We start from the raw sequence: 72,089 nt of genomic DNA, 5'->3' as shown, positions 1-72,089 counted from the left end.
ATCCCTAGGATGGGGCCTAAACCGGCATTCAGACATCCCCCAAGGGGTTCCAGATTGGAGAGGATGCATGCTGGGCTGAGGGGACACACCCCCCCTCAAATTTTGTGCACCGGGCCTCTAGTTTAATTAATAAACAGACTTAAGGAGAGAAAAGAAAACTGAGCAATAAACTTCCCTGGAAATATTTTACATAGTGAAAAGGGCATCAAAAAGATAAATATGGATGGCACATTTTAGCTCAAAGAATACCTTGGAATAATAGAAGAATATGACTATGTTGCTGATCTCACTTCCGGTCATAATGACTTGGAGTATTACAGTCAAGAGAATGTTATCAAAATTATTGGAGAATTTTATGTTTATTTATTTAAGGCTATTGACTTAAAGACTCTTGGAAAATGTACAAAATTCTTATTTGAATTGCAAATTGAATCCATCAGCTAAAGTTACATATTTCTTAAGTCAAATTTGGTATCCTAAGCCATTAATTCGTAAGTAGTCTTCTGTAGAGTATATGAATTAGCCTATCACAAAGATAATGATATAACATTATTGAGCAACATAAAATAACTTCCTCTTATTTTCCCATAATGTCTGAGTTCCAGGCTTCCTGGCTCTCTCATAACGCCTGATGGTGCCACAGGGAAAATAAGTGTGAATTGCAGTTGCAATATGAAAAGTGACTCCGGAAAAGGCATGTTGGGGCTTTCAAGCTGATTCCCTGTCAATAGCCTCTACATCAAACTGCCTCAGTGTTTAGGTCAGGCAATGCTTTTCATAGATGCAAGCACTGTTGGGTCAACACAAGATCTGAACACTGAGATTCATGTGCTCTGCCTCTTAATCTTTTGGGGAGGGAGTGGTGTGCAGGGAGAGAGGAACTGATTTTACTTAATCATGAGTGTGTAGGATCCTTTTGCAGGAAAGTGAAACACATTCATTCTAGAATTGATCTATCTACATAGGAGATTAATATTTCCAGTCTGCTCAGCCCCTTGGTTCTGTGACAAGAGACTCAGAGGTTTGAGCTGACAAAAGTATATGGACTTAAAGAACTTATTATGTAAGCAAGCATGACTACTTCATCAAAGATAACTAGAGGAAAAACAAAGGCATTGCCCATGTCCAGAGGAAACCCTCCAGTCCTCAAGAGTGAAACAGACTTTGGCTGTCTCTATACTCAATTCAGTTATAACCAAATTGTCAAGCTACTTGCATTGTGTATGTCTGTGTTGAGTTGAATAACGGGGTAAGGGGAGACTATTGCACTTTCCACTTTCAGTAGCATAACTAAGCATTGTGTTGCATAGAGTAGAATCCAAAACAGTGTGATCATTAGTTTTACAATAAATTAGCTTTGATCTTATTTCTTGTCTAAGGTTGAATTCATTTTGTGCCAGAATAACCTATTGAAAAGTGGAAATGTGGGTAAATCAACATTTTTTCACTGTTTGATGCCAAACAATTAATGTGACTGAATTATTTGACCAGACTGATGCAGGCATTTAACATTACGTTCACCTAGCCATAATCTCCTATCTTCACTTACCTACTAGGAATATAAAGATAACAAGTGATCTCCAAGATTTCTCTCAGCTATACAATACATATGAGACCTATAATTATTACCAATATTTATATGCAGGAATTAATTTTCTTAGATATTGAAAGACAAGCAATGGTGTCTAAGAGCCTTAAATGGCAAAAACCAAAACAAAAAAAAAATGTTATCTTTAAGTATTATTCCATAAGTTTGTATTTCAATTTGGAAAGAGAAATAATGTTCAAGTAAATTCACATTGAATACATAGATAAACAGGCTTACAAGTTACTATTTTCATGAAATGAAAGAATGAAGGTCTATAAAATGTTTCTTCTATAAAAATATCAGACAGTGAAAGCTTTCTCAGCCTATCACACTTCAGTCTCAATCAGTAAAAACTGTAAATGGCCAATTATGGGAAATGCCAAGGGAATGAAGTTTCCTGTTCCCAAGGAAGTTAACTAAGAGCATTAAGTTTTTTTAACAAAGACCCCTCTTCCCAAAAGCCAACAGACCAGTACTTTTGGATCCTGACATCAGAGAGATACTGAACTGATGCCTACAGTGCAATAACCTCAGGCTCATAAAGTAGGTAGTTCTGGTTTTGTGTTGTTTTTTTTTTTCTTTGCCTTTGCCTTCCACTGTGATGAGAAAATTTGGATGGAGAATGATCATGTTGGGATTTTTAAAGTGCTCTTCCATCGAAGGCATCATTTCTTCCAAGATGGTTCCAAGGACATGCTGCCACACTCTAAACCCACTGGCTTTTAAACCATTATTTCAGTATTTATGGCATGTTGGCACTGGGCATGCTCAGTGGGCAAGTGGGAAAGCTGGGTCAAGGCCAAAAGCATTCTCAGTGACTGTCTTCCCACAGATGTTTTCTGCAATACTTAGGGCCAATAAATAGAATATTTGATTTGACAAACCTCTCATTTTATTAGACGTATTTTAAAAATTCTGACCCTCTCACTTTGCTTCTAAAATCAAGCACAGTTTGATATGGGCTTTCCTTGCATTGTGCTAAGGCACAGGAATCAGGAAGACAGACCTAGGTTCAAATGCTGGCTCTGGACATTGAATGCATAACTGCGTATACTGGGGCATGTGATTTAGCTCTCTGAGCCTTGGTTTCCTGAGATAATACATTAAAGTGCTTAGCATAGTACACGGTTATAGCAAATGTTGAAGAAATATGTGTTTCTACTACCATTATTGCTACTAAAAAGAAAAGGGGAAGGACACTGAGGGGAGTAGACTTTTATCTGAAAAGAAAAAAATGAACTTGTCTGGCCTATTCATAAAGGTAGTCATCTCTAATATGGGACAATAATATAGCCACATCATTGCTAGTCCCAAGTAAGCTTTCATATGGCTTGTTATTTTTTTTCAGGTTGGTCTTAATTAAAAAGGTTCTTGTCTGGGAGACAGTAGCCAGAGACTGTTCTAAGGAAGAACCAGAGAGATTTACTCTCAAATACATCTTAACAGCTTCATCACCATAATACCTAAGCATTCATGTGGACAACATCATTTCATCATAAATGAGAAGGTCGTACTATTGAACTATAATCCATCCATTGATTTATGGTCCCAAGTTCCTCCAAGGATTTTCACAAATGCCTGTGACGTTTCCTAGTGCTGGACTTTGCATTTGGATCTGTGATTTAGATGACAGATGTGTGAAATCATATGTAGCCAGACAAATCCCGGGTGATAACACATTTGAGGGGGCTCAAGCAGTGATGGATTAAGGCCCAATCAACCAGATCAGCTAATCTGAGCCCTCTTCAGTGACATTGGCCCTGATGCTTTAAAGGGGCACCCCCAAATAAATTACTTTCCAGAAATAATACTTTCTGCTCTGCATCTCATCCTACTTCCTTTTCCACAATTTGTCCTGATACCATTGGAGAAGCTCTGCCTGTTTCTAGAAAATACATTTTGTCTGGGATTAACATTTGCCTCTATTGACTGGTTCACTACTTTTAAAATCTTATATTTCAGTAGCAATGAATTATTAATATGATCGGTTTGACTGATGATAACTATTTTTGAAAGTCTGACAAATGTAGACACTGCAAAGCCAAGGACTTAATAATAGTTTCTTAGATGCTAGAGTTCATTCCTAAGAAACCCAGAAAATCACATTCAAAAGATACATAAAATCAAGGCTTTCTTAGGAAGAAGCTAATATAAGAATTTGACACTAAAGCTTTTATTTCCCAAGAGTAAACCTTATGATACTACGTAAAGGCTTACTTTCAAAATAGATTATCTCACATCTATTTTTTGTGGAAATGGGATGGATTCCAGAAAAATCATACTTGTAACATAGCAGTAAAGGAATATAGCACAAGATAAAGAGCTATACTCAAAGAAAGAGCGAGAATGTTCTGAGATCTTGCACAAGGATCTCTCAATGCTGTGTAATCCATGCTCCACCTCAAGGGTGCTCCCATTTAATTTCATAAAAGACAGGCCTGAATGCTTTATTAGTCTGTCATTTCTCTGGGACTCTTATTTGATTTTTGCTCTCAGAATCAACTTTAGGCATTTATTTTCTTTTTCAATATTAATTGATGTGCTATCCAAAATAGCTCTCTGGGTACACCAATGTATGCCAGCTGCGGGCCTCTAAGTAAGTCTGTGCTGCATGCTTTGACTAATCAAGATATTATTTTCAGAAAGGATATGATGTCATAAAATATGTAGCATGAGCATGAGAAGCAAATAAACAAGAATATATGTCTATATCTTTTATTTTCTCTTGTTCTTGGCTAGTTTTCTTACCTGACTTCTACTCTGAAATCTCTATGCTATTGTCCTTTGGACCATCTTAGAGATGACACTTACTCCAGCATAATATTCTAGTGCTCCATCAATCCAAATCCTCTTTTAGAATAGACCTGCCTTATACAATGACTTATTTTCTTTGTTTAATTGCATTAAAATAAGCTTTTAGCAGGATGTTCTCAAATCTAACCTCAGTAGCTGCCTGTATCTCTCTTCCCTCATCCCACTCCCGACAGTACTAGTAAAACAAAAACCAGCCGATAGTGTAGCTATGAAACTGAATGTTAGGCCATATGCCCAAAAGCAATCAGGGTGAACTAAATATAAGTCAGGCAGGAACAAGGAGAATATAAAACATTTCTCATCCAACTTGTCAATTTTGCTTCTATTCACAAGACCCTTTCTTTAAGGACTTCTCAGAGTCTATCTGAAGGCAGATGTCTGTATTCTTCTGAGACAATATTAACAAGAAAAAAAACAGTGACTGGGAGCAAAGTGAAGGGAACAAAGGTAAAATTTAGAAGTCAAGTAGAAGTGCTCAGATTAAAATTTTTTTTAATATTAGCTAATCCAGGGGTCTGCAAACTACAGCCCAAGGGTCATATTTAGCCCAACATCTATTCCACATCCATCAATTTGTCTGTGGCTGCTTTTGTTCTACAATGGCAGAATTGAGCAGTTGTAACAGAGACAGTATGGCACACAGAGCCTAAAATATTTACTATGTGGCCCTTAACAGAAAATTTTTTTGTCAATGTCTTATCTACTATCCTGAAGAGAATTCATGATATTTAGAAATCAGATTACATTTTGCACAGGTAACACTCTTGCAATCTTTGAGTGCTTACATATTAAAACTCACCTATCTATGTTTTATACAGGAAAGAATGTGGGGGGAAATGGTGCCTACAGACACACACATATTGGGAGTGCCCTAAAATAAAACACATTTACTAAAAGAGTTTCCTGCATACTCAGAGGGTTAGCATATGCGAAGAGTCAGCTTTGTAATGCTGAAAAGATTCAACTCAAAGCCAAGAACTAGAAGGTAGTCCCAGATACACTATCTTGGACAAGTCATTTTAGCCTCCATTTACTCACTTTTAGAATGGGAACCCTGATGTCTACCTCTGAAGACTGTGTAAATCAAAGAAAATTATTTATGTGTGTAACCCCTGTTAAACCATAAATTACACAAATATAAGTTGCTATTATGCAGTGCCCTGAACGCTTTCCATATAAATGGTATTCTGAGCAAGGATTTCTCAGTCATCTGATTCATGAATTATAATTTTCCCTGGACATCGGTTGTCTCCTCTCCCACACTCCATGAACTCTCTGTATTGCATTGAAGCAGCGTTTTAAGAAAGCATCATTTAGAATTAAGAAGTCTGAGACCAAGGATCAACACATAAGATGATCAGTCTAGGTACCACATCTGGAGTAATTTCAAAACAGTCTTCACAGAAGTTTGTGATTGTCTCCCACCCATCATTTGTGGTTCATCTCCTGGCATTTCTATACCTGACATTTCCTTCCCTCGTTACTTGCAGCTTTGTTCATACTTATCTGTCCCCTTTCATTCTCTCTGTCCCTCTCTCCCTACCATCCCCTTTCAATTCCACCCCAGAACTCTTCGATGCTTTTCTCATTTCTAATTCTGAGGGCCCTTTGAGGAAGGGGGAGGGGAGGAAAACAAAAGGTTAATTTTCTCCAGCCTGCCCAGGCCGACTTAATGTAACAGAAGGCAGCAAATTGTATTGATTTAGTGACATGCAACTGTCCAGAAAGAGCTATTTATACATTATTCAGGACAAACACTGTCATAATGGACAAACAGCAGCAGCATCTGGGATGTTAATGTCTACAAATAAGATTATTCTTTGAAAGGATTAGGATGAAGCATTTTGTGTAATTAGATTTCTCCGTTTCAGGAATGAATTGCCTTTTAGCAGTAAAAGCTGTCACTGAGGGAGCCATTAGCTCCTTATAACTGAATTAAATGCATAATTAGTGACATGATCACATTAGGATTTGTTTCATTTTTAACTAATCTGAGGGAGGAGGGGCAAGGGAGAGTTGGGGAGCGGAGGCGGTGCCATTTCCAGGTCACTGCGGCCTTCCTCAGCTGGGATAGGCCTCAGCTGGCGTGCTGAAGTTGGTAAAAGTCAGGCGTGTGTGAATCAGAGCCCGGGCCTCGCCACGGCGACGGCCAAGCTATTCATCACTGGGTGGTGGGTGACAGTGACTGATGGGCTAGGCCCAGGCCTGGCACTTCACCAGTGCAAGAATCATACGAGCCAGGGAGCAGAATGACAGCTGGAGCGCTGTGTCAAGTGGTGGAGAGACCAGAGCTATTAATAATGTGTGCCACATGATCTCGGCGCGAGAAAACAATGATTTAGACATTGGTGAGAATAAAGATTTTACATTTAGTCCAGGGGTGACTCTCCTCCTTGGCACTTGTAGAATAAATCGCTAAGCAATCAGCATGTATGAAAATCAGGCAATGCATATATTAGAGCCTAGCTCCTGAGGGAGGGGGCATGGGTGGGGATTTTTAAATCCTTGCATTGACTCTCTGTGGCCGCTAATCCCATCCTCCTGACATTTCTGCAAAGGCCTGGAGGTAGCAGGAAAGAATAAGCAGACAATGCGTAGGGCTTTTACATTGGCCCCTTGGGCACTTCTCTGTTGAAAGTCTGTTCCCCTCAGGGCTGCCCTCGGTACTAGAAGGGGAATGAAGAGGTGGGAGGTATTGGTCTTTACCCCCCAGAAGCTTAACAGAACTCAAAGAGAGCGGGGTCACCAAGTGTGGCTATAGAACGCGCCATTTTCTTCGCTTTGAGAGTCCTCTGGTTTGGTTTCTTAGTCTGAAAGTTAGGCTGAAAAGACACAAGAGCAGTATAACAAAGGAAGCTGGGTAAGGACGCTTCTAGTCAAATACCTTCTATTCAACTACTAGGCAAGCCCCTGCCAGGAGAGAAAGCTCTAGGGAAGGGTAACCTGGGAGGCGATACCAGTGGCCACTGAGTCATCGCGCTTGTGGAGAAGGTGCTCCCTCCTGGGGCGGCCTGAGCATCCTGTCTCTAGGGAAACTGACAGTTGTTGGGCATTAGATTCCAGATGGCTTCAAGTTTCTGGCAGCAGTGGTGGAGGAACAGAGGGTTGGAGAGCAATTAAAGTACTCGAATTCTTCAAAAATGCATCCCTTTTCCCCACTATTGGAGCCTACAGAATAACTTTATTTAGAGATTCATGGTGACTAGGGTTTATCAGCCCAGGGTCATCATTAATAGAGTCCATCTCGAAGCCAGAAAATAAATTAGAATCTAATGATTAGATTAGTGCCCTTGTAGTACTAAAAGCCTTAGGACTCTATGGTTAAGATGTGTTATTACAGAAAGAATTTTTTTTTTTTTTTTTTTTTTTTACAGAAAGTAATCTTTATTGTTTTAAAATCTCCATCCAGCCCTAGCCAGTTTGGCTCAGTGGATAGAGCGTCAGCCTGCGGACTGAAGGGTCCTGAGTTCATTTCTGGTCAAGGGCACATGCCCAGTTGCGGGCTTGATCCCCAGTGGGAGGCGTGCAGGAGGCAGCCGATCTGTGATTCTTTCTCATCATTGATTGATGTTTCTATCTCTCTCTCCCTCTCCCTTCCTCTCTGAAATCAATAAAAATATATTTTTTAAAAGTCTCTATCCATTTCAAACTTAAATGATGGTTTTGATAAAAGTGGACCTTTTATTTAAATCAAATACAATACTTAGACTAGTTAATTTTAGATGGTCCAATGACATGAAAATTATGTGTTCCAAGAATTATAGTAAACAAATCTATATTTGAAAAACTACTGCTTAACATTATAACTCTATTTAAGTTAAGTGTAGGCCATTATAGCATCAAATAAATAACAGCAATAAAGACTATAAAGACTGAGATAAATCCAAATTAATTTATAGAGAGAAGACACAGTCAGTCATATGTCTTGCCATGGTGGTGGGTGGTCAGGCCCGCATGCTGCGAAAGATTAAACCTGGCATGGGACCCTCAGTCCTTGAGCCCTCCCAGCATGATCTTCCTCCTTCCTGGGGGACCTCGTGACCCAGGCAAACCCCAGGTACTTTTGGACCTCTGTTGGCTGCATGGGGAACATCAGGAACAAAATGCCTCCCAACCTGGGGAAAGGCGTGTACTTGAACCGGACCTTAGCCAGCATTTGTCTGACATGATTATTTTTCTTTCTTAGCTCATTGAGCTGTCTCTCGGCAACAAGAGTTGCCATCCACCTTTCTTAAGATATATTCTTATAGAAGAGAATCTGGTTTTGCAGGAAAATATGGTTCTCTCCAATTCCTTTTCCATGTCTTCCACCATCTCCTGGTAGAGGCTGCACTTGCTATGGGTATAGTTCATGTCACTATACGCCTTGTGACATCTCTTCTCAATTTCTAAGAAGTGTCTTTGCTCCTTGATTGATTTTCTCAGAACATGCGCTCTTGATGTATTTCCAGCAGCATTTGAAGTTGCAGCCAAAGCTTTTGAGTGTCATTGTTGAGCTGGGAATGTTGTGATTGTAAAGATGCTTGCTCTCTTTGGAGACAGTATCTTTATCCCATAAGCATGTCATTCATTTGATCAGTGTGTACCCTGATGCCAGACAGTTTAGTGTCATTTTATTCACACAGTTTTCTGGATGACATTTCTTTTTCTAATTCATACCCTTTAAATTAGCAGCAAAAAATGAGATTCTTCAGATTGGTTTCTGATGGAGGAACTGGGTGATGTCCACTTCCTGCATCTCTTTTCCTCTGCTTCCAAGATACTGACCTCTATGGGACCTCTGTCAGGAGCTGGGGCACCTGGATGGTCTTTAGCATAGTTTCAACCAGAAAATTTAAGTGGTTCTGTTTCTCTTTCAATTCCTGTTGCATCCATGTGGTTGAGAGCTCCAACAAATCCTTTGGTCCTGCCTGCTCCTGAGTCCTTGGCTTCCATTCCTCATGTTCTCAGGAAAGCAGGTCTAGACTCCGCTGAAAATTAATGTTTTCATTCAAACCACCCATGATTTTCTTCTGAAAGTATTGAATATTATTCTCAGATGTTTTCAAAACGTGTTTTGCATCAGTTAGTTGGATTAGTGGATTCTGATGTCTCTGCAAGTGACCCTGTAGCCTTTGGTGAAGGTGGGCCATAGTCAGCCCATAAAACGAAGGTCAAGGAGGCTCATTTTTTGTCCTTTCTCCAGAAAGTATTTCATGTCAACGTGTTCAGATTTATGTTCAGTACCAACAAGCACAGAGTTTGTAACTGGGGTGCACTGGCCCAACAACAGGTAACTAGAGGGCTTCTTTGTAGGTTTGCATTATCAATCCAGTCTTTTGGACATTTCCATGGCCTTCCTTCCAGAGTACCTTCTGCCCAGCTCTCATTTTCTTCTTAAAGTATGTCAGTTCTTTGCTATAAAAACTACCAGAGCAGCAAAGAGGAAATCTCCCAGGAAAACCCCAGGAGACCTGGGCCTTGTCTCCACATTTTAAACACCAATAAAAACTGCTCCAGAAACAGACATTTTGATGGCAGACAGCAAGCCCTCCCTGGTACCACAGCCAACACAGCTCTGCCTCGGATCTCTAGTGTCCTCTGGTCCACAACTGACGGCATTGAACCCTGAAGAGTGTCTCCTCTTTCGCACAAACCAAGGCAAACTATCCTTAGGGATGGGGGCGGGGGAAACCAGGAGGCCAGCCAGGTTCTAGAAAACTGCTCTACTCACAGTGCACTTAAGAAGCAATATTACCTTTACAAATCTTGGGAAGTGGGAAGGGTTAATTGCAACCTGGAGCTATACAGGCCATACTGCAAACGTGGAGGTCAAAGAGGCTCACTCTCCAGATTTCAAGTTTCCTTTTGCCACAAGGAAGGCTGATCCTTCCTACAAAGGTCCCAGGGATCACCTTCCTCTAAGACTCCCTCCTTTGTCATTGTATTTGGTCAATGTTTGAGCAGAAACAGATGGCTAAAGGGTTTCTCAAAGTGGATTAAGAGGCCTTTATTCAATTATGAGAACTCAGCAGAAACCAATGGCAACTGGCAGATTTTACAAGTTTGTGGAATTTCTTTCTTTTTTTTTTAATTTTTCAATTACAGTTGACATACAATACTATATTAGTTTCAGGTGTACATTCCAGTGATTGGGCATTATACAACTTAATAAGTGATCATTTTGATAAATCTTGTACCCATCTAACACCATGTGTGGTTATTGGAATGCTATTGACGATATTCCCTATGCTGTACTTTACATCCCCATAACTATTCCGTAACTACCAATTTGTACTTCTTAAATCTTTCACCTTTTTCACCAATCCCCCCAACCACCCTCACATCTGTAAACCTTCAAAATATTCTATCTATAAGTCTATTTCTATTCTGCTTGTTTGTTTATTTGGGGGAGAGGGGGAGATTCAATTGCTGATAGACATGTATTTATTGCCATTTTATTTTTTTAAAAAAATATATTTTATTGATTTTTTACAGAGAGGAAGGGAGAGGGATAGAGAGTCAGAAACATCGATGAGAAAGAAACATCGATCAGCTGCCCCCTGCACATCTCCCACTGGGGATGTGCCTGCAGCCAAGGCACATGCCCTTGACCGGAATCAAACCTGGGACCCTTCAGTCCGCAGGCTGACGCTCTATCCACTGAGCCAAACCGGTCAGGGCTATTGCCATTTTATTATTCATATTTTTTTCATTTTTTTTAGAGAAGACCCTTTAACATTTCATGTAATACTGGTTTGGTGATGATGGAATCCTTTAGCTTTTTCTTAACTGGGAAGCTCTTATCTGTCCTTCAATTCTAAATGGTAGTGTGTTTTTTTTTAATTTTCTTTTTCTGTATTGATTAAGGAATTACATATGTGTCCTTATCTCCCCATTGCCCTCCCTCCCCCGGCTCATGCCCTCACCCCCCTGGTGTCTGTGTCCATTGGTTATGCTTATATACATGTGTACAAGTCCTCTCGTTGATCTCTCCCCTTTACTCCCTCCCTCCCCTACCTTCCCTCTGAGGTTTGAGCATCTGATCAATGCTTCTCTGTCTCTGTATCTCTTCTTGTTCATCAGTTTATGTTGTTCATTATATTCCATAAATGAGTGAGATCATGTGATATTTTTGTTGAGTAATCTTGGTTGTATGTCCTTGCTTTTCATCACCTTGAATATTTCTGCCAATCCCTTCTGGTCTGCAAAATTTCTATTGAGAAATCAACTGACAGTTTTATGGGAGCTCCCTTGTAGGTAACTAACTACTTTTCTCTTACTACTTTTAAGAGAACTTGTAAAATCTGCCAATTGGTTTCTGTCATTGCCTTTAACATTTGATATTTTAATTATAATGTCTCTTTGGGTTCATCTTGTTAGGGACTTTCTGCACTTCCTAAACTTGTGTCTCTATTTCTTTCACCAAGATAGGGAAGTTTTCTGTCATTATTTTTTCAAATAGGTTTTCAATTTTTTACACTCTCTTCTCCTTCCGGCAACCCCATGAAGCAAAAGTTGGTATGGTTGAAGTTGTCCCAGAAGCTTTCTATACTATCCTTATTTGGGAGGGGGGATTCTTTTTTCTGTCCTGATTGGCTGTTTTATGCTTCCTTATATTCCAAATTGCTGTTTTGATTTTCAGCTTCATCTACTCTAATGTTGAGTCCCTATAAGTAATTCTTCATTTCAGTTAGTGTACCCTTCATTTCTGACTGATTCATTTTTATGCTTTCCACGTCCTTTTTTAATGTTGTTGAAGTTCTAAGTTTATCTACTCTTCACCTAAGTTAATTAAGCATCCTTATAACCAGTGTTTAGAACTCTATTTTGAATATTATCTCCCCTTTGTTTAGTTTCTTTTCTGGAGTTTTGTTCTGTTCTTTCATTTAGGACATGTTTCTTTGTATCCTCATTTTGGCGGGTTCTCGGTGTTTGTTTCCAGGTAGGTAGAGCTGCTATGTCTCCTGGGCTTGGTACAGTGGCCTTATGTAGTAGTTGTCCTGTAGGGTCTAGTGGCACAGCCTCCCCATTCAACTAAGCTGGTCATTCCGGGTGTGATCCTCCCACCCCAGTGTGGACTGCGTACACTCTCCTGTTATAGTTGACCCTTGATTGTTCTGGGAAGGATGTACCCCAGGTTGCTCAGCTGCAACGACTGGCTGTAACCACCATGGAGGATCAGCTATGCCAGTGGTTCTCACCCTTCTGGCCCTTTAAATACAGTTCCTCATGTTGTGACCCAACCGTAAAATTATTTTCGTTGCTACTTCTTAACTGTAATGTTGCTACTGTTATGAATCATAATGTAAATATCTGATATGCAGGATGGTCTTAGGCAACCCCTGTGAAAGGGTTGTTCAACCGCCAAAGGGGTCGCAACCCACAGGTTGAGAACCGCTGAGCTCTGCAGAGGCCCATCCCACGGAGCAGGACTTACTTCAGCTGGTGCCCGAAGAGTCCAGCTCTTTAGAGTGTCACTTGTGAAGGTGGTTAGGTGGTGCTTTGATGTTGTCTGCAACTATCCACTAAGGGTGTTGGCTCTTGGGCCTCCCAAAAGTGCAGGCCAAGGTCATCTGCCATGTGTATTTTGTCCACGACCACCCAGCATGAGCTACAGAAAGATCTTTGGATGGCTTCTACTTGTGCTAGGCTTGGAGGTGCCCAGGAGAGGGCAAGCTGCAAACCAAGCCAGCTGCTGCTGTACCTGGAACCACTCAATAAGATGTATGGGGTTTGTCAAGGCCAGACGCTGCTTGTTTGAGAGATTTTAGGAAAGTCTGAAACATGAGCTAAGAGAGGCCATTAATATGGAAAAGCCACTGGAAACAGCTTGGGTGGCCCCACAAATTGGGTGGGGTACAGTCTCAGGGAATCACCAGGATGAGGTGAACAGTGATAGCCAGGTTAATGAAGACTCAGATATGGTACCCACCTGCTGGCTCTATGGGGGAAGGGCTCAGAGAAGAAACAATGGCCTCTGTCAACACTTCTGTGTGGAAGAAATCCACCCCTCCAGCTTTTACCCTGATGCCAGACAGTTTAGTTCCTCCTCATATGTCCCTGGTGCCTTTTGCGCTACTGCCCCAGTGCTGGAAATCAGAGTGAGTAAGTTTGTGCAAAGGCCCTCTAAGAGGAACCACCTGAAACTCCAGCAGCCCTCCGTCTCCCTAAGCCACAATTACCACTGGTTCTTATAGCCAGAAGTGAAGAGGACTTCTCTTCCTGGCACTGGAACCCTCAGCTGGGGAACCTGGTGTGGTGCTGGAACTCTCACTCCTCAAGGAGGCACCTCCATGGTCAAGATAACCATCCTGATCTTTATCCACACATGTGGGTGTAGGACTAGCCCGTTCTTCCTTTCCACCCCTTCCATTGAGACTGCCAGTCTCAATGTGGCTTCTTCTTTATGTCTTTAGTTGTAGGACTTCCCTTCTGCTAGATTTCAGGTGGTTCTGAATGGTGGTTGATCTGTAGTGTAGTTGTAATTTTGATGTGGTTGTAGGAGGATGCAAATATCACATTACCTATGCTGCCATCTTAACTGGAAGCCAAGAAAGAAAGATTTTGACTCATGATTGGCAAAGAGAGTTGTAGAGAAATGTCACTGGTAACCATGATGATTCCCTAAGATGTTTTTTGTGCCTTCCTAAGGGATGGCTTGAGTTCTATTAAACTCTTATTAACCTTTGCTGTACTAGAAGCAGACCATATCAAATCTTCTTAACTATTAGCTCAGCAAAAGTCAACAATAAAGAAGTGGAAATTCTTATTTCTTAATGTTATCATTTGATAGAACTTAAACTTTTAAAACAGACTTTTGCAAATTGCTTGAGAAAAACATAGAACCTTCATGATACTATGCCTAGAAAATGTATGTAAAAATTCACATATAACCTTTATATATTGGTGAGCATTAAGATTTCCTGTTCTTTGAAGCAAATATTGACCTTGACTTCACCTCGGTCAATATTTACCTCTCAGGTCAATAGATCTTGATGTTCACCTCAACAGAAGTCAATATCTACTTATTATCTCATTTCTATCTGTCAGGTAGCAGTGTGTAATCAGTAATGTGAATTTCCTTCCCTTATGCATTTCCTGAGGTTAAGATGGGATTAATTTTGGACCTTATGCTTTCCATTTGTTAAATACCTTCTCCCCACAGGAGCTAATAGAAGTTTGTACAGAATATTAACTATGCATTTTCATCTTCTATTGCTTGGTCTCTGCCTCCCATCCCAAATTAAGCTAGCATGTGGGTAGAATAAAGTGTTTTAATATGAGAACTTCATTCATTTATTCTATAAATGTTTACTGTTCACTATAAATCTGGCACCAGGCTACATGGAATATATCTGGGGTATATATCTGGGTATATAATTAGTACCCAGGATGCCCTCAGGAAGCTTACTGTCAAATAAAGTATTTTCTAAATCCCACTTTTTAGAAGGATGCCCTGTAGGTTGTTTGGGTCTTTTTTGTTTTTTTGCTTGGTTTTAGAGAGGGTATAATTTTTCCAAAGGGTACCCATCTACCCAATGGTGTGTTGTTGAATAAGCCTTTGAAGGAAAAAAAAGAAAAAACAATTTGTTGCAATTTCTGACTTTTGTTGTATAAATACGCCCATCATGGATAATTTCAAGCTACCAATGTGAAGTCACTGACACAGAGTTGGAAAGAGATGCACAGAATCATGAGCCAATTCACACCAGCTCTGGCACAGCATTGCTACCCTTTACCTAGTTTTACCTGCTATTAATATTTTATCTTCTTTGATTTATTATTTTCCTCCTCCTTTTTCTTCTCTCTTTCTCTTTTTTCTCTGCCTAGTTTTGAGGGGAGAGTATTTTAAATACACTGATTCCCAAATGAGTAGAGCTGCCATGAGATGCAGGATGTGTTAACAATCTCACAGTGATAATGCATGGTCAGGCGGAGGAACCTTAGCCTAGTCTAATAGACTTTATATAATTTTACTTATTTGATTTTGAAACTCTGAGCCTCAAAAATTCCACCTTGTCCTTTATCTGAGGAAGAACCAAAGAACTTCCTTGGAATCTTTCACCATGCCATGGCACCCCAGCCTTTTACCCCCTCATTTTAATATGTGGTTTGCACGCCTCCCTCGCCTGATCATTCTCTATAAAATCTGATTTGGACGTTTCCCTCTTCACTCTATCCATATAGAAAAATTACTCCAAGAGGTTCTATACCTACTCAGAGTAATGAGAATCTAACCATAAACTGAAAGTAGTACATAAGGGAGTAAGATATATGGTGCTGCTTAAATGATCAAGAAATGCCTTTTACATCGTTGATAAAGAACTTTAGATAGGTTTTGACATTTTTAATGCTTGTTAATTTAGTCCTAGGAATGCTTTTGTAACTTCTGGATAAATTTAGCTGTTAAGCTCTGTCTTAATTTATGTAGTTTCCATAACAGATCTGTTTATAAGACAGTTCAAACTATAACTTTTGGCTGGAAAAAAATCAATTGTAGACTTTCACTATGAGAGCACTCAGCCACACCAGTGATATATACACTGTTGTTATACAGCCACTGTAATGTGGGGCAATGCTGATTTATAAGCATCTTTACCCTGCCAGGTGGATACGTCCTTTAATGTCAGGACTGGGTCATCATATGTTCACAAACTGCCTTGTAGGTATAGTTGGGAGCATCACAGTTTTGAGGAAGAGCAGGGAATAAATATTATAAAAGTCTTGCTGGCAATCCACTTACTAGCTATTTCACCTTAAACACATTACTTGGCCTCTTTGAATCTCATTTCTTCATCAAGAAAAGTGAAAATAATAATATCTACCCCATGTTTTTGTTTTGAAGATTATCATAAATAAACCACCTAACAGAATCTGATGGATGAAAGGACTGTAATAGCTTTCATTTATTTTCCCTTTGCCCACCACCACTGCAACCACTACCCATACAGTGATCATGGTGATGGGAATATTTTATATCTATGTTAATGTATCACATATATGCACATACACATATACACATACAAGTATACAAATGTCTTATAAAGTAGGAATTCAAAAAATGGAGTGTGATAAAGAAATAATGGTGATAATGATGATAATGATCAAAAAGAAAAAAGTAGAAGATAAAGAGAAAGGGTAGCTTACAAAAATAATCACTTATTTATAATTGAAGAACAGGTTCATCTCTTGGATAGAACGTGTGTTAAACATTATCAAAATGGCTTATCATTGGAATATATAAAGAAAATAGAACTCCACATTTTTAGAAAAGTAGTTAATTCCATTATACTTTCAAAAATCAAGACAGTAAGTATTTCCTCTAGGCAAAGTCTCACTTTATGAAAATAAAAATCTCTAGCAAACAACCCAAGAAAAATTTCTCAAATAGGCTATGAATGGCCAATGTTGAACAACCAATTAAAGAGATATCAAGCCTCTTTCAACCTGGCATTTCTTAGGAGGAAAGACTAACATAGAAATGTAATTTCTATGAATGAAATTTGTGTTGTTCAATAACATCATGTTATTTATACTTTCCAGAAATAGTCTAGTTTGTATATATATTCACTTGGAATGGTTATTTAAAGTTCAGTGTTAAATTCCAAACCAAATTTTGCAAAGAAATTACCCAAAACACAACTCTCAGAGATGTCTCATCCGTACACCCAGGAGGGCTCTTTCTTTTCAGAGAACCTCCATAACTGGAGCATCTGAAGTGTTTACAGAAAAGATTTCTGCCTCAGAGACTGGTCTGCTCATGATCTGGGTGGCTGGTTTGGACCCGGGGATTGTAGACATTTCTACAAACTCACTCTTCTTCCTCCCTGGCCTGCGTCATTTACCTGGAGAGGTAAATAATAGCCACCACAGACATTCCCAGCTCCTTTTTATTGTCTTATTACTTTATTCTCCATCTAAGATGTACAATACAGAACTCAGTCAGGAGAAAAACTGCTTCCAGTGGCAATGATACTCATTTTCAATAGATCCGTTAAGCCTGACACAGTTAAAATGGCGATCATTTCAGTTTTAAACTGACTGTGACGAAAATCAATAGATCTCTTTCACCTCTGAAAAACTGGGTTCAGATCTGAATTTGCTCTCAAGTGAAATCAATTTGGTGGCCTCTTAACCCAGTGTCTGGGAACCACTGGTCCCCATCACACAATCACCCTGTTGCTTTCATTCAGCCTGGTTGCCTTTACTCTAGAGAGACAAGGGATCATAGGTGAGAGAAAAGCCAAGATGGGGTTGAGAATGAAAGTTGACTTAGGGGAAATCTGACAACCTCCAGTCAGGTGACAGTAGAGCTTTACAGGGTGGAGATTTTTGATGGAGTGGAGGGGGAAGAACAATAGGTTCTATATCTTGATGTCAGAACTCATATATTTATATATCTCCTCTTTTTCACTAATTTAGATATACTGCTTATTTCCTTTCCTCCTTTGAAATTGAAATAAAATTTACACTTAAAAATTCACAATGAGAGTAAAACTAGGTATTGAAAGTAATTTTTTTAAAAAAAGATCTATAGATGCTATTTAGGATTTTAAGTCTTGAACCAAAAATTAAAACCCAATACCCCAAATTCAACCAGGTTTCATGTGACGAAATGCTCTGATTTGATTTCTTTGTATAACATGCTGAACATAATATACATATAAAATTATAAAGAGGCAATTCTTTTCTTTTGACAAAGTTATTAGTCATTACATCACTTTTGAACAAGAAGATACTTTCAATTGGGTTATTCTTTAAGATATTCCTTTATAAAATTTGGAGATTCTGTTTTTCAGTACAGTAAAGAGTTTAACTTTACTTCTTGTGAAAATTATGTTTTGGATCCACAGTCAACAGCTAAACCAATAGATCACAGTTCTCTTTAGTAACAAAATTTGAACTGAAACTTAGTTTTGTTTTTTTAAAAATATATTTTGTTGGGGTTTTTTTACAGACAGGAAGGGAGAGGGATAGAGAGTTAGAAACATCGATGAGAGAGAAACATCGATCAGCTGCCTCCTGCACACCCCCTACTGGGGATGTGCACGCAGCCAAGGTACATGCCCTTGACCAGAATCGAACCTGGTACCCTTGCGTCCGCAGGCTGATGCTCTATCCACTGAGCCAAACCAGTCAGGGCGAAACCTACGGTTTTAATTCCACTTTTTTGAAAGCCTTTTATTCATACTCAATGAAAAGAAATGACCTTTTTCTTTTGCAAATTTGAAAAATCACAATAAATCTGGAAGTCAAGCTTTTAGATTCAACTGTTTTTAACACGTTTACTTAAAAATTATTGTAATCATGTTATTTCTCTAAGTTGTACTGTAAAATCTAACTATATACATCCATTGAAGAATCCTTGTAGTTATTAGGATAAAGTCCTTTCTTCCCAACTAGGCTTACAAGGCCCATGGTCTGACCTACATTACTCTTTCAATCTCCTTTGCACTTTAAGCATCAGCAATATTAAATTTCTTTTACTGCCTCAAACTCATCGAAGCACTTTCTTTCCTCAGAGTCTTTGTGCATGCTGTGCTCTGTTCTAATTTTTCAGCCTTCTATATCTTCATTTAACCAATACCTACTTTTTTCTATTTCTTTTATATATACCAGTATAATTCAGTGATTTTTTAGTAAATTTATAGAATTGCACAAATATTACCAAAATCCCACTTTAAAACAATTTGATTATCTCAAAAAGATGCCTTGTACTAGTGTGCAGTTAATCCTCCCAACCCCAGAAAACCAACAATCCACTTTTTGTCTCTGCCTTTTCTGGGCTTTTTATACCAATAGAATCATGTGATATGTGACATTGTCTGTCTGATTTCTTTCATTCAGCATAGTATTTTTGAAGCTTAACTATGTTGTAAAATGTATCAATAGTTGTTTCCTCCACATTACCTACTGAAATATCCATTTTATGTTTCACTTTGCTCATGTATTCACCAGTTGTTGGACATATGGATTTTTTTCAAATAGATTATTATAATCAATGCTACTATGAATATTCATGTAAAAGTCTTTGTGTGGATATATGTATTCATTTCTCTTGAGTTAGATACCTAAGAGTAAAATTGTGAGTTGCAAGAAAAATTTATGTTTAACTTTTCAGGAAACTGCTGAACTATTTTTGCAAGTGGCTATACCATCATATATTCCCACCAGCAATGTGTGAGAATTTAACTTCTTTACATCCTCACCAACACTTAGTAATGTCTCTTTTTTATTATAGTCATTCTATTAGATGTGAAGTGGCATCTCATACTAGTATTAATTTGCATTTCTATAATTATTGACGATGAACATTTTTCATGTGCTTATCAGCCCTTTGCATATCTTCTTTAATGAAATATCTATTCAAATATTTAGGTCAATTTTAGTTTCTTTTTTGTCAACTGACTTTTGAGTTTAAGAGTGCTAATTACTATACAGTGTCCTTTATCAAATATATGCTTTGCTAACATTTTCTTCTTGTCTTTCCATTTTCTTAACAGTTCCTTTTAGAAGTACAAAAGGTTTTAATTGTGATGAAGTCTAATGTATTAACATTTTTCTTTTATGAATTATGCTTTGCTGTTATATCTGAAAACTCTTTGCCTAACCTAAGATTTTCTCTTATGTTTTAAATAAAAATGTTATAATTGTACTTTTACACTTAGGTCTACAAACCAGTTTGAGTTTAAATGTTTTTGTATGGTGTGAGGTAAGATTCTAAATTCAGCTATTTGCATGTAGGTATCCAATTGCTTCACAATCATTTGTTGAAAGATTATCTTTTCCCTTATTAAGTTGACATGGTACCTTTGTCAAAATTTAATTTATCCTAAATGTGAGGATTTATTTCTGGACTCTCAAATCTGTTCCACTGAAAAGTCTATCTATATGCCAGTACCAGGCTGTTTTTATTATTGAACTTTATAGTAAATTTTGAAATTAGAAAGTATAAGCCCTCCAACTTAGTTATTTTTCAAAATTATTGTGGTTATTCTGTGCCTCTGCATTTCTATATGAATTTTAGGACTAGGTTGTCAATTTCTGCAAAAAGGTTTACTGGAATCTTGATAAGTATTGCACTGAACTTACAGATCAATTTGGGGATAAGGGAGATGTTGATCTGCCAAACCATGAATATGGAATATCTTATTTATTTAGATCTTTCTAAATTTTTCTCAGCATTGTTTTATACTGTTTTAGCTCCATCTCAAATTTTAATATAATTCCATTTTTATTCAATTCAAATTATTGTCTAATTTCCTTTGTGATTTCTCCTTTGACCCATGAGTTATTTAGATATTTTTAAATTTCCATAGAGTTGTAGACTTTCAAAATTTCTTTCTGTTGTTGATCCTTAATTTAATCCATTTAGATCAGAGAACACACTTTGTTCAATTTTTGTCAATAAATATATATCTCAATAAAGTGGGAAGAAAAGAAATATGGAAAAGCATGACAACAATGACTCATCAAATAAAAATAGCAATAAAGGGAGAGAAATATTAAAAATAACTAAATGCAACCAAAGGACTTGTATGCATGCATATTAGCATAACCAAAGGATGTAACACTGGGGTGGTGGGGGCTTGTCCTTGGGGGACAGGAGTGGAGGGGGGGATCAATCAGGGAAAAAGGAGACATATGTAATACTTTAAGCAATAAAATAAATAAATAAATAAATAAATAAATAAATAAATAAATATAACTAAATGGAAATTGTATATATCAAACGTGATGGTTTGATATATGCCTGCATTATGAAATGATTAATACAATCAAGTCACTTTAGTTACCTTTTTTAAATATTTAATTTATTGATTTTAGGGAGAGAGGAAGGGAAAGGGATAGAGATATAGAAAAATCAATGAGAGAGAAGCATTGATTGGTGTCTCCTGCATGCCCCCTCCACTGGGGATTGAGCCAGCAACCCTGGGCATGGGTCCTGACGGGGAATCGAATGGGTGAACTTGGTTCATGGGTCAATGCTCAATTTCTGAGCTACACTGGCCAGGCAGGCTTTTCTTTTTTAGCAAGGTGGTAGGGGATGAGGAAAATGGGGAAAAGTTGATCAAAGGGTATAAACTTTCAGTTATAAGATGAATAACCTGTGAAGAGCTAATGTTCAGCATGGGGACTAGAGTTGATAAAACCATATTGTATGCTTGAAACTTTCTAGAAAGTGGATCTGAAGTGTTTATAGTAATTTTTGAGACATAGTTTCCTTTACTTCTTTAATAACTGATTGGAGGCCTGTGTTTGCTAAGTTCAGCACCTCCTAGGTATACACTCTTTGACTGTTTCTGTTGAGTTAGTGGGTGTGTTTTTCCCTGTGTGTAGGGCACACTTTTCCTGTTTCTGTGCACATCTCATAACTTTTTGTGGAAAATTAGGCATTTTAGCAACCTCAGATTCTGATTCCTCCCAGGGAGATATTATTTGTTTAGTAGCTTAACTAATGGTATAGAATCTGTCTTCTCTACAGTGCTCAGGTGTTGATGTCTCTGTGAATTTGTTGTTATTGTTTTTACTTATTTTTTTTAGACTTACACCTGTCTTCCTCAGAGTTGTCTGTTAATCAGCATAGCTTAATCATCAGTCAGTTATTGGCCACTTAAATGCCATTTGCTAATGGAGCTGTATTTGGATTAAGGAATGTCTTCAAGGCTCAGGCACTTCATAAGTCTTTCCTGGTTTTGTTTGTTTTTATTGGGTCTTTTCATGTCTCTTCTGTGCATGCTCTAGACTTCACACTGAGCCAAGAACGAGGAGATAGCTAGCCATCTTCAGCCTCTCTTGTGTATATGCACAATGTTTTACAAGCATACATCTTTCCAAAGCACCTGGGATATGGGAGAGGTTATCAAAACTCACTATAGCTACCTCATTTCCTCAGACCTCCCTGCTGAGTTGCTAGATAGTCTGCTGGTCTATTGCTTACCCCAACCCTGAGCTCGCTGTGAAGATGGCCTTTTCTGATTGTGTGCCTCAGAGATTGCTATTGTTTAGAACAATGCCCCTGGGCATGCACCTGCTCCAATCAAGTCAGCCCCATCAAGTGGTTTTTACATCTTGCCCTAACCTGGTAGAACTTCTATGCCAATAGTGCTAATGGGCTAAAATTCCACTGTTACTCAAAATTCCATTATTTTTCCTTGAATAAACATTTCTAAAAGTATTGCACACCTTTAGTCAATTTCTAGAGTCCTTCAACAGTTGTTTTTGAAAGCTTTGCTCAGTTCCATCATTGATTCTTGAGAAAAGGACTTAGCTAGGTTCTCACTTTACTACTCCAGAAGTTCCCTCCTAATACCTACCATTTTGTCTTGTATCCAACATCACTTCTTTTAGCTATCACTCCCTAAATCTGGATTAAATCTCTTGACATAGGTCCTTTTGCTATTTCAAAGGAATTTTCCCATAACTACAAGTAACTTCCTGCTGCTTATCTGGCTTCCTCCCTGGACTGAACGCTCACAGAGGACACTGTGTGGCTCTTCTGTTCACCGTCACACTGTCATTGCGAGCACAACTTTTGACGCAAGGTAGACACTCGGTGAAAAAAAATAGATTTATTTGAATTAATTAAATTAAATTTAAATCTATAGACTTGCTTTTCTAGCTTAACAGTTGAGATTCCCAAAGGGAACAAAACTAAGGTCATTTGACAGTTTGTGGCCATAATCTTTGACTCATGCCATTTATCCAAAATGTCTGTTGCATGTCAATGAAAGTTGCTTTGGGGGGTGGGGGAATTATTTTCAAATCTTTGCAGCTCAAAAGCATTACAACACAATGTATTTTCCAGTGGAAAGGTCACATGACAAGAGAATTAGTGGTCGTCATCACTTGATTGATAACATATAGTAACATTGACTTATTTGGGCTGGCAGATATCAACATACCTCTGAACATAAGAGAACCGAGATGCAATTTCAACACACACACAAAAGTACTGCCCTAAGTTATGTAAATACATACATTCATATATGGAAATAAAACCTGTCAAAGATCTTTAACCTCACAATTAATTTTTAGATAGGAAAGCAAGAACAAATGCCAATGTCATGTTTATTACTGAGCCTCACAAAGATATGCCATCCGTTTATTATCAGAAGTAGACTGGACTAGGGGGAAGAAAGGGCAGAACTTTCTCAGATACTATGTGGTTGGACACAGAGAGGACTCAGTGAGTGCTGTTTGAACAACATTTAGTGAACACTTTAACTTATGCCATTGATTTCTAAACTGTTCTCCATGGATTGCCATAGAAGTGCCTCAGAGGCTGCAGCTAAGCACTGGGGGAGATCAAGTGAATGGCTGTTTGGCCCCTTCTATCTTTTCACCCCAACTTTTATGTGTTTTATATATTGGAGTTTATTATAACTTCTTAAATGAATTCATGGCCAAAAAAGGGGAAAAGATTTGTAAACCACTGGCCTATATTATGTGAGGTAAACACAGTTGCTTGATCTATTTTTAAAAAAAGAAACTTTCTCACTGGATTATTGTGAGTGCTAAATGAAATTATATATTTGAAAATAGCTACAAACTGTAAAGTGCTTATAAAGATAGATATTATATGTGATTGCTGCCTCTGAGGAGCCCGTGGCCAAAGGTAGACTAGCACAAGAAGTACTTTTATACCACATATACATTTCAAAGTCTTCACCATTTATACTGACATTTTTCTCTACAGAATTGGTTTTTCATTTGGATGCATCCATAATATCCACTGAATTTGGTCTATTATTGATGTATCACCTCCTACATCTCCTGGTTCCCTAATAAGACAGAGCCCGCAGGGACAGAGTTCCACAGCCTTCCGTGCTCTCACAAAACAATGTCCGGCTACAGAAAACAAAGAGTTGGGGTTTTTAATTAAAATATCATCATTCTATTCTGTCTTTCATATTGCAATCACACAAGTTAAGGAGGGGTGAGTTATGTTTAAATTTGATTTTATCTCACTGCCCAGTGCCTTAAAGAAGATAATAACGAATGTTCTCTTAATTTCCTATTGTTGTGTACAAGATTTAGTGCTTACTCTTTAATTTCAGTGTCAGAATGTGAACTGTAATTAATTTTCATAAAATGGAAAGCAATAAAGTTAGATATATTAAATGCTGGCTGTAGAGGTTGAGATTGTATAATTTACAATTAGGGGTCGGGAGAAGGGAAAAGCCTACACATTAAATAAGTGATAACTCATCTTGGCTTCAGCTTCGGAAATTATGAAAGATGTCAACAAAGCTGCTCAAACAAAACCCCCAAGTCTATCGGGTGTGTAGACCTTCTCAAGAAGGTCCATCAAACACGATGTCACCTCTCCCTATGCCAGCATTTGGATTGTTTTTATTATCATTAATTAACAATAATAATATACATGGACCTAAATTACCACCTAATGAATCACCTAAAACCTTTCCTAGGCATTATTTGCAACAAACTATAGATAATAGACCATAATTCTATTTCAACCATAAAAAAGTCAGAGGCCTCCTGATTAAAAATGCAGATTCCCTTCATCTTGCCACTGGAATTTTCACACAGAAGGTATGTTTGAAATTGGGGGAATATTTGTATGGTGGTTATTTATAAATTTTAGACAATATGTGCTAAAATAAAGAATGTTATATACAAAATTATGTAGAAAACTTTTCATAATAAAAAACAAGTATATTCATGTTGGAAGAATTAAAATGGGTGCACTTTTTGTGTGTTATGTGTGTGTTCACCACCCCAGTCTCCTATGGGTACACTTTTTTAATCCCGTCTTAGTTGTTTCAGGACATGCTCCATAGGGAATAAAATTCAAGAAGTGTTCATTAAAAGAGCAGAGAGAAGCAGTGATTTCTCAGTTAAATGGAAGCTTATCTTAGAAAGTACTGGTATAGGCCTGACAGTTCTAAGCTCCTTTACACACATTATCTCAATATAATCTCATAATACCCCTAAGGGGGGTACAGAGCAAACTCTAATGTCCTGTGTTTCAAGGACACTGAAAAGTAAAGTTGCCTGTTCAAGTTCACACCATCAGTAAATGACTGAATCAAAAATTGAATGTAGGTTTAGGGCTCTCTAAATTCAGTCCTGGAGCCAACATAAAGCAATAATAATACCTAATAAGACCAAGAGAGAGTTAATTATTTGGTGTGGCCCCAACCTCCCAGAAGTGACCTAAGTATGTTTGCAAAAAGAAAGGGAATAAAGACACGGTTCCCAAGCATTAAGAAGAGGACAAGAACAGCAATCTCAAGCATCATTTGAAAATAAGGGGAGAGAATATAATAGGAAACAAATAGCTAAATTGCAATCATTTGTAACCTATTAGATTTTTGCACCGTGGCCCGAGACAGGTTTATGAAGAATGAAACACAGATTATATGAATCTGAGATTTAGGTTCAGTTATTATCCACATTTTATCTACCCCACAGAAAGGAATACAAGTCAGATTTGTTCAGTCCTCTCCAGATCCCATTGCTGGGAGTTAGAATGTAGGCGACTAGTCAACTGGCAATTATAATTAGTTTTCATAACAATGGAAAAGAGCCCCACCTTGGAAAAGTAATTATTTTTGGTACATATAGAAACATCTAGGAGAAAATTAAGTCACATTGTTAATTTAAAATTTACTGAGAGGTGGACATATAGGAAGTAGTCATTTTTTTACCTTACATGCCTACGTTACTTGATCCTTTTTGTAATGACCAGTTATTATTTTTATAAAAAGAAACTAAACATGAAGATTACATTTTATAAAAACCTAAGTTGCATTCTCCCTAACTTTCCATGAAATGTGTTAATTGAGTTGAGAACATTGCTCAGATTAGGCATCAGTGTCAGTCTCAGCTTAAATATAACTTCCTCCAGGAGGCCTTCCCTGTCATACATACACACCACTCCTCGAAATGAGGTTCCTGTCCAGACTCCCTCCTCGCCCTCTGACTTCTTCCTTCATAGCCCTTATCATAGCTCACAACTACACATGCATGTGAAAGATTAGTGGCAAACCTACCTAAACCCATGTAAGAGAGATTCTGTCCTAGTCCCCTTGCATGGAGAACCACACATACAACATACATCAAAATGCACTCATTGTTTTCCCTTTTTGGTCTCCAAAGAAAGACTGTGGAGAGTTCAGTCTATTTTTTGAGTGAATTATGGAAGAGGGATGAGCTGAGCAAACTGAACCATGCAGTCCAGAGCATCTGGACTGAGAACAAGTGAGAAGAGAACCTCAGCCTCGGCCCTGGGAAGTGGAGAGTGAGGAGCCACCTTTGCTTAACTTTGTAAGCCCCAGAACAACCAAAGTAGAGAGGGTTTTCCAAATGACTATATCCCCCCTTTTCCTCTCTCTAGCAGAGAGATGCTTAGAACTTTCTGAAAGGAGATGAGAAAGTGTGGCATGAGAGATGGGACTTGCTGGTCCAGTCCACTGGGCAGCCGGACAATGTCTGTTTGTATGCCAGTGCTGGGTGAGTTCAGGACCACAGGACCCACCCCACCTTCTTTCCTGCTCTATGCCAGCAGCTCCTTCCTGTCACGCAGGTCACAGGTGCCAGGACTGACCTGAGAGAGAGTAGGCTCCTCTAGGCTCCAGGCCAAAGGGTCATCATCAGGGTGTGAGCTTCGAGGCTCTGGATGAGCATATGTTCTGGGCCAAGGACATAGCTAATCACTTTCAAATATTTAAATGTTTGACATGTGGCTTCCATTTTCCCTCCTTCTCCATGTCCCACATATAATGCGTGCAGATCTGATTGTTAGGTGAATGACAATCTTCCTTGCTAATGAATATACTCTATAAAGTGAAAGATCATGTTTATTTATTTAAATCCTTCATACAAGGCCTAGCACATGTTAGGCACTCAATAAATATGTATCAAATGAACAAATGTCTAAAAATAAAGTGTTGGTAACCAATATAGTCATATGTCTTGCCCTAAAAGCACTTGTGATAAAAGGAAATATCTATATTAAAATTAAGAAGATACCCCTTTGTATCAGGCAGGTACCCAATGCTGACAGCCTTTGATAATAGAAGTTAATGTGTCTCCATCCTAAAGTCATTGATCTCCTTTACCATCAAAGAGTCCAAGAAGTTTTCTATTAAGAACTCATACCAATAATTTCTCATAGGTGGTGAAGAGTTAAAGAACATGGTATAAGAACAATAGAAGAAAAAGCTAAAGGAGTTCATCACCACCAAACCAGCATTATATGAAATGCTGAAAGGTATTCTTTAAGAAGAGGAAGAAGAAAAAGGAACTCTTACCATTTGCCACAGCATGGATGGAACTGGAGAGCAGATAAATACCACATGATCTCACTCATTTGTGGAATATAATGAACAACATAAACTGATGAACAGGGACTGATCCAGAGATGGAGAGGCATTGATTGGACTGTCGGGCTTTGGAGGGAGGGTAGGGGAGAATGGGGGTAAGGGGGAAAGATCAACCAAAGGACTTACATGCAGGCATATAGGCCTAACCAATGGACACGGACAACGGGGGGGGGGGGGAGGGCATGAGCGGGGGGGGGGGGTAGAGGGTAACGTGGGGACAAGGACACATATGTAATATCTTAATCAATAAAAATATATTTTAAAAAAAAAGAACAATACAAGAGCCCTACCCTCCACCCTGACAAGTAGTACCCAACCTCCCCCCCACTCCCCCCCCCCCGCCAAATCTTCCCCACACTTGGGTTCATTATAATTTTATTCTACATAATTTTATTTCTTTAGAAGTTTAGCTTTCTAAACTGGATCAAATATAATAGGCCCAGCAAAATGGAATAAAATTTTCTTTGGAAAAATTGCATTGTTTTACTGAACATTTAAAATTTATATTTAAAGGTCTAGTTACACATTTAAAAATAAGTAGGAAACAATGTGCATTAAACCTATAATTGGAACTAGTGATTCCTGTGTTCCAGGTTAAGGATGGCATTTATAATATGTTCTAATCAACACCTTATAGGCCCTTAATAACTAAGAAATGATTGTTTCAACTCTTCCAGCAGCTTACCTCAGGTAAGTCACTTTCTTATATGTCTCTCTCTACCAATGGGCAAATGAATGCCTCTGGGAATTCTGCAGGCATTTATTCATGAAAACTCCTTTCCTATAAATACCTAGATTTGAAGTGATACCATGTTTCATGCATAGAAGCTTGTGAATATAATGAGAAAAACATAAACAATGAATGTTGAAGAAAAAAACACACGTAAATCTACTGATGGAAAGAAAAATGGGCCAAGGGCAACTATATTTACTTATCATCTTCAATTTCTTTCTTAAAGCTTTGAAAAAATATTTAAGCAACATAATAACAAACATTGCCAGAGCACTGGCAACCCTTGAGTAAAACAGAGAAATGTTAGAAATAGTCTGGTTCAGGCTAACCTAACTACTTTATACTGTTTTATGGCTTACAAAACACTTTTACATCATTGTTACAATTGACCTCACAGATACTCTCTGAGCCAATGCACTGCCTTGTGTAAAAACGAGAAAACCAAATTGCTTTAACTATCATCTAAGTAAGCAATTTATTAGCAAAATAGGTCCGGATTTACTCACATGCTTCACTTTTAGCAGGGTAAGTCCCTCATCTTCACTGTTTTTTGCCTCTGCATCAAGAAAGCATGATCTAAGTCACCCATATGACTAAGCAGTTTCTGGTAACTTCCAGCAGCGATAGTAACTTTATCTCTTTCTTTCCTCACAAAGGTGTGTTTCCATCTTGAGGTCTTTGGATTTCCATACCGTTCCATCCAATTGTAATATTCCTTCCCAGTTACCTATTGTTATATGTAACGAATTACCCAAAGCTTAGTGGCTTCAACAATATTCCTGGTTGATGGTGGTGCCATCATTAATGTTACTGGCTTTCAGTACCTCAGAATTTCATGGGTCAGAAATTCAGGATTCAGCTGGAAGTTTCTTCTGTTTTGTGTGGCATTGACAGAGATCCCTTGGTGGTATTCAGCTGACGGCGGCGCTACACTGGATGGCTTGGTGGGGATGGCTGGTGGGTTGGGAATCTACATGTACTTTCCAGCATGGCAGTATCAGGCCAGTCAGACTTTTTGCGCTGTAGCTCAGGGCTCCCGAAGAGACAGGAGGTGAAAGCAGCCAATCTTATAAATCCTGTGCCCAGAAATTGTAGCAATATTATATCTTCTTCACTCTCTTATTCCAAGGAGTCACAGAACTGATCCAGATTTGATAGGAGGGGGGTAAAGATCACACCTCTAGATGAGAGGAATGTCAAAGGAATATGTGGACACCTTTAATCTGCCACACATTGCCGTTATGATGAAAAACATGTGCTCTGAAGCCATGATTCCAGTCCTGACTCTCCACCACTTGCTAATGTGACAAAACAAGACTAAGTAATCTTCTGTCATGTTTCTATGTCTGTAAAATGGGGATCCTAAATGTATTCATTCAACAAATACTTTTTGAGCATGTAGCTTGCAGCAGATGGTTGAGACCAAAAAGAGAAATAAGCTGGCCCATGCTTTCAGGTAGCATATAGACTAATAGAGGGAGGGAAGATGTGTGTGCATTCATTCTTTCAACAAATATTAATAAGTACTTACAAAGCACCAATAGAAGCATCTGTGCAAATCTCTGCTATATAACAGAATGGAGTTCTTTCTCAAACTGGCTTTTGATTAAATGGGATCTTGAAATCATTTCTGTTTTCTTTATGGAAATCTAAAATAATTTTTTTCATTCGAGTTGAGTTATGCTTCCCCTGAATCTACATGTCAGAGGAGGTGCAGAAACCATGGAGAGGCCAGTGACTGAGGAGCTTAATAAGAATGACATGTTCTCCCTGAAACCTCCCATCTCTGCTGAAAACCCTTGTATTAATGCAGAGTCAGGTCAGCGCTCGATGACAGGGCCTACCTGGAGGATTTCAGTATGAGTTTCGGTCTGGCATTTCAATAATCATTTCAACCACTAATAACCTTGACTGTAACTCATTTTGAGTAGTCTTTAAAAGAATAACCAGAGAATAAAATACACTGCTATGCCATTGCTTTGTTGATAAAGAAGACAGTAAAAGCATACATTCTTGAGCTTCTGCAATACTTCTGTGAAACCCTTAAACAGACATCAATAACTGTTAGACATAGGAACTGGCAAATACAGTTATCCATGTTTTTGTCTCTCATTATCCAGGGTTCACACATTTGACAAAAGACATAAAGATTCGGTCATTTTGTATTTCACCACAGAACCCTCCTAGAATGTGTTTCTTACTGAAACCTTGCCTGTGATTTTACAAGCCTTGTTTTTCACATAGTAGTATCTAGTAAATAAGTTTTAAACAGATAACTACATTCTTATTTGCACATCTTTGCAGAACTACACAACAGAATAAAATGGTGAAGAGTATGGCTTTGAAGTCATACAGCATTGAGCTTTAAATTCAAACCCTGACACTTATTAGAAGACTAGAAGTTCCTTAAACTCTCTAAGCTCAGACTCCATGTATAAAATGAGGATAATCTGAGCAGCAACCTCATAAAGTACCAGGAGAGTTTCATGATCATTTAAAGCACATAAAGAACATGATGCTGCATGTTCCCAATAAATGACAGCTGTAATTTTATCGTTATCTTTGTTGTTATTTAGGGATGGCAATTTGAGATGCACAAAATATTGCAGAAAAATACCCCAGTATTCTTGTCCCTTGTGTATACCCCACCCACCTTTAGTTATGCTTTTTGTGTGTGTGAAAAAAGGGAAAGAATGCAGTGCTTATTGAGATAGATTGTCAAAGATCTCTTTGCCCATGGGAGATGCTCACCAAATGTCTTTGATAATAATGACAGTGAGGTAACTTGATGTTTATGTCAAAAACCTTTGACATATTTAAAAGCTACTAACAGCAAACTGACAACTTTATGCAAAAGGAGCTAATATGTTTTGAATTCTTGTAAAACAAGATGAATTTCAGAATCTTGCGCAGAAACAAAGTATTAAACTCTATTATTAACACGAAATGAAAAATTTGTTCTTTCCTTTAAAATTTTCTAACGCAGTGACTGTTCTCTCCAATCTTTTCAAAGTGGCCTTTGTCTTATGAAGGGCCCAGCCCTGCCTTCCGGAGGCCTATGACCAGAGCCGCTTGAATTATAAGCTTCCAGCCCTGGTGAATCCCATCTCAGGGGGAGGCAAATACTGGTCCACATGATATTGCCTTTGTTAAGTTGGAGAAAAGTAGTTGGAAATGGTGAATAAGATACTGCCTTATGAGAATTATCTGCTGGTAAGGGGTAAAGGTGGTGGGGGTATGTTTCCATCGAATACAACTCACAGCTCACAGATAAAAGGGAGTAAAATCCCCACCACCCATCAGGTCCTTCATTTTGCCCTTGAACATGTACCAGTGACTCTTCATTGTTTGATTAAGGCTGGACATGGAGTTCCTCACCTGGCTATTCCGTCAGCCTGTTACATGTACATTCTGTAATGAGGGTGAATCTTCTAATCACTTCCTCTTTACAAAGCATAACACCTCCCACTTTTCTTCTGCGGGTGTCTCTGAAAAAGTACATTCCCCTTCCTGAGAATCTCTGGAAGAGCAAGGCCGATGAGCTGGAGGTGGATCTATAGACTCCCCTGCCACCGCTGGGCTGCAGCCTGGGCGCCATCCTCCAGCCAGTTCACAGGGATGCCCACAGCTGGAAGCTAAGACAGGCCGTGACTGAGTGCCAGCAGCCTCAGCATCTGTTGGACAATGCACAGCCTCCTCTAGTACATTGAAAATTTCAGAAAACTCACTTGATGAAAATGTGATTCCATCCACTTTTAAGCCCTCTTAATTGCCCTTACGTGTTTAACAAGTGTTTACAAACATGACATTTGGGTTGAAAATGCAGGCTGTGCCTTGTTCCCATCCCTCCTTCACCCTTTCCTGGTGGGACAGCTAGCTCTTCAACTGGGGTTTGGCCCCAAGGCTGGTGAGGGAGGTGAGGGAGCTGGCAGGGGGTAGGAGAGGGGGAGGGCGGGCACGTCAGGAGGCAGCTTCCAGTCCACTTCCTTCCTGCAGGATTTCACAACCCATTCAAGAAGCCCAGTGTCCCCCGTTAAAACCAGTCGCCTCTGACATCCTGATGCTCTTTATTAAACTGGCACCGAAACACTTAACCTGCTGGATCGCCTGCCTTTCTCCAGACACCTGCCCCACAGCAGACTAAACAAACAGGGACTCTCCACTGCGCAAAAGTTGGCTTCTTTCACTGGGTCTCCCATCTGCTAAAAAGCCATTGTCTGAGAAAGTGTTCAGCTAGCTGGGGAGCGGGAGCGACTGCATACTGAACTGCCCCCTTTTCCCCATAAAAAGTCCTCGTTAGCATTTTCTTTTCTCCCCGGTTTTCAGGGCCTGATTTATTCATTGGTTTCACCTCTTCTCCCCTCCCCCTTGGTTCAGCAGGAGAGCCTCCTTGTCTTCGGTTTCTCAGGGGTCATGTCTTTTCAGTCACCGGGACAATGCCCGCTGCTGGCATCTGCTTCCAGATCCAATCAGCCATATTGTGAACACATCCTGCCAGAGAATTGTTCCTCCTTTTGCTCGGCTTTGTTGCCAATTTCATGCCATGTATCGCTCCATGTTTTGTGCTTCATGAAGCTGTCACGGGCATAAAAGTGGTCTGACCAGGGTCGTAGTAAAAGGGGTGGGAATGAAACAGCCACCAAAATGTTGAGCAGGCCACCCACAGTCCACACACACACAGACACCCACACACACTCACACACCCACACGCACACCCAGCCCACACACACCCACAGTCCCCACGCAAACACGCACACACAGTCCACACATGAACAAAATACACACACTCACAAGTCACACCCGCACACAATTTTCACATGCAACGTACACCCAAACACAGACCCGTCTGGGGCCCTCACACACTTTCCTTTCTTCCTCCCAAATTTAATTGTCACTAGTGAGATGCTTTATGCTTCTCTTGAGGGTTGGACAATTTTCTAAGGGGCACAGCGTTTGATTCCTTTAATAATGATAAGGAATATATTAAGGGGGGTGAGTATGAAAGTTAGAGAAAGACTTCAGAGTTTTTTCTTTTTCCTCGGGTGTTTCTAGTCATGTATAAACATTAAAATCTTTTGTACAAAATCTTAAAAAAAAATACCAGAAAGTACTTCACAAGGCAAATTAAACTTGTCCAGATGAAAAGAACATTATAGGAAGCATATTCACTTTTTGAGACATTAACCCCTCATAAAAAACAACAATGTATCAAGGCCAGACTACATGTCAGCGAAAGCATAAAAATTAGCCTCTTGGGTTGGGGGAAGGTATCCATGAGCCCCCTCCTCTCAAGTTGTGGTGGTTGGGCACAGGAGTATCCCAACGTATCAAGAGGCCCTTTGTAAACCATGGATTAGCTGCCAGAGCACAAAAGACCAAGCCGCACTGCAAAGCTTTGCTGAGACGCAGCTCTCAGGAAGGAGGGGAGCTGGGCTGCACGTCCCCTCACCCAGAGCCCCACCGATTGAATTGGGCCTGCCTGCTGGCCGCCTGCCCGCTGAGGGGATGTTGCCTTTCTCCTTAATGTCAGACGTGAAGGGAAAAGAGGAGAGAAAACAGAGAATGAAAAGTCAAAATTCTCACAATAAAAATGTCATTAAACTTTTCTCATTTTTATACTGTGTTCTTTGCATTTTCACTCAAAAAAGTTCTAAAAGTTCTGAATGTAGCTTCTTTACAGTATGCTCTGTCTGTACTTGTGTTTTCTTATGTTTCTATTCCAGCACCATGAGTACATCGATCCCCTTTTGGTTGTTGTTGGTTGGTTGTGAATGCCAAGAATTTTAGAAACGAGCAGGGTGCCATGTGCGGACACAGGAGGGCTCCCCACTGGGGGAGTCTCTTTGTCTCCCCACCTCTAACAAACTCACACAGAAGCTCGTTCTGGTCTTAAGATTTCCACCACTGGAGTCCCTCCTCTAGAGCGTTATAAGCTATTATCCCAAAAGGACGTAACAAAAAGGCAAATCTGGAATCCCTGGGGTACATTTAAACATGAAGTTTTTAGCATCCACGTAATCACATGTGTGAGGAGTAGCCACTCACAACTGAATGAAACCAAGGTGCTTAAGCCACCCAGTCTGTGGCATGTGGCGAGGGCAGCTCGAAAGGACTAAGACACATCTTAAGGTGGGGTGAGTGTGTCTGAAAGATGCAGAAAGAAAGGGGAAAACATCAAAGCATAGTGCGCTACTGTCACAAACGGGGTGTCCCTTCATAGACTGCCCTGGGGCAGGATGTTGGGGTTGGGATTTCTCTCCACCCCATCCCACCTCAGTCTTTACTCATTTCCTGAGCTTTTGGACCCTTTGCCCCCTCCTGAAAAGTAATTCATCAGGGTTTTCTGAGAACTGGAACATCTCACGGACAGAGTTGACACATACAAAATCAAGGCCCGGGGTCCTCAAACTACGGCCCGCGGGCCACATGCAAATACAACTATTGTATTTGCTCCCGTTTTTTTGTTTGTTTGTTTGTTTTTTACTTCAAAATAAGATATGTGCAGTGTGCATAGGAATTTGTTCGGAGTTTTTTTTTAAACTATAGTCCGGCCCTCCAACGGCCTGAGGGACAGCGAACTGGCCGCCTGTTTAAAAAGTTTGAGGACCCCTGATCAAGGCAAAGGAGGCCTACTTAAGGAAATTCCAGGAAGTCTGCACTTCACCCACCTTCCCTGGCAAAGCTGCACTTGGCTCCCACTCAGCTCTGCCCTCCACTCGGCATCCTGAAGCATCGACTATGGCAACTCAGATTTATAAAGATGAGGAAGCCACAACCCTTGCACTCAGAGCCTCAAATCTGGTAACAGACAGGCACTGGTGTCAAACGTTACCATTCAAATACGTCACCATGTAAACATTGTTCTACAAAAGTAGGGTAAAGAGTGAGTGACTTCCTAGGAAAAGCACTTTCCTTCTGTAAGTGGGCATTGCTCTTGCAAAAGCCAAAAGGATACAAGAACCTGGGATATTGAATGAAAAGGGGGGCGTGCAACGGAGTAAAATATAAGATGCCTAGACTTAAAGGAAGGGAGGACTAGGACATAGAATGTCCGGGTAGAAAGGAAAAGGAGGGGCCGCACGAAGAAGCTGTTTTCCACGGCACACAGGAGTGGAGACAGAAGGGGAGAGAGAGAATAAATACTTTGGCGATATCAGTTCCAAGAGAAAAGATGTCCTCAAATACCCAGTTTTCTAACTGAAGCCCCGAGTACCCCAGTCTTTTGCTTTTCTCATGACTTCATTATTTCTAACTTTTTCAAGGGCCTTTTGAAATTCTAAATGCATCCACCGTAGCCAGAGTGCAAAATGTGCTCTCTTTTTTGTTGTTGTTTCATGATTTTTTTTCTTTCTTCCCTCACCCTCTACTTTTTATTTATGTTTAACAAGGACATTGAGCCAGCAAGACTCGTGAGAGGGCCAGAGCCAGCTTTGTGCTCTGTGTGAGCGTGTATGTGTGTGTTAAACAATTTCATGGACATCTGTCATGCACAGTTAACTTTGCATTGCTGCATTTTAAGTGGTGGGCCCGGGCTTGGCCGGCAGTGATAAAGTAGCTGGCAGTTTTCAAAAAGCCACAGGATAACAGAGCATGAATCATAAAACACACTACTGTGTAGCAATATCCAAGTTCATTCAATGCAATGAAGCCATGCAGAGGCCCTTTATCCCCAGCTAATTATGTGGAAACGTCTAAGACAATAAAGCATCTGGTGGTCTTTCTTCCCCGTTTCAATTTTTCTCAATATTGTGACAGGGCAAAGTATTGTCCCTTTCCCAGGGTAGTTGCAGTGGAGAGGAGTAAAAGCAAGGGTCAGGGAAGAGCAAATAGATGAATTTATAACTTTCTTTTTATTTCTTCCTTCCCCATTGTCTCTCTGGAAGTCTTCCTTCAGGGCTGTATTTTGCGATCACTATTCTCATTGCAGTCTGCTTGAATCCCCTTTTCTCCTTCTATTAAAAAAAAATGCCACCCAAACTGCCAGGCCTTCTATGATTCCCTGTTGCTACTGGGGCTTTCTGCCCCGGGGGGACCAGCAATTTAAGTCTAAGATTCACCAGGACTCTCCAGACTCAGGTTAAGGGAAGAGTGCCTACTTCCAAGAATGAAATCTAATATGCGATTTCCTTTCTACTAGAAAGAGGTGATGAGAATGGTCCCTGTGATTAACGTTTTCCCAGAGAGGGTTCCCCGTAATTGCCCTGCACATGGTTCTTTTTGCCATTCTCTGGAAAACACACGCAAATGCCATGCGTTGCACTCCTGGGGGTTTTGATGAAAGCCCCTTTACAGCTAAGCACTGTGAATGAGGCCCGAGCCAGAGGCTGATGAGGTGACTAATTGGTACCACTAGCTTAAAAAGCTAATAAGTTAATTAGATTAACTTCGTTCGTGTTTGCTCAGGGCTTTGAAGAGGGAAACACTACAGGAGCCCTAAGCTTCTTTGAATTGAGATTGGATGCAGCTCCATGCTGGGTACAAGCTTTCCCTGAACGACAAGTCTATTGTGGTTCTATCCCGTTTTGTTTTGTTCTGTTATTTAATTCCTCGGCCACTTCCCAATCTTTCTCAAAAGCCAAAATTAAAGTGACATAATACGCCGTTAGCATCTCCTAGGGCAACATTTTTAGTCACTATAAATCTAAATTTCATTCAAACCATTATATAAGGATGTTTTATTTTCCCATTTTCTCTGAGTATAATTGTGTCATAACAGCCAAATCATTTTAATGTCAACTTAAGAATCAAGTCAGATTCTTTTCAATCCAAAGGTAGAAATAATTATTAGAAAACTTAACAGAGTGGTATTTGCATCCTCTTTGGATTGCTTAATTATCCCACACTTTGAAAATGCAGTGAGGCCCAGAGTCACAGTATCACTGTTTTTTACGGAGTTTTTAGTACTAAGTAAATTTTGTATTCATCATCAATATCCCCCTTCATCTATCTGTCTCTCTATCTGTCTGACTGTCCACCTGTCCACCCATCCATCCATCCATTCATCCAGCTAGCTATCTAATGTATTCAGCAAACATTGAACAAGACACTAAAGTACTGCTTAGTGGGTTTACAGTGATGAAGACAGGGTACAGCCCTCAAGGAACTTTTAATCTAGGACACATAATATCTCCTCTGGAGAAAGTGCCTAAAAGCAAAGCAAGGAGAGAGATGATTGAGCTGGAAGGCCCAGTGGAGATTTCAAGGAGAAGGTGGCTTTTAAGCTAAACCATAAAGAGTTTTAACAAGAGGAGATAGAGAAAAGGTTCACCCTGCATGAAAGAGACAGCAGAAACAAAGGTTCTGACAAGGAAGGGTGCATGGCACATCCAATAAACAGAAAATAATCCCATATGGCTGAGGGGTACACACACAGAGGAAGTAAAAGATGGGGCTGCAAAAGCAGATGGGGACAAATCATCAAGATGGAGTCTCCCTGGTTTGTGTTGTGTGTGTGTGTGTGTGTGTGTGTGTGTGTGTGTGTGGTTTGTTTATTTGTTTTCTGAGCACAAAGCTCACATGAAAGTAATCAGGTAAGGAAAGACAATGAGAAGAGCAGTGAAGGCATATTGAGATTGTCATTTAAAAGGCAATAAAGGCCCTAGCTGTTTTGGCTCAGTGGATAGAGCATCGGCCTGTGGACGGAAGGGTCCAGGGTTCAATTCCGGGCAAGGGCACATGCCCAGGTTGCGGGCTCAATCTTTAGTGGGGTGCCTGCAAGAGGCAGCCAGTCAATGATCCTCTCCCATCTTTAATGTTTCTCTCTCTCTCTCTCTTTCTCTCTCTCTCTATCTCTCTCTCTCTTTCTCTCTCTCTCTCTCTTCCTCTCTGAAATCAATAAAAATGTATTTTTAAAAAAATAAATAAAGAAGAATAAAAGGCAATTTAGAACGAACTCATGGTTGCCAGAGGGGAAGGATTAGGGAATCGGGTGAAAAAGGTGAAGGGGTAACTTTCCACTTCCAGTTATAAAATAAATAAATCACAGGGATGTAATATTAGCACAGGGAATATAGTCATTAATATCATAATAACTTTGTATGGTGACAGATAGTTACTAGATTTATCATGGTGATCGCAATGTTAGGTATATAAATGTCAAGTCACTACATTTTACACCTGAAACTAAAAGAATATTCTTTGTCAACTATACTTCAATTTTTAAAAGAACTAAAAATCCAAACCAAAGTGATGGCAAAAGGTAATAAAAAAGAAAGGGAAGGAAAAAGACGCATCAAACAAGTATGAGTTTATTAAGTGAAAATAAAAATTTTTAAAGAGCAGACTAGAAATAAAATGTGTACTCTAACCACATAAAATCACATTTTTTAAATTTATGGTTTTATCGTCTTTGGATGGTAGGCTTAAAAGTGTTTGCTTAGTACTTTTGCAACTTATTTTTCTCAGTAATAAATATGTATCATTTATAAAGTGAAAGGCTTTAAATTTTTATCAACTAATGTTAAGAAAGTAGCATCCCTAGAGGAAAAACTTAGCAAGTAATTCAGATGGGAATGACTGCTATGCTAGCACCAAAAAAAAGAAAAAGAAAGTATTGAAACTCTGGGTGACATAGTGCTTGAAGAGCATCATCAGAACTAAAGGTCAACCACTTGCATTTTTATTTCAGCTTCACAATTCCGGGCAAGTTGCTTAACTTCTCCAACTCTCAGTTTCTTCATCTGTAAAATAGGGTAATAACAGTGCCTGCTTTAAAGACTAGGATGAAATGAGATAGCTGTGTAAAGTGCCTGGCATGTGGTAGAGACTCGAAAAATGTTACTCTCCTGTCTCCGTCTCAACCCAGTGTCAGAGCCTAAGTAGAGTGCCTGTATAAAGGCCCAGAGACCAGCATAACAATTTCTCATTATTCATTTCACCTGGTCTTAGGGAACCTAGAAACCCAGACTGAGCATGGCACCAACCAGCCTTCCCTATTCCATAAGGATATTGTTTCCAACAAGTTGCCTGTTTTTCCTCGTCTTTAGTCATCTGACATGGAGTTCTCGGCTACATGCAGGCTTAGGGAAAGACAGAAAGATATATTATCTTTGTCTGGAAGGTGCCTGTGTTAGTTTCCAAGGGCTGTCATACTAAAGTATTACAAATGTGGATTAAAACAATAGAAATTGATTCTCTCATAGTTTTAGAGTTCAGGAGCCCAAAATCCAGTTGTATGTAGGGCTGCATTCACCTTGAAGACTTTAGGAGAGGATCCTTCCTTGCCTCTTCCAGCTGCTGGCATTCCATGGCTTGTGGTAGCATAACCCTAATCTATGCTCATGGCCTTGTTCTCTGTGCTTCTTGGTGTCATCTTGTGTGTGCCTCTTATAAGAACACTCTCATTGGATTTAGGTTCCCTAACCCAGTCATCCTTGGATCTTTGTCTTTATCACATCTTTGAAGATCCTACTTCCAAATAAGCTCACATTCTGAGGTTTCTGACGCATGCACATGAATTTTGAGGGGACGCTATTCAACCCATTACAGTGTATTCAATCAAATTGGTTTTCTGTCAGCTGAAAGGGTGTAAAAAATGACACCTCTGTAGCAACAAACATACCTGGTACCCAGATCTTGATTTCTAATCTCCAACAAAAGGAACTAGGGCTCCTTGAAGAGATGGCTGATTCTAGAACTGGGGCAAGAAACATACAAGATGATCTTGGAACAGCTTGTAGTTCCAAAAAGTTAGATAGTGCTCACACACACACACACACACACACACACACACACACACACACACATTGGTGGGGATATGGCAAAGGAGCAGAGCACCTATTATATGAGTGTCTGGAGGTGATACCACATGAGCAGATGAACTGTCCAGCTGAGTTCCACCAACCCACAGAATTATGAGGACTATTAGTCATGCTGTTTTAAGCCACTAAATTTTGGGGTGCTTTGTTTTATAGCAATCCTATCTAATAGACAAAGATAGTAATTAACCGTAACTTTGCTACCCTTCCCATTGGCTAATCATGGAGATATGCAAATTAACTGCCAACCAAGATGGTGGCCGGAAGCCAGGCAGCTGAAGCGAACAGTGATGGAGGAAGTCAACATTCCCCACCTGCCACTGCCGGCCTCTGAGCTGCAGTCTAAGAAACAATGTTGCAATTATAGAAGCTAAACAAGCTCCAGAAACCTGCTTTCAGCCAGCTGGGCCTCAGAGCTTAGAGCGGCAGTGATGGCAACAATGTTTCAATTATAGAAGCTAAACAAACCCCATACCTGCTTTCAGCTAGCCGCAGCCTCAGAACTGGAGCCGGTTCTCAGCTCCAGTGACAGCTATAGAAGGTAAATAAATCCCAGAATAAAGAAAGAAAGAAAGAAAGAAAGAAAGAAAGAAAGAAAGAAAGAAAGAAAGAAAAAAAAAAAGGAGAGGCTGGGAGCTTCAGTTGCCCACCAGCCTGAAAACGGCCCTCAGCCCCTCACCCAGACTGGCCAGGCACCCCAGTGGGGACCCCCACCCTGAAGGGGGTGTGACCAGCTGCAAACAGCCATCAGCCCTTCACCCAGGCTGGCCAGGCACCCAAGCGGGACCCCCACCGTGATCCAGGACACCCTTCAGGGCAAACCAGCCAGCCCCCACCCATGCACCAAGCCTCTATCCTATATAGTAACAGGGTAATATGCAAACTGACCATAACAGCAGAATGACTGGGAATGACTAGTCACTATGACACACACTGACCACCAGGGGGCAGATGCTCAATGCAGGAGCTGCCCCCTGGTGGTCAGGGCGCTCTCACAAGCCAGGCTGATGGCTGCCAGTACAGCGGTGGTGGTGGGAGCCTCTCCTGCCTCCTCAGCAGCGCTAAGGATGTCCGACTGCAGTTTAGGTCTGCTCCCCGCTGGCAAGTGGACATCCCCCTAGGACTGCCAGGCTGCCAGAGGGATGTCTGATTGCTATCTGATTAGGCCCAATCCCCCGGGGAGCGGCCTAAGCCAGCAGATGGTCATCCCCTGAAGGGTCCCAGACTGTGAGAGGGCACAGGCCCGGCTGAGGGACCCCCCCTCCCCTCCGAGTGCACAAATTTTTGTGCACCAGGCCTCTAGTAGATAATACAGACAGGTACATTTCCTCTTATTAAATTAGTAAAGATATATTTTTTAATGTTAATGCTGTTAAGAGTACATCAAGGTATGACCAGTCAAAATTAAAGCTCTACATGATGCCAAATATCTAATGATTCAGTAGGATATTCAGATATTCACAAATATTAGAAGCATACAATTACAATTTTTCAATCTTTCCATTATTGGTAGCTTCCTTAATGAGTGATAATATTCTGTTTAAAATATCATTTGCTTTACTGGTATATTTGGAGATGAATAAAACCTTATATACTAATTTTTTAAGCTAATTTTTAAAACATATGGTGAAAAGGAGGCAGAACTTTCAAGGTTTAATTCTTCCAGCTGAGTAAATTCATCCTTTGACTGAGACGCTAAGGAAGTTTAAATATAAGTATCTGAAGAAAAAAGAATAAAGACAAACAATGCTGAAACAAAAAAATTAAGGCACAAGACAAAATGTTTTGATTGTCAAAATGTGAGATGTTTGGGTCATTGGACAGAAGTGGGGTAAAAAATAACTTCCCTGTACCACAGAGGAAGAAATAGTAAAAAGTGTGGCCATCAGCTGTCTAATGTTAGTGATTTCTATAAGTTAAAAGGGTATCAGAGTATCTTACTAGTAAAATGTCAGTTAGAAGAGACTTACTTAATAATTTTGTTCTTGACAGAAAAGCAGTAAGTCCACATACAAGTAACTTGCCCAATACAATTTGGTGGCAACAGAGCAAGCAGGTACCTCAAGAGTCCCAATGATCTAGGGGCTGCCTTTCCATCTGAAGATGTCACAGTAGATGCTACAATCTGAAGATTACATGCTAACCATAGTTAGCATGGGAAGGAGCACATTGTCTTTGTAAATCTGCTTTTATATCTTCTGCTGAATTAATTCATTTTTAAGTTAACTTCGCCATTGTGATTTATTGAACTCTAGGGGTGCACATGGATATACAGAAGTACGTATATAGACACGGTATATATAAATAAGTCATTGAGAAGTCTATTCATGCTGCTTCCACTTTTCTCATTTTTTCATAATCCTCTGAGATTGCCTTCTCCTTCCACTGTTTTTCACACCATGAGGTCATTACTATCTCCTAAGTAACAAACCCACGGGCTTTTCTCCATCACATTTGCTCCTGTTGATCATGTCATTCTTTGTGGAACTCCTGGTTTATAGTTATGATGACACTATGGGCTCTTTTTTTACTTGTCTTTACTCTTCTCATTCTCCATTACTGCTCCTCTTCCTTCATTCTTTACATGTTAGTGTTCCATCCTTAGCCCTTGCCAGACTCATCACCTACAACAATATCTTAACTACTTACTGGACCTTCTAACCAGCAGCCCCTTCAAGCTTTCCATTGGCAAGCAGTGCCACCCTTTATTTCTCCACTAACTAAAACTCTAGTTATTTTTCTCAAGATAGTTAAAATACTATGAAACATGACTCATCTTCTTTATCTAAAGTATCAACCCATTCTTTGTACTCCAATAGCACAGACACGTGTCATGTGCTGCTAGAATACAAAAAGGCTACCCACAGGAGTGGTTGAGTATGGGCTCCAGAGTTAGACCGCCTCGCTTTTAATTCTGTCTGCTTTTAGTTATGCCTCAGCTTCCTCATCTTTCAAATGGGAATGATAAGAGTAGTGATCTCCTATAATGCAGTGAGTATTAAATGAGTTAATATATGTAAAAACACTAGAACAGTACCAAGAACATATTTATTTCTCAATATCTGTTAACTATAGAGTTATTATATCATGTTACCATAGTGAACTGAAATTATTTTTTACGTATCCAACTCTGTTACTAGAAAATGAGAACCTTGAAAAAGTTCAAGATTCTATACCCAACTCATACCACAGAGCACATAACAGGTGTGTAAACTATTGATCAAATGGAGAACTTCAGGTGAGAGTAAATGGAGAATGAAATAAAGTGATATTGATCTTGGAGAATACTACAGTTCCCTTGGCCAGACAAAAGCATGATGCCCCTATAATAAAGATTGCAAAACTGTCACAAATGGGAAAGATAAAGTAATAGTAAGAGACTCCAACTACCTGAAGAGGTGCAGGAGTCTATAAGGGCTGACAGCAGGACTTCAGATAAGTAGTTGACTTGCCTGAAACACAGAGGGTAATGGAAGAAATGAGAACTACAAATAATTCAGACCAACAAGAAAGAACCATTTGGAGGTATAAAAATAGAATTTGGGAGGAATTAAATTTAACAAAGTAAAAAAAGAGCCCATAGTGTCATCATAACTATAAACCAGGAGTTCCACAAAGGAGGATATTTTTAGTTACCACAAATTCTCAAATATATTGTATTTTTCTATTCTGTCACCTATCCCTTTCTACCTTTCTTTATCATCAATTTACATAAAAGTAACCTCTTTTAGATTGTCAATCTAAAAGGGAAAAACTGTATTTTCCACATTTTGCCTTTCTCGCAGCATGTAATGCAGTCCCTTTCACCTAAGAATTAACTGACTAAATGAAGAGCAACCAAGAAGGAAGTGTAAATGGAAAAGAAGGAGGCATATGAATGTCAAATTGCTAGAGGAATCTGCAGGATTTAGTGATTTTTAAGATATGCTAGTGGAATAGAGAAGAAATAATTAAAGACCCAAAATTCTGGTCAGATCAATGATTCTCTCCCATCATTGATTTTTCCATCTCTCTCTACTTGCAGTTTACCCTTTCCTAATTAAACTGGGTTAGAGGAGGATTGGGAAAATTGTATAATGAAATAAAAAATCAGAGAAGCTGGCTAGGAATCAGATGTCATTACAACTGGATTTCAGAAGCAAGTAAATGAGTTGGTTCAGACTTGCTGACTAGGGGTGTTGGGTGAAATATCCAAATGGAAAAATCCAGACTGTGGCTGACTGGATGATTCTAGAGCCCAGGAGAAGATTCTGGACTAGAGTCAGATATGACCGTCAGCCACATAAAGGTAGGAACTGAAGAAACTGGAGAGGAGACTGCTGGAGTTTATGAAAACAAACAAGAGAGAGGCTCCAAGAATAATGCTACAGGACAAGAAAGGAGAAACATTCAATGAGACTGAGGCCGAGCAATGAGAAAAGAAGGAAAGGAGTTAGTAGCATGAGCGTCACAGAGGGAGCCAAAGTGAGAAAGGAATTTCTTGACGGATCCTGTAGTCAACCATGTCAAATGCACCAGGGTCAGAGGAACCTGAGAAAAAGCCATTGGCCTTGTAGAAAGTAGTTTCAGGAGCTTCACAGAAGCAGGGTAGCCATGGTGAAAAGCTAACACCTCCAAAAGCCTTAAGAAAATAGAAACAATGACTGTAGAACACTTTCTAGAAACTGGAAGGAAAAGGAGTTAGCACCTACTTGTTGTCAGAATGAATGAATAAGTGAAGCGATCAAATGAACAGGTTCTGCCAGGTGTGGATATATGGAAGCCCAAGAAACAGAAAAGGTTCAGATGGAATATCAGATATCTGACCTAGGAGGAACTCTAGACAGCATCAGGGTCAAACCTCTGATGTTACCTAGGAAGAAACTCAGAATGTTAGGTGGGTAGTTCAAAGTCACCCAGCAAGTTCATGTCAGGATAGAGATTTAAATGAAGGTTTGCCATCCCTCAGGTGGCCGATCTTTCCACTACACTGCCTTTGCAACATGAACCTTAAGCTTGGCAAATAACAAAATAACAACAACAAAAATTAAGTTTATACCTTTTTCTTATTCTCCTTCCAGTTACTTCTTCTAGTCTATCTATCACCCCTCATGCAGAGACAATATTCCTCCTTCCTAATTGATCTGTAGTAAACTATTGCTTTTCATGGAGAAGGAGGCAAGTGGATGTTTTCAAGGTTACTGACAAGGACCTGATGCTTTCCCTAGCAAACCAGCATTCACCTTTCCATGACTACACAAGACCCCAAGGGGCCAAATTCACATGTGAAGAGAAAGTTGGCAGGACCAGCATTGATGGAGAAAGAGCTTTTCCTCTTTTTTCATACAGGCAGTCTACACAGCCAAGGTAGGCTAGAAGGGAGGACGGAGTAATAATCTGGCAAACTCGGGCATTGTAAAAACCCAATCCAGCCACTCAGGCCTCCAGGCAAAGAAAAACATTTTCCCTGGCCCTGCCAAGGTCTCTCCATGCTCCAGGATGTAGGCCTGAGGGATTTGTGGCTCCCACATGGTGGCATTGCCAAGTTGGCATGGGATTATGTGAGGCCGCTGTCCAACAGAACATTGGCCTCCATCCTTCCAGCTTTCTCAGTCCCCCATGGCACTAAGGGGCTATTTGGGAAGGAACACTTCCTCTGTGCAGCCACTAGGGGACCGTTTAATGCACTACATTGGTAATGCAGTGTCGGGGTCTAGCTAATATAGATTCCCTGGCAGCCGATCCAGATGCAATGGTGATAGGTGATTTAGCAAACCATGACCAATTACAATGCTGCATTTATTACTTCATTCGTTGGCTTCACTTACTGGCCGGCTCCAGCCAGCTCTAGTGGAATAAGATATTTCTCGTCAGTAAGTTGCTTTCCTTGGATTCCCTCTTCTAGGAATCGGAGTCCAGACTTTTAAAGTAAAATGGAAGAATGATTTTCAGTGTCTTCTCCATATAAAAGGGACCTGGAGTATCAGGCATGTGGACTCCTTTCTCCATGTCTAAATCACTGGTTAGATAACTGGAAACTCCTTCAGGCCAGAGGGAAACCTGGAATTTCAGAATCATTTCTTTAAAATGCTTGCATCTTTAAGTTGCTTTGGCCCTCCTATGCCCTGCCTACTACACCTGCCCCGATGGGGAACATGGCAGTTTTGTCAGAAACACAGCCATTCTCAGCATGGCCATATCTGTTCATGCAGGAATAAAGGCTGATGGGGCTGCTAACACTTACCTAGCCACAAGAACAGATTATCCCAAAGTATCCCCTCCCCTACACACACACACAAGCTCATAACAATAACAATATTGGAGACATCTGGTAACTTGCCTCTTTCAAAGCTGACACAAACCTTGGAAGACAAGTAATGTATTCAGCAGCCACCTAGTCAGCGATGCAAAATGGTGCCTGGGTTCAAGGCTATGATCCATTAGAATATAATTTGGCTGGAGCTTTTCTCTCTATTACGGAGAACAAATGCATTTTTGAATGACTTGAAGAAGAGGTCATGCTATTACTTCCGATGGGTAAGCTCAAAGAGGGTCAGAGAGGAGACCCAGTTCAGATAAGCCCCTGGAAAATATATATGCTCTTTCAAACCTAATCCTATTTTTTAGGTCTCTCTCTTCACTTTCAGGGCAGGAAACTTGGCTACCCTCTGGGGATCTACTTCCAGCTTGTTGGGAGGTTTCAGACCACTGTGAATCTCCCGGCGCCCACCCCAGTTACTTCTTCTGTAGAGTACGGGAAATGCCACCACCCTCAGGCGTAGGGGTCACTGAAAAGTTGTTGTTGCTGCTATTGTTGTTGTGGTTTGTTTCTCAAAAGACTAGAACCTAGCCAATTTCCAAGAGCTTTGAGATCACTGGGTATTCTTTCTAAGCATGTAACAAAGAAGCCTGTTTGCTTAAAGCTGCGACGTCTTTTCAGTCCTCCCCCACACACCCCTTGTCTGTTTTCTACACAGATTCATGTCCACAAAAGAACCAACTTAAGTTCTTTGCTAAGGAGCTCAAGTTCCTAAATCTTACCACCAATCAGGCAGTATATTTAGAGAGAAGGCAAATAGGCCTTAAATAGTCTTAGCCAAACCCTTCCAACAAAATTGCTTAGCACTACATTCTATTTGCAGCCTACCCTTTCCTAATTAAACTGGGTTAGAGAAGGATTGGGAAAATTGTATAATGAAATAAAAAATCAATCTTGCTTATTCTGACAGGCTCCAAGTACATCATGACTGAAATTCAACTTTTTTTTCTGACTTCACATATTTTTACATGTGTGCTATAGGTTGAGCAGGCTTCCAAGTCTAGGTCACAGCAAACCCTGTTGGTGTTCATTGGTAGAGACCAAGTGGGCATATGAGGGCCAGGTTTAGCCCACTCTATGAACAGTCTTATAGTCCTCGGAGCAAGTCTTGGCTGTACATCCTTCAGCCTCTGCACCAAGTTTCTTTTGCTTGAGAAAGAGTCACAGTCCATCTGCTGTGCAAATACACAAATACAAAACCATCACCCGTTTCATTAGGAATTAGTCCCCACCAGGATACAGCAGCCCTTTCACCTTTCAGATGAGGAATGAATGTTGTAATTGTAGATGGAGCTCCTGAGTGAGGCCTTTCCCGGGCAGTGAATGGAGTCAAGCTTGGCTCCAGGAAGCCACTGGCCAGTGGTGCCCCAGCAAGTTCTGTGCCCAATGCAAAAACAATATATGCCCATTCTTAGCCTCCCTGCTGTTACACTCTCTGTCTTTCCGCCCTATTGAATGAGTTTGGGTGGTAAGCAGTAAAGATTTGAGTGAAGGGGAGTGAGATCACTAATCATTTTCAAATATCCAGCACAGCTGTGCCAGCCCACAGCAACTAAATGTGTCTCTCTGCATCTCCTTCATGGTCAGTATTTTCACAGTTAGCTTGTGACACATCCAAAGAATCAGGCTGACTTCATGGAGTCTTGTTTTGTGGTGTTGTTGTGGTTGTATGTTTTTTATTGTTTTCTTTAAATAATGAACAGGTATTATTACTTCTGTAACTAATGAAATGAAATGCTCTGACGTTTTATATGACTTTCTTCCAGGCATGGGTAAGACCGAAGAGATTAAAGAAGAGCAAAATTTAAAACTGAGCCTCATGTGTATGTGTAGGATTTCTCTGGGAGGGTCTTAGAAGCCTCCTGATTGTGGTTGTCTCTGGGAAGAGAATTGGGTGCTGGGGGAAAGGGTGTCACTAAATGTCCACCATCAGTGGGAGAAAGAGGTGGTGTTCAGAGAGATACAGTTTTATTTTACATGGAAAACAAAGACACTTTTAATTTAAGACATAGGCAAACCTCCCCCCATTGCATTTTTTAAATCAATCTCTACTGAAATGATTATGGAGAAAAATAAATTCTAATAATCAGTCTAGAATACAGATTTTTAAATGTCTCGTCAACCTATTTTTATTTTCTCCCCCTCTAATGTAGTATTTAATACTCTCATCCATAGAAATGACACAGGTCCCACACTTACAACGTCGGTTATTCAAATGAGATTTGTTCTTTCTTTATCCTAGCCCTCTTTCCTTTAAGTATGTATTGTCTTGCAACTTTCTCCGTCCTTCTTAGGGTTTCAGTAATTTAATTTACATATCTCTTCTTTCCTCTGTAATATATATTGAGTACTGGCCATATTCTCTAACTTCACTTATTATTGAGTGCTTATTAGATGGCAGGCACCACCCTAAGTAGTTCATGTGCAGTATCTCACTCAATCTTCAGAACAGCCTTCTAAAGTACTGTTATTATCTCCGGTTTGCAAATTAGGAAGCCAAATGTTAGACAGATGAAGTACCTTGGCTCACCCCTCGCAGCAGCCCGGACCTGCCCAGTAAGTGCCCACATGCTCAGGTTGTACAAGTGCTATTCTTTTCTCATCTCTTAATATTTTTTATTCAAATTTCATCTTTTTTTCAAGTTCCTGCTCATTATCTAGTGCCCTTCTATAATTTACCTTTTTCCTCTTTTCTTTAATATCTCATCATCCCTGTGGCACCATCTTTTATTATCTTTGCTCAAGTCCAAAATGCAATTGGGAGATTCTTCTCAGGGTCTTCTTTCCCGCCTCTCAGAGTCATAGTGAGGGTATAGCTACTGCAGCAAAGACCCTGCGCTACATGCACATGCTACTTGGAAGGGAGGTGGTTTCCTACTTATTTGGAGCTACGATACAAAGTCAGATGCTCATCCTTGTCTGTTCTTGGAAATGGTGCCTGTCCCCAAGTTAGGTGACCTGCTATCAAATATTTTAATATGATAATGAGAAGAGAGGAATTGTATTTGACTACACATTAGGGTCTAGCTCAGGGGTGGGCAAACGTTTTTACTTGAGGGCCACAATGGGTTCTTAAACTGGACCGGAGGGCCGGAACAAAAGCATGAATGGAGTGTTTGTGTGAACTAATATAAATTCAAAGTAAACATCATTACATAAAAGGGTACGGTCTTTTTTTTCAATAGTTTTATTCATTTCAAACGGGCCGGATCCGGCCCGCGGGCCGTAGTTTGCCCAGGGCTGGCTCTAGCTGGTGTCGTAAGTTAATAAAATAGATACTTTTTTCAATGAAATTTAACTTTTATACTTGAGATGAATGAAAATGGAATCCTATTATGAACAAATATTTTTAGCTCCAAAATATCGAGCTTTGCAAAAATGTTATGAGCGGGGGCGGAGGGGGGGGAGAGAATGGTGGGGATAAGGACACATATGTAATACCTTAATCAATAAAGAAAATTTTAAAAAAAAGAATAAAACAGCATCACATTTTTGAGCGACTCTTGTTCTATTCACATCCCTATATTTCTACAGGGGTTGTTAATATTATCCTCTTCGTGATCACCACTCTTATTATTACATGATGGAGGAGGAGAAACTGAAGAAAAGCTATCAAGACTTTAAAAATAAAACTCCTGTAAGTCTGGCCTCCACCCTTGCACCTCATGAGTTATGGATTAAGAAAAAATGAGGGGGTCCTAGAACAAGAAAAAAAAAGCATTTGCAGCTAAAATTCATATTCAAAAGGCCAAACTAAAAGAAGGAAACGTTTTCATCCAAAGACAAACAGGCATGTGGACACAGACCACGCGCTCAGCCTCCTGCGTCAGAAGCCTTGGCCCAGCAGAACCTACGGCAGAGACTCAACTGCGTGACATCACTGCGAGGCGGGTATGTGTGCTAATGAGTTCATTGCATGGGCTCTCTGACCAGAAATTCATCCCCACCCCTCCCCCTGGCCCACCCCTGTCCCTACAGCAAGCCAAGTTTGTGTAGCACCACTGTGCCGCTCAGCCTGTGTGCTTAATGCATTCATTAAACAGGAGACTGAGATGGTTTCCTATGTTTCTCATTATTTAAAAGAACAAGTTAATCTCCCCTTTGGGGGGCAGCAGGGGAACGGAAAACCACATGATCCTCTTAAATAGTTCCTTGCCGGGTCCTCCCTTGTTGACAGGTCTGCTTTCATAATTTTATTGTCGTGGCTTTGGAGCAAAGTTTAGAGAGGTAGAGCTTGTTGATGGAAGGGTGGAAATGAGGAGAAGGAAGGTGAGGCTGGGAAAAGCCTAGGGGGTGAGGGAGAGGAATCCAGCCATCTGATAGATGGCAAGTCTTTTATCAGATCTACCTCTTTCCCTCCTCGAGTGCCTATCATATCACACAAACTGCTCCTGAAGAGCCCTCCATTTACCCTCTCCCCTAATTAAAAGTGCACTTCATTAATGTAAATTGGGGGTTTAATGCTCTTGTTGAAATTCTGAAGAAAGTGCTATGGCCTCGCGAAATGCTTAAGCATCATTGCAAATTAGATTAGGGACCAAGAAAGGCAGTAAAATTAGAATGATAATGGCTGATGTGGCTTCCTGACAGGCATGACTATTCAGGGATCAATGGAATGGAGAACAGTTTCCCGAGCCGAACGTGAAAGGCAGGGACGAACGTCAGCCTACAGATGTGGCTTTTGGAAGCACTTTCAATTAGTTTAATTTGGTAAATGGTGGGGATTTAGAGGCTCTCGGCCAGTCATACAAGACAAGAATACATTGAAATGTTTTTCACTTTTTAACATAAAATAGGATTGGCTTTAGATTTGCATTTCTCGAACAAGAAGATGGAGAGGGGCGGGGTGGGAGGTGGAGGGTGCAGGGAAAGTTTCCAAAGTGTTTCACCAACTCTGCTTTTGAAAATGGAAATGACTTTTATAAGCTTGGCCTGGAACCTTCCAAACAGTGGGAAAGGAGAGGGTAAATGTGCCCCTCTGGTTCTCAGGGAGGCCTTCAAGCCTGAACAGCCAAGAGCCAAATATGTAGGGAAACCTGTGGTCAAAAGCTGGGGTGTTGTTGTGGGGGGAGGGAGGTGTAGGTAGTGAAATACACTCAAACTCATTCATCATTTCTTACTGTAAATATGCCTTATGTTTAAAAAAATTGAATAATATCTCTCAGTTACAGGGCCCCATATCTCAGTTATAGGACCCCTTCTTCTCCCGCCCCTCAAAAAAACTTTAAGCACACTTTCAAAGGAATCAAAAAAGAGGAATATTCATAATCCTGTTCCACAAGCATGCACCCCAGCACATGTGCTCGAGGTTCTATTCTGAAGGCGTGGACGCGACCTCAGCAGACACTCACCGGTGGGCACGCACTGGCCTCACTTGGTGAGCGGTGAGATGCCTCCTGTTCTTTTTGTTCCCTCCTACTGGTTCCTCCCCACCCCCAAACCACCGGTGTCTTCACTGGAAAATAAATTGGCACTAATCTGGTGACTGGGGACTTTTACAGGCAGGACAGCTTCTGTGCACAAAGGCCTCCTTCAGATTTGCAGATTTCGACTACAGGTCCCTCCTTGTGTTCCCAGAGTGCTGTCAAGCTCCAGTTGGACCTCCTCCCTGAAGGCGTCTGCATCTTTCCTGAGTGAAGAGGAAGGAGATGGTGCCTCAGAAACTACGGTAAATATTACCAAGTCCCCAGTGACTCCCAAAGCCTGTCCAGCCGCATGAACTGGTGCCATGATTCACCTCCCAAATCCGTATGTTCCTTTTATGATGCACCCCTCGCACCCTTGTGAAGCTAATATTGCAAGTCAACAGCGAGCACGGCAATAGACAACCCATACAGAAAGGAGAGAGTCACTTGCCCAAAAGAAACGCGTGACCGCCACAAGTGGTGAAAATAGACCAGGGCAAAGGTAAGCTTGTGACGTAGTTTGCGCTGTTAATAATTTGGCAGCTAAGAGTTCTCAGTTCATCATGAGGATGGTAGCAGATCATTGGTGTCTCAAGCGAATCCACATTTATGGGCTTCCTAAGGCCCCTTTCATAAAGGCCACTTGTCTGCTACAAAACATCCAATAGAGAAGCAGGAAAAAATGCCAAGTAAATTATCCCAGTGCAGTTCATATAAATAATATAATATCTAATATCTGTATAGTACTTTGCTGTTTTCTAAAAACACAAACAAATCCAATAAGTTATTTGATCTATAACAAAATCTTCTGAGATAGAAAAGAAATGAATAACTTTTCCTACTTTATAAATGATAAAAATGAGGTTCAGAGGCGACCAGTTACTTTCCCAAACAATTGTAAGTGGCAGAGTATAAATTAAAGCAAAATTCTTCTTTTTCTAATTAACTTTAATGTTGCAAAATTGACAGACAATTTTTGAGGAAAAATTCAAATAATACAGAAATGTACACAGAAGAAAGTAAAATGCATACCAATAATTACCAGAAATATTTTGCAAACATCTTTTCATATATATTTCTTTGTCTTGATAGGTAATATTAATACTGATAATAATAAGAGCTAACGTTATTAACTTCTCATGAGCCAGGTACTATCCCTGGGTCTTAGATGTTTGTATGTAATTCTTAGAGCAACTCTGTGAGGTAGATGTAACTTACAGATGAAGAAAATAAGGCTTGGAGAAGTTAAGTAATTTGGCCAAATTCACACAGCTATGGGTATGACTTATAAAAATACAGTCATACAGATCATGTAGCAGGTAACTTGCTTTTTCACATAATATATCATGAGCACCTTTCCTTGTGTCTACCTCATCATGTTTCATGGCTGCATATATTTCACTGTATGTAAGTACCCTAATCCTATATAATAAAAGCCTAATTGCTAAGTGTCTGGTTGTCCACTCGGCCCTTCAACCAATCAAAGTGTAATATGCTAATGATATGCTAAGGCCGCTCAACTGCTCGCTATGATGTGCACTGACCACCAGGGGGCAGATGCTCCAACCAGTAGGTTAGCATGCTACTGGAGTCCGGCTGATTGAGACTGAGCGAGATGGGCCAGACACGCCCTGGAGCCCTCCTACGGTCCCTCCCTGGCTGGCCAACCTCCCAGGTCTCTTCCCGGCCCCGATCGTCCACCAGTGGGGTCCCTCAGCCGGGCCTGTGCCCTCTCACAATCCAGCACCCCACGGGGGATGTTGGAGAGCTAGTTTCAGCCCAATCCCACAGGCCAGGCCAGGGGACTCCACTGGTGCATGAATTCGTGCACCAGGCCTCTGGTTTAATTAATAAATCCCTACTGATGTACTTTAGGTTTTTTTAGTTTTTTTTCTTTTGTAAACACTGCTGTGATGAAAAGCATGAACACAGTTTCTTCCACAGTTAGCCCGTCATCTCCTTAGAGTTCATTTTAAACATAAGATTTAGAGCAACACTGAGATTTTCTGATTCCTAGTTTCACATGCTGCCTCCACTCCCTCTCATGCAGCCTCCTCAGGGGCAGCTTACAGGGTTGGGCAAAGTAGGTTTACAGTTGTAGGTACACGAAACACATAACTTATTCTTGTATTATTATTTATTAATTAATGTATTATTTTCCACACGAACAACTGTAAACCTACCTTTGCCTCACCCTGTATAAACTCAATAGCTGTTGGCTGGAAGTTTTTGGATTTTTCACAGATGAGTTGGCAAAGTGTGTTCCCAACCTGTGATCATTGCTTCAAATAAACGCATCTCTAGGATTCTTCTGCCTCTCTGGGACCTCAGAGAATTGCCTGTGAGTGCAGTCCAGACCCCTGAACAGCAATGATATGACAGTGCAATGAGATGAGACAGAATTGTCATTTACTTCCTTTCTGTCATCCCCCCAAACACTTGACAGGATACCGAGGAAACATGCCCCATAAGGTAGGATCTACCCTCAAGAAGGGCAGACATGCAGGAGACACAGAAAATAAAAAGGCAAGTACAAAGGCATGTGATAAGTGCTATGGTATAAATACTCACATGATGCTTACATGGCAACCAAGCTTTGCACTCATCCCAGACTGGTGAACTCAGGGAAGGTCTTCCCAGCAGAGGAGGTTTCTGGGAAATCCTGAAGGATGGGCTGCAGTTACCCAGGCAAGAGAGCATGGATGGACGTTGGAGGCAAAAGCTCTGTTTGGGAGCTGTGTCTATACACGGGTTCTTTTCCAGACCCCATGACCACTCTTTCTCCTGATCTCTTCAGGCTAAAGGGTGGGTGATAATGGATTTCCACCTGCTAACCTCAGGATACTGGATTATCCTTTTTTCATTTTTCAAAAGCCCTGTCCTTAGTAAGTAGCCCATTATTAAACTCTCTCCTAATAACCCAGTTTGAGTTTGAGACCTGTTTACTGTCAGGACCCTGATTCCTGTCAGAACCCCCCATCTGTACATAAAAGATTAGACACAACTCTACAGACTTCACAGTCTCCCTGACCCTCCACCTTGACCCTCATCCCAAAGCCTATCCAAGGAGCAGAGAGTGAAAATCCTAGTTCAGAAGAAATGCATAGCGCTCGAGATTGGCACTGTTCCCTTGTTGGCACTATGATCTCAATGGGACATTTCTCTTCTGGCGCCAGTTAGAAATGTTCAATTCCATTTCACTTTAATTTGCAATAAATGTGCCTAATTTTATTCTTAATTTCCTACATAGATGGATTTGGCAAAGCGACTTTGCCAGCTCAAAGGTTAAATTCCTGATTGAAAATGCTAATATGGAATTCATTTTCTCAAACACTGATTCTCCAATTATGTGAAATTACTCTTGTTTAGGTAAGAATCAGAGAACTGTAGAGATGGGAGGTTCAGTAGACAAGAACCCAATGGGCTCAACAAAGTTAAGGTCTATCCATCCCTCCCTTCTAGGAACTGGCTTGTCCTATTGAGGCAACTGTTGTTTGCACTGGAAAAGTGTTCTCTCTTTTTTTTTTAATAATTTTTTTATTTTTTTATATTTTATTGATTTTTTTTACAGAGAGGAAGAGAGATGAATAGAGAGTTAGAAACATCGATGAGAGAGAAACATCGATCAGCTGACTTCTGCACACCCCCTACTGGGGATGTGCCCGCAACCAAGGTACATGCCCTTCACCAGAATCGAACCTGGGACCCTTCAGTCTGCAGGCCGACGCTCTATCCACTGAGCCAAACAAGTTAGGGCAAAAGTGTTGACTCTTAAGAATGATTCTTTGTATTTTGTGAGACTCTTCCTCCCTTGGCATTGAAACTACTTTGAGATATGGTCTCAATTTAACTTACCAGGCCCTGGAAGGTGTTTTTTTAAAAAAGAGAAGAAAAGAATAACACAAGAGAGGGTTAACAGCTACTTCCTTGTCCAGAAAACCAGTGACACAGAGAAGGGAGTGGGAAGGATAATTACATTTTATGAGTTAATTTATAATGTGTAACACTTACAGCATTTGAATTTATTATCTAGTATTTGAAAAATAAGTCAGTTTACTTGAAAGATGAGGGAATAAGTAACATTTGGATTCTGTTTAGCAAACAGATATTGCTCACCTACTGCAAGTTATGGAATGCCTTGGGCATTGCAAAGGATATAAGGTAACTGAGACACCATTCCAGACTTCAATAATCTGCTGTCCTGTGGAGGAGTCAAAAGTGTACAGAGACAATGGTAAGCCAGCAAGGAGTGTGTGAAGTCACAGAACACAGATGGGAGGAGATTCATTTCAAGTCAGCGTGTCTGAGTTGCATATGAACACGTGGTTAGAATTTGGGAAGGATGCACCAAGTGGGATAACTGCCGGCAAAAGCTAGGGAAGTAAAAGAGGACATGAGCAATGACCGCCCCCCACCCCCGCCCCTCCCAACGTCCAGCCACGAGGATATCTTACATCCACTAAGGTCCTCTTTGTAATAATTATGCCTTAAATGAGTATGACATTTTAGTTTTGTAAAGGTCTTCTCAAATAAACAATTTTCTTTAACTTTACAAGAACGTATCCCACTGTATAGTTGAAGAAACCAGTTAGGAGAGGAGAGCGGAGTTGACTGGGACTTTAAAGGAAACTGTCATTTTACGTATGAGGAGACTGAGGCCTAGTGAGGATTTGTGACATTTCGTTAGGGACCGATGCAGAAGTTTCTGAAATTATTTGCCTCACACAAATATGTCTTCTAATCAAACCCTGCTTCCATCTGCAGGGAATAATTTGTAAGCACAATAAAGCAGCTTTTGATGTATGCCCTTGTTTTCTGCCTATGTGCGGAAAGTGTATACACTTCAAATGTCCATATCTATCTATCACTTAGAAATATATTAGGAACAATACTATGTCTATCTTAGCATTACTAGGGTAGAGTTGTTGTTTTTTTGTTGTTTTGTTTTGCTTTTGTTTTGTTTTGTTTTGAGGGGTTTTTATTTTTGTCATCTATCTACTGCTATTCACCTGGAATCTCCACACCTGGAGTGAGATTGTGTCTGAGGATAGCTGTAGACTGGATAGGGAAAAGGTAACTCAGAATTTTGCCTACTCCTTGCATTCTCTACCATTCAGAGTACTCTGATAGGAGAGGCCAGTAAATGTTTGGAGGAAAATTATAACTTTGCTATTGTAATAATAAAGCAATGAGCATAGTGGTGCATATATCTTTTTGAATTAGTGTTTTTATATTCTCTAGATAAATTCCCATACGTGGAATTGCTGGATCATATATTAGTTTTATTCTTAATTGTGTGAGGAATCTCCATACTGTTTCCCATAGTGGCTGAACCAATTTACAAATGATTTATACCAACAGTGTACAAGTGGCCCCTTTTCTCCCAAACCTCACTAATGCGCTTGATAGCCATTCTAACAGATGTGAAGTGATAGATCATTATGGGTTTGATTTGCATTTGCAACAAATAAATAGATAGAGAAGATGTGATATATATATATATATATATATATATATATATATATATATAGAGAGAGAGAGAGAGAGAGAGAGAGAGAGAGAGAGAAATACTATGCATCCATAAAAAAAGAAATCTTGCCATTTGTGACATGGATGGGCCTTGAGTTCATTACACTAAGTGAAATAAGTCAGATGCAGAAAAAACAATACCACATGATTTCACTCACTTCATGTGGAATATTTTTTAAAAAGAACAAACAAAAGAAAACAAAAACAAACTCATAAGAGCAGACAACAGATTGGTGGTTACCAGAGGGAGATGGGGTAGGTGGAGGGAAAATGGATAAAGGGGTTCAATTGTACGGTGATGGATGGTAACTAGACTTTTGGTGGTGAGCCTGATGTAGTTTATACAGATATATCCAATTTTAATGTAGCACACCTAAAACTTATATAATTTTACAAATGTTACCACAATTATTTTTTAAAAAGAGTAAAATTAGCACATGTTAGAAGATAACTGATGGTATAAAGCTGAAAAGTCCTAGGGCAGGGGTAGTTGCTATAAATACCAGCCAGAGCAGCATAGCTGGAAAGGGACATCTATTCTTGAGTTTCCTGTGTGCAGCACATAAGTAATTTCACCTTTTATTTCTCACTACCCTCTCACGAAATGCATCCCCTTCTTGTAGACCAGGCCCCCAAACCCATACCCTCTGCCTCCCTGGCCTTTTTGAGAAGCTCCCTCCATGGCCCAGCTGGGCCTGAATGATTAGGTGTGGCCCTACAGCTCACTCTCACTTATTCAGCTGTTAAAGCAGCTTAAACCCTCATAAGAACATTAACATTTGGGTGCCAATAACAGATTGACCTTTATTCATAAAGTGCAAATAGTTGGAAGTCGAACAGATTGGTTGCCAACGATTGCCTTTTATGTGCAGTTTAAAGCTTTGATTTCTCTCCCCTTTCTTCCTTTAATCTGACATCGCTGGCTTGAATACGGTTTGCACTCTAAGTAAACAGGGCCGGGGGAGGCCTCTGCTTTTGCAGCACAGTTTGCTGGTGAGAAGGGAAGGAGACCAGAGGGTGACTTTAAAAGATTTGCCTTTGGAATTAAACAATTTAAGAATGGGTTGGAAAACCCCAAAACTGAATGGAGCTGTTGGAAGAAATCCGAACTGAACTCCTAAACTCCAGCAAGAGTCTTTTGCATATGAACTACTTATCCAAAATTGGCCATCTAGATGCAGAATGAGAATGTAAGGATTTATATGAACTCTCTTGAAAGTTTGCCCCAGGCCATACACAAAAGGAGGACTCAGAAACCCACTGAGCCTATGACTTGAAATGGGACCACAACACACTGCTTTGTCACCCCTTCTAGCCAGCTGTCAGCACTTTAATGCTTAAGAGTATGAAGGGTGGCTGAATCCTTTTAAACAAGTTGTGTTTCTTTAAAGCATTCCACGGAAATTCGTATCTCTTAAGCACCGGCTTTTTAAGATAATCTCCAACATAGCATTCAGTTCTGGATTTTTTTTCCCCTGATTTATCTTGACAATACTTCACTTTCAACAGCACAGCCTACGCTTTATAGCAAATGGAGAGTCTTTATAGCATTTTCATAGATAGTATGTGTAAATGCAAAGCTTTCCAGCAATCAATTGTGTCCATTTAGAAATAATAAAGTCCTTTGTGAGTCAACAGAACGAACACAGGAAATGGAAGGTACGATGCTCTCATGAATAAGACTTGACTGTAAGTATAAGGCAATTTTATGTGAATACCGGTTCTGCGAGACATTTTGCAGTACTTTATAGAAATCTTTACATGTATTTTAGCAGCAAAGGAGCATTTCTGTTTGATCCAGACAATTTAGCATTGTATTGTATATTAATAACTTTGGCTTCAGAATTAGGCAGATCTAGGTTTGTGTCCCAGCCCTTATTAGAAACTCATTAGCTGTGTGACTTAGACAAGAAACTTGTCTCAAAGCCTCATTTCCTCCTCTGAATTTATGGGCTACTATAGCACTGGTCTCAGAGGGATGAGCATCCCAATGAAGCTGTAACTCCTAGTAAATATCCAGTGAAACTTAGTTATTGGTTTTTTGGTTTTTTATCAATTTTTGACTTTAGATACTGTTGATGTCATACACAGGTCTGTATGGAAAATATGACAAAAAGAAACAGAAAGTGCTTAACAGCAGATCCACCCTGCACTTAACCACAATAAATACTAGTAGGAATTGCTAGTATTGTTGTTGTTACTTCTTTCTTGTGCACGAATTATTTCACTATCTCAAATGACATTATGGCTGTCTTACTGTAGCAAATAGGCCTTCCCTTGTTTTGCACCCTGGATGCTCTGATGCACTATTAGATGCAGATGGATGCTTAATAAATGACTTATTGGTTAACTGTTTCTTCTCCTTAATTGGAAACCACCTGCTCCTAAGTGAAAAATATTGGCATTATCTCACTTCTTTTCCTTCATTTCCTCCACATTTGTGAAACTGTTTAGCCATTTTGCCAAATGGAGCCTGGTTTCAGCTCATGAGAAGGACAGTTTTACAGGTTATGGTTGTACAACTCAAATAAGAAGAAAAGAAAATAATTTGATTGAAAATGAGTGAAGGACCTAAACAGACATTTTTTCAAAGAGGACATATAAACGGGCAACAGGTACATGGGAAAGTGCTCAACAACATTAATCATCAGGGAAATGCAAGTCAAAACTACAATGAGATATCACCTCACACCTGTTAGGATGGCTATTATCCAAAAGACCAAAGATAACAAGTGTTGGTGAGAATGTGGAGTAAAGGCCTTTGTTCACTGTTGGTGAGAATGTAAATTGGTACAGCCATTATGGAAAAGAATATGAAGGTTTCTAAAAAAATTAAAAATGAACTACCATATGATCCAGAAATCTCACTTCTGGGTATATTTCTAAAGGAAATAAAATCATTATCTTGAAAAGATATCGTCTGCAATGCATTGAAAGAATGATATTTATAATAGCCAAGATATAGAAATAACCTAAGAGTCCATCAACAGATGAATGGATAAAGAAACTGTGAGATATATATATATATATATATATATATATATATATATATATATATAATGGAATATTACTTAGGCATGAGAAAAGAAAGTCCTACCATTTGCAACAATATGGATGTATCTCTAGGGTAGTGGTTCTCAACCTTCCTAATGCCACGACCATTTAATACAGTTCCTCATGTTGTGGTGACCCCCAACCATAAAATTATTTTCGTTGCTACTTCATAACTGTAATTTTGCTACTGTTATGAATCATAATGTAAATATCTGATATGCAGGATGTATTTTCATGGTTACAAATTGAACATAATTAAAGCATAGTGATTAATCACGAAAATAATATGTAATTATATATGTGTTTTCCAGTGGTCTTAGGTGACCCCTGTGAAAGGGTCGTTCGACCCCCAAAGGGGTCGCGACCCACAGGTTGAGAACCGCTGCTCTAGGGCATTATACTAAGTGAAAGACATCAGAAAGAGATCAACAAATACTGTATGATCTTACATGTGGAATCTAAAATGCTGAACTCATAGAAACAGAGAGTACATGGGTAGTTGCCCAGGGCTGGAGAGATAAGAGAAATAAGCAGATATTGGTCAAAGGGTATAAACTTCTAGTTATAAAATGAATAAGGTCTGGGGATCTAATGCATAGCGTGGAGATTATAGTTAATAATACTGAATTCTATACTTGAGATTGACTTAGAGAGTAAATCTTAAATGTTCTCACCACACACACACAAAAAGATAAGTGAGGTAATGGATGTGTTACATAACCTTATTATGGTAATCTTTTCACTACATATATATTTAATCTATCTTATACATACTTTATGTATATATTTTACATATTATAGATCTTATATATTTGTATATATAATCATCACATTGTACACTTTAAACTTACACAATGTTATATGTCAATTATAACTCAATAAATTTAGTATAAAAGAGGCTATTGGATGGTCAGAGCTACGACTAATAGGCAAAAGAAAAACCCTTTACACCTCAGTTACTGCCAGTGCTGTCATGATTAGATATAGATATAGATATAGATATAGATATAGATATAGATACAGATACAGACCCAGATATAGATATAGATGATACGGATATAGACAGATGTAGATGATACATATAGATGTAGATGTAAATGCAGATGTAGATGTAGTTATAGATAGATATATAGATATAGATATAGATATAGATATAGATATAGATATAGATGATATAAGAGTATCTTTTCTCCAAAATTTCAATGGACTACCAATGTCAAACCTGCGAATAATCACAATAAACTTTAGAACTTTGTTTTGGAATCCCAAAACAAAGGCCAGAAAACAAGAAAAGTTTAAGAATGAGACACAAACATAGAAATACACATAAAAATAGTGGCACAAAAGACAAAAAGAAAAAAATGAGGAAGAGACTGATATGGTAAATTTTGCAAGACCCTGGAATGGCTCCAAGAAGAGACAAAAGCTGGGGACAATGAGAAACTACTTGTTCTTTCAGGCCTCATGCCCACCCATCCCAAATCCAATACTCACCCTAAGTCAGGGCAAAGTCTCATTTCTATTTAATTGTTTTTCTCACAGCTTTTCCTTCCATAATCAGAGACTATGATGCCAACTAGCTCTCAAGCCAAGTCATTTTAATGCGGGAAAGATTTCAAAAAGATTATGGATAGGATTTTAAATGTCTACTGAAATACACACAGAAAAGTCTTCATTGTAAAAGAGGAAATGCTTTAAAAAGTACCTTTAAATAAATCCTCAATAACAGAGACTTGGCAGGCCCGGGGCTGTTACCTGGCCATGCTGGAAGAGTGGGCTCTTTATGGATTCCACTCCAAGCATTGGTGCTGACAAGAGCCCCTAATCTATAGTATTGTTCAGTACTCGCGAGAGTCTCATTAATTAGTAGCTGATGAGGTACAAAAGGAGTAAATTTTGTTTCAATTTAACGATGACCTTCACTTTCATTCCATTTCCTTTGTGAAAACCTGAAAATTATATGATTATCCCCAAACAGTAGAGTTTTTAAAAGCTCCTCTAGTCAGGCAAATGGCTTTAATTTCCTGCCTCTTTGATGAATGCAGAGCTGCAGTGGACCTAATGCACTTCTGGAAAAAGAACTGACAAGAAAACGTAGGTTTTTGGACTGTTGGGGGAATTTTAGCAGGAGATATATAGGAATGAAAAGAAAGGTTTTGTTTTGCATTTATGACCAAACAAATTACATAAAAAGTCTGAGGGTGACAAAAATATATTGTTAGTATCATCAAAAAAGAGCATTTAGTATATGTAGGAGATCAATCCCTGGCACAGAATATGTTTTTAATAAATGTTTGTTGAATGAATGAATGAATGAACTAATGAATGAATGAATTACTTAAATGTCACCTTACTCTCAGTCAACACTGGTATTTTCAGCTGTAATGTTCTTAAATTTAGGTAAGCAGGGGATTCAATACACTGCTGAAATGTTGAGCAATTCGCTGTAAAATCAGCCCTTAGCTGCCCAGCAGGGAATAAACCAAAAGGTACAAGAACAAGTTGACCAGGCAACTGCCTGCTTCACCTCCACTATCACGTCTCAGATTGCAAACCCCAGCACCTGGGGTTCTCCCTTTCTGCCAGTGAGGGGGATGACTCACTGAAGCAGCTTGGAAGCAGTGCAGGCAGACAACATTACCATGTCTGTTTTTGCACGCAGACATTTTAATGAAGTAAAACAAGTAGTGGCATTTTCTTTTCTTTATTTCACTTTTTAAAACAAGTAAACTGTGCAAAAGCACTTTTCAGCTTCATGTCATCCCTGACCCTATCTTCTGAATGGAGTAAGGCTTAGAGATGGGTTGAGGATGTCTGCATCATGCATTACTTGGATGTTTTTCAAAACTCAAAGTTAAATTGCTTGAAAGCCTAGTAAAGTGCCCTATTTCCCACCATGACCCCTCCATTGCCCTGTACACACACACACACACACACACACACACACACACACACACACACACACTTGCATGGGTCTACCAGGCTACTATTTGAATGAATGAATGAGGGAGTGGTTGCTATAGTGAATTACAGCTAGGCATAGAATTCACATCATTGGCCACACTTAATATTTACCCAAACCAAATATTTCTAGAACATTGGATGGGTGAGTGATAATCTGAACAGAACAAGACATGATTTAAAACTGTCCTGAAGAACTTAGATCTAAAACTCTCTCCAGCTGAGAGAATCAAAGGTGCTCATGACCCAAATGAGTTAAACCCTTGGGCCACCTTGGGGCTGTGCTGTCTCCTTGTTACTGTGGGAGAGAGTAACAGCTAGGATTCCATGGTAGTATTCCACTCTGCTCTAAGGACTGGAAACCACAACCCTTATTTCTTCTCATCTCCAAGAACATTCCTAATCTCTCTTATTAATGGATCCAAAGTCATTTCAAAAACTATCAGGAAAGATTACTCTTCTGCCTAGCTACCTGTCAGTTCTGGACACCCCAAATGTTCTACTTACGCCCCTGTTTTCCCTCTTAGAACCAGCTTAACACACACACACACACACACACACACACACACACACACATGCACATACACATGAACAGAAACACTCATGGTATAATTTAAGAAAAAGTATCTTTCCTATTTCCTGGCTCAATTCAAAAGTTAGAGACATGTTTGCATTATAAGTAAGCATCAGCAAAACAAAGAAAAAGAAAAAAACAATTTTATTAAAAATGGGCAGAGATTTCAATAGACATTTTTCCAAAGAAGACATACACATGGCCAATAGGTACATGAAAAGGTGTTCAGCATCACTAATCATCAGGGAAGTGCAAATCAAAAGTAAATGAGATTAATCAAGAAACTTATATGTATACTAGAGATCCAGCACTCGAAATCAAGCGAGACCCTAGACCCGCCCTGTGCAAGCCGAGGGCCCTGCCTCTGCCATGTGAGCCCCGCCAGCCCTGCGCGAGCCCCGCGTTGCTGTGTGAGCCACAAGTCCTGACCAGTTGTTTGGTCGTTCCGCCATTAGGGCGTCATGACCACAGGTCTTTTATGATATAGGTATGCACAGCCCATAGACACAGACAATAGTACGGTAAAGGCCTGGGAGGGGTGGATGCAGGGTGGAGGAGGTCAATGGGGGGAAAAAGGGTGGGACATCTGTAATGCTTTCAGCAATAAAGGTAATTTTTAAAAAAGTAAATGAGATTACACCTCACACGTTAGGATGGCTAATATAAAAAAGATAAGTGTTGCCGAAACCGGTTTGGCTCAGTGGATAGAGCGTCGGCCTGCGGACTGAAGGGTCCCGGGTTCGATTCCGGTCAAGGGCATGTGCCTGGGTTGCAGGCACATCCCCAGTGGGAGATGTGCAGGAGGCAGCTGATCGATGTTTCTCTCTCATCGATGTTTCTAACTCTCTATCTCTCTCCCTTCCTCTCTGTAAAAAAATCAATAAAATATATTTAAAAAAAAAAAAAAAAGATAAGTGTTGACAAGGATATGGAGAAGAGGGAACCCTGGTGCACTATTGGTAGGAATGTGAATTGGTGCAACCATTATGGAAAATAGTATGGAAGTGCCTCAAAAAATTAAAAATAGTACTACCATATGATCCAGTTTCTGGGTATTTATCCAAAGAAAACAAACACACCAGCTTGAAGAGATATATCCATCTCCATGTTCACTGCAGCATTATTTATGATGGCAAAAGCATGGAAACAATCTAAATGTCTATCAAAGGATGAATTAATATATTACTCAGCCATAAAAAATAGGAACTCTTGCTATTTGTGACAACATGGATAAAAATTGAGAGCATAGTGTTAAATGAAATAAGTCAGAGAAAGACAAATACTGTATTATCTCACACGTGCAATCTTTTAAAAATTGAAAAAGTAAATACAGAGAACAGAAAACAGATCAATGGTTTGCCAGAGGAAGAAGGCATAAAATGGGTGAAGGTGATCAAAAGATACAAACTTCTAGTTATAAAATATCTAAGTCCTAAGGATGTAATATACAGCATAGTGGCTGCCGGAAGCCGGTCCATCCTTGCTGCTTGACACAGTCGCTGCAGGATAGAAACATCTGCACAGCATATGTTTCAAGGGACCTGGCATATATAGCATACTGTTCTTAATATGTTTGCTCCCCTTAGTGCTGTGTGTTTTAACCAAGGTCACCTCTCCGAGAAAGGTTGTTCCCCCAGGTAGGGATTTTTCCCTGAAGTTAGGGAGGGGATGAAACTCCTTAACTAAGTGCCAGGCGAGTAGTTAATCACTTTAACTACAAACAATCATGCTTAAGCTACATAATCTTTACTCCCTGGAATGGAGATAAGAAACGCCCTAACCTTTGTAATAGAAATTGACAGGATTAAAATCAACTGGTATAAATACGGATGTAACAAGACAATAAACAGCAGAACCTCTCTGGAGATCCAGACCAGAACTTGGCTGGAGATCCTAGCTGGAGATCCTGGCTAGGCTGCTGATCAACTGAACACTGTCTCTGTGTCCTTCCTTCTTCGCCGACTCCGTCTACGCCTTTGGGAACCCCAGGACCTACTGGGGTTGAACCCCGGCATCTGGCACCCGAACAGGGACCCTTAGGTAAGTCCTCCCGTACTTGGGACAGATAGGACTGCACCGTAGGGTGCTGCAGACCCCCCTTATAGAGGATAAGTAGGGTAAGCGGGTAGTTAGTACAGATTGACAGGATGGGCCATACTGAGTCTAAAGAAAAAAGACTCTGTATTAATCTTTTAACGCATATGCTTGCTAGCAGAGGAGTTAAGGTTACTCCCAATCAGACAGAAAGTTTTATAGAAGACGTATGTCAATGGCTTCCTGAGGATGGAACTGTTAATTTAGAAACTTGGACTAAAGTAGGAGAGCAATTAAAGAACTATTACAGCTACCATGGATCTGAGAAGGTCCCGGCAGTTACCTTTTCCCTCTGGAATTCAATCTGTGACACCTTGGCACCAGAGGCAAAAACGGTTGAACTTTCTCAAAATTTAAATAGTCCCTCGGCTCCACCCAGAGAGGATACATCATTATTGTCTTCAGCTCAATCTAAAAGCAATTTAGCTATGCCTACTGATCGGGAGGAGAATAAATATCATAAACATGACCATTGGTCCTTTCCAGTCAGTAGAGAGGAGAGAGGCCCTCCCATTCAAAACAGGCTCCCCATATTAGAAAGGAAGCCTGTGGCTCCTATGAGCTCCATGTCTAAATTTCAAAGGGTGATAAGAGAAGCTGAAGCTAATGGAGATCTTGAATTCTCACTCTGCTTCCCAGTTGCATATGAGAATGAGTCTGGTGGGGACGGAAACCCCACCTGGGAGCCTATACCTTACAAAGTACTTAAAGAATTAAAATTGGCCTGCTCTGAATATGGACCTCTGTGGGAAACTGTTTATTGCCTTCACTATCTGATAAGCATAGACAGAGAACCCCCCCCCCCCGAAGGCTGGGTGCCTTTGAAGCCCTCCCAAAGGTCGGAGCTAGGTGCCACCTCTGTTTGTCCAGACAGTGGTAGCTGAAACTACTCCCCCATTTATTATTATGTAAATCCTTGCTGATGGGCTAGTCTGCCTGTTGCAGGGGGTCACCTGCCTAGGGCTATGCTATGAGTGCATCCCAGATGAATAAAAGCTTGGTGAGGCCTGAGCAAAAAGGAGAAGTCCTTCGGGACTTGCCGCCTGGTCCCCCAATATTGCAAAATTATCTCGTGTCTTTTTCTCTCATTTGCTGTGCGGCTCCTCTTTCAGATACCGAACCCTACTCCACGCGAGTCGTGGAAGGAAACACTCAACAGACCTCTAGCTCCTTACACACAAACCTTGGTAGAAACCCTAGCCAGTAAATGGATGACTCCTTATGATTGGTCACAGGTTTGTAAAGCCTGTCTCTCAGGAGGCAATTACTTATTATGGAAAACTGAATATGATGATCTTGCTAAGAAAGCTGTAGCCACTAGCAAAAAAACCAGAAAAGGAATAACCCTAGACATGATATTAGGAGAAGGTGATTTTAACACGGCTCAGGAGCAAATGAATATGCCCACAGAGGCACTTACCAAAGTAACCAGTTGTGCAGTGAATGCCTGGAAATCCCTACCTTATACAGCAGGAAAAACAACCACCCTTACAGAGGTTAAACAGAAGGTCGAGGAACCATATCAGGATTTCCTTTCTCGCCTCATACAGGCAGTCAAGAGAGTGATCAATAACAAAGAGGCAGCCGATATCCTAATCAAACAACTGGCTTTTGAAAATGCTAATAATACCTGTCAGGCTTTATTAAGGCCGATTCGCAGAACAGGAACTATAAATGATTTTATAAAACAGTGTGCTGATGTACGTCCAGCATTTATACAGGGTGTAGCTATAGCTGCAGCTCTCAAAGGGGAGACATACCCTCAATATGTACAGGGTATAGGACAAGCCAGCAATAATACAGGTAATAAAAGAAATATGAACTGCTACTCTTGTGGCTTATCTGGGCACTTTAGCAGAGAATGCCCAAATAAAAATAATAATAATACTCAGGCCAGATGGCAAGCTCCTCGACAGCCTGGAAATACATTAGGGAATAATATTAATCCTCCAAAAACCGTTTGTCCCCGATGTCAGAAAGGATTCCATTGGGCAAAGGAATGTAGATCAAGATACCATAAAAATAGTCGGCCTTTAAACTCTACAAATAGCTCCCAAGGAGGTTATATCCCATCACCTCAATTGGGAAACTTGAGAAGGGGCCAGCCCCAGGCCCCTGCAATAATAGGGGCATCAACCCTCAACCCCTCTGAAAATTTCGATCAGTCAATGACCTCTTCAGGGCAACCCCAGGCAGTGCAGGATTGGACCTCCACTCAACCACCCATGCAATACTAACCCCAGACTCGCCAGTAGCAGCCATTCCTACAGGAGTGTCTGGGCCGCTGCCTGAGGGAACTGTAGGTTTAATATTAGGACGGAGCTTCACCTCGTTACAGGGGATCTTAGTCATCCCAGGAGTTGTTGATGCAGACTACACAGGAGAAATACAGATTTTACTTTCCCCACCCACCACAACTATACAGATTCAGCCCAACCAGAGAATTGCCCAATTACTCCTGTTACCAATACATAAAATAGGGACAGCTGTTACCCAGAAAGCTAGAGGGGCCGGAGGCTTTGGATCTAGTGATGCAGTATTTTTGGATGCAAGAAATACATGCTACTAGACCTACAAAAGTTTTACAAATTCAGGGAAAAGCAATTGAAGGTCTATTGGATACAGGAGCAGATGTTTCCTGCATAGCAGGGAAGGATTGGCCCTCTTCATGGCCCACGCACACCACCTCCACTTCCCTAGTAGGACTAGGCAAGGCATCTAATGTAAAAAAGAGTTCTCAGATTTTAACTTGGGCTGATGAAGATCAACATTCAGGAACATTCTGTCCCTATGTAATTACAACTATCCCCTTTACATTATGGGGAAGAGATATCTTATCTCAAATGGGAGTTCTATTATATAGCCCCAGCGGTGTTTGATTTACTCCTGTTACAAAATATTACAAGAAAATGAGTTTAAGTATTCCTCTCCTCATCATGTTCTACAACATACTCTATTTGTAATTAATATACTAAATGTAGATTCTGAGGGAAATTCCCCGATGTACAGGCATTGGAACCCTGATCTAACTAAACCTAAAGCCCTCGTCAAATGGAGAGACTTGCTTACAGGAGCCTGGAAGGGACCTGATGTACTTTTAACCTGGGGGAGAGGATATGCTTGTATATTTCCACAGGACGCAGACTCACCTGTGTGGATTCCAGACCGTCTAGTCCGACCTTATGTCTCACCGCCCGCCATCTCTGCCTCATCATAGCACACCTGACCAGTGCCCGTCTGCAGCAGATGTGCAGCCCTGAGCTGGAACAATCTGTCCATTGGGAGGATCACATGTGCCTCCTTTTTGTCTTTCCACATGTCCCAGCTTTGCCCTACATCTCCTTTCCTTTTTTCTTTTTTTAAAATCTAACTACTTGTTTGCTGGTTCTTTGGCCTTTCTCCTTCTTTCCTGAACACAGCCTCTTCTAGAATCTCCCTACCTTACTGTTCCAGGAAGGGCACCTCCTTTTTATGCCGTGACTAGGGATGCTTGGTATATGTCCCATACATGGAGTTGTCTTGTGCCAAGAGCCTGGGCTGAGAAAGCCCTGTTCTGGGACTCTCCTTTGTCCTGTATTGGCCCCTCTTACCCTTGTGTCAAGAGGGACCCTCTTCTTACAATCCAATTGCCCATAGCTGTTACCTGAGCTCTCTGTTCATGCTGAGGTTGAAGCCTCATGGTGGCTGGTACCATGGATCTGTCTCTCACCCAATAGCATGAGCTGGGCCCTCCCTGGAGAAGAAACCTGGGTTCCTCAAGATATGTGATCAATGCCGGGGCTCCACCAGCAGGCAAGGGGATCCCAAGGCAGTTGCTGGGCATGAAGGCCAGAGGGACATAGGCTACCAAGGACACAGAACTGAACCTCACATCACCCTACTTGGCCCAGAGATGGCTGGTAGTCAAAGACGGGTAAGACCCCACAGGGTGGGGCAACCTAAGACAGGCACAGTCGGGGGCCAGTAGGAGAGAACTTGGGGTTCAACAGAGGTGGGGCACAGATCCTCACCCCCCCCCAATGGTTCAGGGGCTTGAACACTCGCCCCTTCTGAAGAAGGTCTCCTTGGCTGTCCCCATGGCTGCTTCCCGCTTCCCACACCCAGCTCAGATCGGGACCCAGCTGAAGACAGAGACTGGCTGACAGCAACTGCCCTCTCACTGCAACAGGACTTGTTTCCCATTTCTACCTTGGACCACGGGGAAAGGGGCAGCTGAAGGAAAGGGCTGTGTCAGGATGCTGCCTTCTTCCCTTTCTTCTCCCTCTTTTTTCTAAACACTTCCATGCCTTGAAGTTCCTTTGCTTTCTCTTCTTTTTCTCTCTACTTCCCTCCATCTTCCATATCAGCTGACCCAGAGGGCACAGCTTACTCCTCCTCGGACACCGACACCACCATCAACCATGGCCCTGATGGACCCTTTGATGCAGCCCTTCAACTCGCTGACGCTTCGGGAAGCCCGTCGCCAGTGATGCCGCCCGCTAGCCAGACCAACAAAGACAATCAAACCAACAACTTGAGGACAGCTGTAATCCCTTGACTGAAGAGGCCCGCAACCTTCTACAGGAATGGGGCTCCTTGTGCACTCCATCCACTATGTTTATAGTTATGCTCACTGTCATTGCTTGCCAGTCTTCTTCCGAGTTTTAAATGGCCCAATCTGAGAGGTGGCCACTGATTTGCATGCGCTATCATTTAAAAAATAAAAAAGGGGGAATTTGCCGGAAGCCGGTCCATCCTTGCTGCTTGACACAGTCGCTGCAGGATAGAAACATCTGCACAGCATATGTTTCAAGGGACCTGGCATATATAGCATACTGTTCTTAATATGTTTGCTCCCCTTAGTGCTGTGTGTTTTAACCAAGGTCACCTCTCCGAGAAAGGTTGTTCCCCCAGGTAGGGATTTTTCCCTGAAGTTAGGGAGGGGATGAAACTCCTTAACTAAGTGCCAGGCGAGTAGTTAATCACTTTAACTACAAACAATCATGCTTAAGCTACATAATCTTTACTCCCTGGAATGGAGATAAGAAACGCCCTAACCTTTGTAATAGAAATTGACAGGATTAAAATCAACTGGTATAAATACGGATGTAACAAGACAATAAACAGCAGAACCTCTCTGGAGATCCAGACCAGAACTTGGCTGGAGATCCTGGCTGGAGATCCTGGCTAGGCTGCTGATCAACTGAACACTGTCTCTGTGTCCTTTCTTCTTCGCCGACTCCGTCTACGCCTTTGGGAACCCCTGGATCTGCTGGGGTTGAACCCCGGCAAGTGGCAAAAGTTAATAATACTGTATTGTATATTTAGAAGTTGCTAAAACACTAGATCTTAAAAGTTCTTATCTTAGTGAAAAAAATTGTAACTATGTGTGGTGTTGGATGTTAACTAGACTGACTGTGAAGATAATTTCACAATATATGCAAATATTGAATCATTATTCTGTACACCTGAAATAAAATAAAGTATATCAACTATATCTCACTTTAAAAAGAAAAACAAGTCAACATCATTAGTGAGAGTGAGAGAAATCTATCAACCATTCATACTCAAGTGCAAATTACTAAGATCCAACTGCTTTCCTCCCTTATGTCTGCCTAAAACTTCTGAGGGGAGTTTCTCATGGATGAGCTCTGAGAAACTATTCTCAATAAAAAGAATCTGTGTATAGAGACTAGGTATGTGGTGTATGTAGCACCTGTACACAATAAATTTAACAGAAATTTTATTTGCTAAAACTATAAGAAATTGGGGGGGGGGAATATATATATATATATATATATATATATATATATATATATATATATATTGCTCTTAAGCTTCTTCTCTTGCATTATTTTTCATTTAATCTCCACACAAGGCTCTGAGATACTATTATCACCAGCCCTATTTTATAGGTGAGAAAAAGAAATTGGACATCTTGTCTAAGAAGAAGGCGATCTGGACTGTGAAA

This window comes from Myotis nattereri (assembly GCF_964212035.1).
Source record: "Myotis nattereri genome assembly, chromosome: 1".
Classification (NCBI taxonomy): Eukaryota; Metazoa; Chordata; class Mammalia; order Chiroptera; family Vespertilionidae; genus Myotis; species Myotis nattereri.
This window is presented reverse-complemented; position numbering follows the sequence as displayed.